General features: G+C 30.9%; 4 protein-coding genes across 5 annotated transcripts; 2 read left to right on the forward strand and 2 right to left on the reverse strand.

Moving 5' to 3' along the window:
* Nucleotides 1-1,299: 1,299 nt before the first annotated feature.
* On the forward strand, nucleotides 1,300-3,061 carry LOC133292651 (uncharacterized). The gene is made up of 4 exons (XM_061491098.1): nucleotides 1,300-1,465; nucleotides 1,677-1,917; nucleotides 2,474-2,600; nucleotides 2,684-3,061. Exons 2-4 carry the CDS (start codon nucleotides 1,751-1,753, stop codon nucleotides 2,753-2,755), a joined length of 366 nt encoding a protein of 121 aa, XP_061347082.1. The 5' UTR covers nucleotides 1,300-1,465; nucleotides 1,677-1,750; the 3' UTR covers nucleotides 2,756-3,061.
* Nucleotides 3,062-4,453: 1,392 nt separating this feature from the next.
* LOC133292629 (E3 ubiquitin-protein ligase WAV3-like) lies at nucleotides 4,454-8,893 on the reverse strand. 2 transcript variants are annotated; one of them, XM_061491058.1, is made up of 3 exons: nucleotides 8,325-8,893; nucleotides 5,832-6,804; nucleotides 4,454-5,663 (listed from the first exon to the last, which is right to left on the reverse strand). In XM_061491058.1, exons 1-3 carry the CDS (start codon nucleotides 8,553-8,555, stop codon nucleotides 4,855-4,857), a joined length of 2,013 nt encoding a protein of 670 aa, XP_061347042.1. In that variant the 5' UTR covers nucleotides 8,556-8,893; the 3' UTR covers nucleotides 4,454-4,854. The 2 variants fall into 2 exon arrangements, with proteins under 2 accessions (XP_061347042.1, XP_061347041.1); XM_061491057.1 differs by having other exon boundaries at nucleotides 4,454-6,804.
* A 12,337-nt stretch (nucleotides 8,894-21,230) lies between these two features.
* On the reverse strand, nucleotides 21,231-26,961 carry LOC133292637 (synaptotagmin-3). Its single transcript, XM_061491074.1, has 12 exons — nucleotides 26,634-26,961; nucleotides 26,338-26,436; nucleotides 26,175-26,225; nucleotides 25,975-26,098; nucleotides 25,016-25,134; nucleotides 24,805-24,906; nucleotides 24,621-24,695; nucleotides 24,163-24,239; nucleotides 23,512-23,761; nucleotides 22,248-22,619; nucleotides 21,696-21,824; nucleotides 21,231-21,470 (listed from the first exon to the last, which is right to left on the reverse strand). Exons 1-12 carry the CDS (start codon nucleotides 26,742-26,744, stop codon nucleotides 21,342-21,344), a joined length of 1,638 nt encoding a protein of 545 aa, XP_061347058.1. The 5' UTR covers nucleotides 26,745-26,961; the 3' UTR covers nucleotides 21,231-21,341.
* A 9,426-nt stretch (nucleotides 26,962-36,387) lies between these two features.
* LOC133292617 (stemmadenine O-acetyltransferase-like) lies at nucleotides 36,388-37,722 on the forward strand. Its single transcript, XM_061491041.1, has one exon. The coding sequence runs from the start codon at nucleotides 36,388-36,390 to the stop codon at nucleotides 37,720-37,722; it is 1,335 nt and encodes a 444-aa protein (XP_061347025.1).
* Nucleotides 37,723-72,089: the final 34,367 nt, after the last annotated feature.

Consider the following 72,089-nt stretch of genomic DNA (forward strand, 5'->3'; position numbering starts at 1 on the left):
TTAAGTAAAGGAATTAAGAAATTATATGCTTCAATATTTTTTTTTCTTACTAAAGGTTTGTTCATTGCAAAATTAATTAGTAATTATTTCTTTATGATGAGTCAAGTTTCCCTGTATATGATGAATCTTGAATTGAGTAATGTGACAATTATCTAACTATGATTTCACATATCCTCTCCAAATTTAAACCTTTGTGTTAACCCTTAAAATTGAGTTTACATTTTAGTATTAAGCACAAAGGTTGCCAAAATACTTGAAGTTCTCATTTATATTTTTTCAACATACAATTAGCCATATAGGATGCAGTTGTACTTTTTAGACATAATACTCTGATTGTTTTCAGTGTGGTAATTTTATTATGCATTAAGGAAAATATTTATCATATTACACGAGATAATAATACCTAAAAAAAAATAAGTAGGATATATTTTATTTTTATTTTTCTTAATGGGTCTTACGCCTTTTTTTATGTGTGGCATGAAATAATAATTTATATATGAGCAAGATGAGAAACATATTTTCTTTATTATAAGTAAAAATTTATTGAAGTAAACACTCCTTTTTTATCCTTTGATGATATTCAATGTCGTTAATTTCGTTTTTTCACAATCAATTTAATATAATTTTAAACATTAATTTGATGAAAAAAATGTGGCACTAAATAATTATAAGTTCATTTTTTCTGAAGTCAATATAGATAAATTATTTACATTTAACCCAAAATAACGTTGTTTTGAGGCGAAAATTAAAGTATTTGTATAATTATAATTTATTTAAAGGTTATAATATTCTTTCTCATTTTAATTTTTTAATCTTTCAATTCAAAACTATGTCGTTTTGGAAGTAAATATAGATAATTTATCTATATTAACTGTTGAAATATTAAAGCCATAATTATATACACTTAATTTTATGCAGATGATATAAAATTGAACAAATTATTTTTAAAAAAAAAATTAACAACTTACATTTTAGTTTATAGTTTACGGAAAATATAAGAATCATGTTGCAGTTCCTGCAACAAGGATCCGCTTTCGTATCTTAAGGATAGGACGTCGTATCTTGATTTTGGTTTGACTTTTTTTTTTTTAAGCGTGGAACCCATACTTGATTTGTATGTGCAGAAAAATTCTCTAATCATGTCACATGACAAAAAGCGAACCCATACTTTAATATTAAAGATACTACCAATTGTTATCAAAAAAAAAAAAAAAAAAAAATACTACCAATTGGTGTTACTAGTAATATGATTTGGCAATTTGCTAACAGTATCCTATCTCATTGTTACGAGTAAATAAGCGAGTAAGAAGCATAAGCATTATTCCCAAAAGTAAACGGCCCAATCTTGTGAAGACACACACGATTGATGAGCCCAAATCAAAATCGAATGTTGTTAGCTAACAGATGTTGTAACAAAACGAAGTTGTCGAGGGAGTGACGAGAAAAAAGAAGCATTCAATTTCAGGTAATGAAGCCCTAATCTCATCGCGTGTCTGTGATTGAGGTTTGATTGATATGTTTCATGTTATGTTATAGAATCTATGCACTCTGTCTGTGCACTGAACATTACATGTTTGATAGAATGTCAATTTCAATTCCAGTAGTTTGAATTGCTGATTGGGTTTTGAGTTAGTTGTGATGTTGAATTTCATGCTCTCACTGGTTTTGTACATCAGGTCCCTTCCCTATTTCTGAGTTCAGAATTGAAACCAAGATTTTGGATACCAAATCTCTCACTCTTCTCTGGCCAATGACTACAATTCAGAGTAAAGCAACAAAGGAAACTGCCACAATTCAGAAATCAGCTTCCTCGTTTAAAAGATTGGGCAGAAAAGGCCCATTTGTCAGATATGGCCTTCCTATGATCTCTCTTACTGTTCTTGGTGCTCTTGGCCTTGGCCATCTCTTGCAAGGCAGGTTAGTGCAAGTTTTTATGAGTTACAACCAGCTGAATATATTGGTACTGAAATTCTTTGTTCAAATTGCTAGTTACTTTTTTTTTATGGTAAGAGGCTGTGTTTTGAAATTAAACACAAGGTACAGGAGGAGAACAAATTGAGTTAATGAATGATAAATGGGTTTCTGAAATTTCATTTCTAGTTATTTTTTTGCTAATTACTTTTGAGCCTTTGGGGTATGTTTGGGAATTGAACAATGGGGACAGGGGAGAACAAATGGAATAATTGAAAATAAGAGGGCCCAAGCATGAGGGAATTTTATTTTGTTCCTGAACATGCAAGTTTATTTTGCTGTGCATTCATTTTTGTATTGAGTTACGTAGTTGATTTGAGCTTATATGACTACAGTAGGACCGGGACATGGTTTGACTCGGCTTGTGAATAACCTCTTACTTTAGTGTTTAGGGATTTATGTAATGAGTTTTGTGTTTTACCTAATCCTTCTTCTTCGAATGCTCATCTTGTTTTATGCCATCCTCCTTCTAAAATATGATGCAACTGCTGTGTCCGCCCAGTAAGGATATTGCAAAGGTGAAAGATGATCAGGAATGGGAAATAATTGAAACAAAAAAAGCACTGTCTAGAACAGGACCAGTCGATGCATACAAGCCAAAAAAGATTTCATTGGAGGATGAGCTAAAGGTCTGTTTTCCCTTTCATTAGCAATTTAATGTAACCAACAATATCCGTAGTTTATTTTTTATTTGTTATTTGTTATTGCATAGGCTTTACAACAAAAGGTGGACATTAACGACTATGAGTACCAGAAAATTCCTAAACCAAATGAGGGCAACTAGGATTGGCGGAAATTCCATGAAGCCAGCAACTAAATATGAATCGTGATCTCTGATAAGTCTTTGCTGCAATGGGCCAACTAGGATTTGCCTTTTTATTTTATTTTTGGTACAAGTTCATTGCTGGGTTTTTTGGTGCATAGTTCCTTTGTATACGTTAAGTTGCAAAACCTAAACTTGAGGTAGAAAGGGTTTTAGTGGAGTCTTTAATACCTAAATATCTAGATACACGTTGGTTTGTAACTAAATGTACTATGTCTTATGTAAACAACCCTCTGTCTAGTTACAGATTGTTCTACTTGATGAGCATTACTCTATCATCGAATTACCATAGACGGTAGACAAAGGAGTAATTTGACCTTGCTGCAAGAGAACGAGAGCCCATAAATGAGGAGAATAGAATGGACCCCACTAAGCAAAAACATGCCCACGTATACTAGGAAGGGGTTTCAATAGATTGGTCATCTTTGATCATGTGACTTTATGAGTGATAAAGATCGGTTACATGTAATTTCCCTAAAAACAAACAACCTAGAGTGCTGCGTTAAGAAACAACAAAATTCCTTAGGACCACAGGAGACCACGCAAAACATTTTTCCTTAGGAAGTGGATACTCTCATGTTAAATTTCACATGACTAGATTATCTGAAATTATATGAGAGGATCCATTCCCATTTTCTTAGAAAAATTATTTTTTAAAAGTGAATTAGCCTTTAAAGCGACTAAGTATATTTTCATAGGGCAAGTAACGAATGTTTGTTGTTTTGGTTTGATTTTACTTTTCTTCCATAAAATCCAAGTAATTCACGAGAATAAAGAAGACAGTCGGAACTCTACCAAAAAAAATGAAAAGTAGGAAAAACAGTAAATTCCTCTCTTTTCGTTTAACCGTTCTGAATACATACGACATATGCATATTTTAATAAATAGTGTATATAAAAATAAATTTTTTAAATTTTTGTTATCAAATGTTTTATTTATTTATCATATTTTATTTCATCCATGATAAATCAGCTGCTTATTGCTCTTACAGTGGCGCAGGAAGCAACCTCTCTTGTTTACCAGCAAATAGAACTTGATTCTTGTACACTACGCGTGTAACATTTGAACCGCAGATTAAAAAGTAATCAAAGTTCAGGTCAATCGATTTAACCCCGGAAAAATAAAAAGTCCCCATTTGTTTTAAGAATCATCAAAAATTAATTCTATGTTCTAAAGATAACTCCACGTGTTTGGCTACTTGGGTTTTCAGAACCAATTTATGCTATGAGTTAAATTAATTTTGAGAGAAGTGAAAAGTTTCAACTTCAACTTTTCATTGAGTAAAAATGATTCTAGGTGTGCGACCTACAAATGTTTTAAAAACATACATATAATAACACTTCGAAAGTGATTATATTTTACGGATAGATTATTTTAGCTATCATTTTTTCTATCTACCTTTGTCTACCACTTTAAAAGACCGTTAGATCAGGATTTAACGAGGAGAGAGAAAGATAAATATTAATTAAGATTCTGCTCTAATGGTCTTTTAATTGATGGACAAAAGTAGGCAGAAAAAATAATAAGTAGAATAACCTATCCCTATATTTTATACCCATAAAATATCAACCCCAAACACAAAATTAAGACATCCAGAAGACAAATTACTCAATAGCAACTTCTAAAAGAATTGAAAACATAATATTATACCGATGAGATCGTCCCAACCATTTGCACAATTACAAACTTTATACCCAGGTGTCCCAGAAAAAAAAAGGCCATTCTTGATTCTTCTTTATGTACACCACCCTCCCAAAAACGACATGATTAGAGGAAAGAAAAGTGAAGACAAAAAGAAAAACCTTAAACCCCCCAAAATAGAAGAAACATAAAGTAGTAAATTCCTATCTACTTCCCTTTTCTCCATTGGTTATAACCCTTCCACCCTTTCCTCAACTTTTATTCATTTATACATACATATATATATTAAACAACAAAATCACAGCTCAAAGAAAATCTTCTGTTTATCTCTCCCGTTTACCACCCTTGCCCAAAAAAGGGAAAATCACTGGAAAGGCTTGCTTTGAAGATGATTTTCACAAAATCCCTTTTGAAATTAATTACCTTGGGCTTGGTTGTGATCTGAATGACAACAGTGGCTGGAGAAGCCTCTGTCCTGATGGACTACCTAGTAACATGGCCTGAGATCGAGTTAGCATCTCAGCCATTGATGGGGTCTGATATGCCTGAACAAGACTTGACCTATCAGTTGAATCACCTCTTGCTGTTGCTCTTTGCCATGAGTGTGAACTCAATCCTGAAAGTATATATGCTCTCCCAGATGCTTCATACACATGCCTACTCGCCATCCTCTCTTGCATTTCCTTGAGTTCAGCATCCAATGCAACACACAGCCGGTCGTGAGATTTGGCCGAAATAGTCTCTGCAAGCATCTTTCGACAGTTTTCAAGGATTAATACTGCTCCCGTTAGGTCTCCTTGTTCAGCTGCAACACGTGCCTCGGCCATTGCCTCGGCTGCTTGGAGCCTGTTGCGCTGTCTGTCCACTTCAAGTGACATTACAACTTCCCCAGCTATTTCAGGCCTCTCAATCTTTACTTCTTCACTTTCCAATATTGCTGTTTCCTGAGTTAACGGATCCTTGTAAACACATTTGACCTTTATCAATGATGTTTCATTGCCAGATGTAGCTGGGACATTAACTGAAACTAGAAAATCCCTCTCTTCATCAGCATACAGGTCTCCAACATCAATAAAACCTTTGCGTCCATCAGACACCATACGGCTTGGGTAACTTCCTGCTTTAAGTGAAACAATACTGAGATTTGGGTGTATACACTCAATTTCCACCTGCAGCTCCTGCACAACAACACTCAAAAGTCCTCCAATGCATTGTGCAAATGCATCCTGTAACACAGCTTCAGTCTCAATGAAAGAAAATGTGCCACCGGAAGTCTCGGAAATTGAGTGCATTGATGAAGCATCATGATCAGCCCCAAATCCAAAAGTATGCACCGGAATTTGAAATCCTGAATTATCACGACCACTGATGGATATGGGCAGAAGCAACTGGTAATTTGGTTGAGTTTCAGAGCCACTGACAGTGTAATTATCTTGCCCATCGGATAATAGTATTATACTGGCAACAGGATTCTTTTCTTTTCGGTCTTCCATTATCTTAGCACCTTTTCTCAGCCCTTCAGCAATATTTGTACCCCCATTTGCAACCAAAGAATTGACAGCTTGCAATGCTAGTTGCCTCCCAGAATCAGTCATTTTACAAAGCGGAAAGAGGCGGCGAGCTGTGGAAGAGAAAGCAATAACAGAGAGTCGGTCATTAGTGCCTAGGTTCTGTATAACAAATCCCATAGCTCTTTTTAGTAGTGCAAGCTTAGTTCCAGCCATGCTACCACTGACATCAAGCACTGTGACCAAGTCAACAGGAGCACGTGGAGTCTGAGAAATCGGTGTCAAGCTCGCCTGGTTTCTACCAAGGTTTTGTCCTTTGGCTGCAGCAGCAGTAGCTTTGAGATGAACCAAAACTGTGAAGTTAGAATAAGTATTGGGCCCTGGAGCAGCAGACACTTCTGGGTACGTTTTAATCTCCATTGCTTTAACGGCATCAGTATTTTCAGTACTCTTATTGCAAGGGCTTCTCTCAGAAACTGCGGGTTGGTGATTCAAGGATTCATCATCATCAAAAAGGCCTGGCTCAGAAGCCTGATAAAGTGGCACAATATGCCGCCTATTCAAATCTCTCCGAGGATGAGGTAGAGGTAGAGGTAGAGGTAGGCGGTGGACCACAGCCATCAAAGCATCATTTTGGGGCCAGTTTACTGGACTAGGTGAAACTCTGGCAGGGATAGGATCCAAACTGGGGCCAGATAAGGGTATTTCTTTCCACTTTGCTCTGCAAACTGGACATATTTGGTTTCCATGTTTCACATTTGAAGCAATGCAGTGGAAATGGAAGGAATGTGAACATTCTGCAGTGAATATAGCATGGCCAGATCCTTGTTTCATTTTGGTTAAGCATATTGGGCAGGTTTGCTGAAATGGTTGAGAAATAAAAGCTTGTAAGAACATAGTTACTTTTATGTAAATTATTTCACAGATGTTCATGGCTTCATGCAAACAAAGAAAATTCATATGCATATTACTTATGAAAATAAACAGTATATGTGTCAAATATTACTTCTAATTAAAAAAAAAAACAAGTGAAAAATGCAGGAATATTTGAACTCCAGGCACTAATATTTACTGTCAAATAATACATATAAGTAGATATCCTTATCTGTCACATTATCAAGATTAAAGATATGTACTGTTTAACTTTAAATATTACCAAGTAGTTATTCAATAATACTGTTGAACCAAGCTATTCTGACAAGCAGGGGGAAAATAATAAGATGCTTCAAAACATTCCTTTCCCATTCTCATATCCTTTTTCACCAAAAGAAGGTTTAACTATAAATCATAAAATCACCAATAAACAATAGGCTTTTCACACACCGAGATTAGGAGGGATGGTAAAACATCTAATCCTTCAGTCTATTCAGGCAAACCTGAATACTCCTGAAAGGGACTAAAGCATCATTTATTTTGGCCCACAGACATTCCAACCACATAAATTGAGAATTTCTCAAATCAGTTCTACCTTAGTCCTAAAAAACTGCTGATATGACTTGACTAAATGAACAAGCCAACTAATGTATCATATCATGATTGCTTTAAATTAATTAATTAAAAAAAAATGGTCAGCCATAGAAAGGGAAAGAAGGAAAAATATTATCCACAAGAAGCAGCACTGAAGAAGGCAGAGAACAATAATATCAGCTTAAGGAACATCTAAAGCACAATTTATGAGAAAAAAAAAAAAAAAAAAAAAAAAACTTCAAAATCACATATATGTATACAGTGTTGAAGCAGGTCAAGAAAGCACAGCTCTATGAACTACCATGTCGTAACACAATTAAAAGAAACAAAGGAAATAAAATTAGTAGAAGGAATGGAACTAGTAAAATGGAATTTTGGTCCCTAAAAAGTACCCCACTCGAAATAATACGTACAACTCGGTCCTTAAAATTATTCAAACTCGTTTGACATTACTACCCCAACAAATTCAAATAATTTAACAACTAAACCTCACAGTAATTTTAAATCAGGGACTAAATTGCTGATGAGGTATATTTTCAAGCACCAAAATGCTAGTTTGCACTCGATTTAACTATTGTAACTGAGGAATGAAGAATATAAGAAGGGTCAGGGCATAAATAGTGCAGTGTGCACTAAAATAACAAATAATAATTGTTTCCTCAGAAAATATATTAACAACAGTAATTATTTTTCTAAATTCCAGGAACCATTTATGGAGAACAGTAAAATTTCCCGTTTTGCACATAAAACTTGCAGATTCTTGCTAGTCCATTTAATTTCTCAACGCAACTAAACGAAGCAAAGCTTATCAAAAGATTAAAAAGAAAAAAAAAACAGAGAAAGAGAAAGAGAAAGAGAGAGACTTATTATGAAAGCAACAACTAACAAGTGCATAATCAATGAGAGACATAAACCTTGGAGGATTTGCTGGCACTTTTGGACAGCTTCAAACCGTGCAAAGACGGCACCGGCGTGGTTGACCGGGAAGAACCCGTGTCCCAGTTCGCCGGCGAGAGCAGAGCAGCGTCCGACAACCTCTCGGAAACAACCGTGGCAGGTGGAGAATCGTCGTCTAAGGTTCTGGGAACGAACATGCACAGATTGAGACCCAGAGCTACCTTCGCTTTCTTCCATTTGCTTCCCATTTTCGGATCTCTCACACACACACACACACACACAAAATGCTGCAACCCAGAAAGAAAATCCACTAGCACAAGCAAAATCCTCAAAAACAAAGCTCCACCCAACAAAACCCAGATCTCAAACGCTGTAAAGCTTCGAGCTTTGCTGAGAGTCCTTGAAAAATTAGTAAGAGAGAGAGAGAGAGAGAGGGAATGGGGTTTTATGAAAAGTAGAAATGGAGCACGAAAACCGAGGTAGAAGGATTCGACGTTGAATGAATGAATGAGGGTTGTTTTTAATTATGGTTGTTGAGAAGAGAAGAGAGAGAGAAAGGATGGAGCAAGCATTGGTTTAGTTTGAAAGGTAAGCATGTCAAAGGAGGGAGCTTTGGTCGTAGAATGTTGTATTAATTGTTTGCAAGTGGTGTTGTTGTTGTTGTTATTGTGTGCTGTTGTTGTTGTTGACACTGTTTTTGTTGTATGTGTTGGCGGCCATGGACTAGGTCTGGTGCAGAGGATTTTGACCTGTTTTTTTTTTTTTGAGGTTCGCTTTACCTTAAAGACTAAAGAGTGGGTAAAAGCCACAAAATGATTTAACAAAAATAAAAGCACGTTTTGGTTGAATGGGAGAAAAGTTGGGTGCTTTATTATCCTCTTTGCTTGTGTCATATCATCATGTCTTCCTTCCTTTATTGCCCTTTCTGATTCAACTGCTGAGAAATTCTTGGCACAATATATAGGATTCCCACTATTGTGATGTGGATTCTCACATATTATTAGTAAAATTTTCACTAGTTTCTATAGTATGATTTTATCTAAAAATAACTTTATAGCACTCATGTTTATTATGTGTATTTCTCATGCAGTGGGTTTTGATATTTCTTATGAATGTAATCCGATTTTGGGTTACATGTATATAAGTTGTGGAATAGATTATTCAACTTACTTTTTTTACATGCTTATTTTATCTATTATTTTCTATCAATGTTAGATCATAATCTCAAGATAAGAGATAAATAATAAAAGTTAATCAAACTGTGTTGGAGAACAATAGCTAAAAGTAGGTATTAAAAAAAATAGGTAAAATAACTAGTCCTATAAATTATTATGTGTTAATGAGCAGAAATAAATTTTATGATATTGATTTTTAATATCCCAAGTAAATTTATTTCTCACAGATAATTTATATTGTGGTGATACATATTCAATATAACAAAAAATATCTTGCTATAAATTACATAAGAGAGAATAAAAATATTTTTATAATATATAAAAATTATATCCAAAATGAATAGATTTTACTTTTAATTAAACATATCATTTATAAAAGGAAATTATACGATAAGAATGATAATGATGAAATAATAAAATTTAGAAATTAAATAATAAATTAATACAAATAAAAGTTGAAAACTAAATTCTGTTGGATTAATTATATTAAATTTAATAAGTTATAAATTTATCATTTTATAATTGATTTCATGCCCTCAAATAATTAAAAATAGTCACATAGATGTGAGTCATACATATTTTTATTCAAATAGAGATTGGTTTTAGTAAAAAGTACTCAAATTCATTAAATACATAATCTAGAGTTTAATTTTGGAATTTATGTGTGGTTAAAAATATTGTTAAAATGGTTTTTTCAATTTCAACAACCGACCATATTCTACAAAATTAAAAAAATGAAACGAGTATCGTTTTTATTTTTTGGCAGTGTGTAAAATAATGAGTAAAAAATTTCTTTTGTTTTATAGGAAAAAAGAAAAAACTTGTATTGGAGCCACCTGAAAGCAACTTTCAGATCTAATCTAATACAGTAATGTTACTTTTAAGGCTGGGCAGATCAAACACAACTCTGCTCTATCAATTATTGCAATCTATGGTTTGAGGTCAATTACCCTTTAAGCCCCCTTCTTCACCTTTTGTGAAAGGGTCACAAAAGGGTAAGTGGGTAACTATCAATATTAGTGGTTCATTTTTTTATTAAATTTCTCTATGTCTCTTTCCCTTATGGTATGAACAAGTTGTTTAGTGGAAGAAGTGGAAACATGCCATAATCTCTTCTAGAGTCCCTTAATATATAAAATGAGAAAAAGGGCTTGCCCTTATTGGGTTCCATGAACTGGCATGGCCCTACTCTGCATTATGATTGATAATTGTTTGTCATGAGTCAAAATAGTGGGATTTTCTTAATGATTCGAAATATGAAAAAATGTTATTTTTCTTTTAAAATAAAATAAAATAATTCCTCGCATGAGATGATGATAAGTATCCCACACGTGCACATCATCACAGCAGTCGTTTTGTGGTGCCCATGTCAACCCTGTTGACATTAGTGCCTGCCAATAGATCTCATCACATGTCTTCCATTTTCTTTTATTTTTCTTCTATCTTTTTCTTCTATGTCTTTGTTTTCTTTATTGTTATATATATATATATATATATATATATATATTGGTGGATTCTTTATTGTTATATTTATTTTCGTTAATGAAATCACTTTGTTGCTTTTTAAATATCAAGTTGGTTCAATGCTTCAATCAATGGTAAAAATGATTTAGCAGGTTGACTAAAAACTATGATTGTATTCGACCCAGATGTTTGGCGTGCAAACTCTATAATTACCTAATGCATAGAGCACTGTTTTTAGTTTTATATTATCTTATTTTGTATTTACCTAATGTACTCAAATTAAGGGAAGAGTTAGAAGATAATTGATATGTCGAACTGGTCAAGTCAAATACACATTAGGGAAAGGTCCACTTCTTTCCTCGATTAGTGTGTCAAGCTATTTTGAGGAAAATATTTTAAGTACTCTAGTCGAATTCATTACTCAGTCAGTATATCCAATTAATAGAAACAATACATTAAAGAGGTGTTACGCAGAGTACGAAATTTTTTTATCAAGAAATTATAATTATTGAAAAATATGGTGGGAAAATAATTTTTTTGATAAAATTAAAAATTATTTAGTAGGTCAAAATATTATCGAAAAAATTAATTTAAATTTTCTGAGTCTATATTTAATTAAAAGTAAAATAAGAAAATAGGTTGAAATTACCAAAGTAATCCTTGGTTATCAAATTTTGGTATGTTACTTTAGGAATATTTGTGTCTAAATTTTCGCTATCCAATTTTTTATTTCCCAACTAAATCAAAACATCATCCTTTGCGTAGTATTCTCAAGTGGTAATCAAAATAAAATTGTACACATAATATCACATTCTCATGCAAATTAGAATCTTAGGCAAATTTTTTTGAAAAACTCTACCCAACATAATTTTCTTTAAATCTCATGTAAATTTTGCCAGACTACAAAATAAAATTCCCCTGCTACACACACCCTAATCCTAAATGTTGTCATTAGGGGTGATAAACGAGTCAAGGGCCTTTGACTCGGCTCGTGAAGGCCTGAGCTTTAATGCCTAATATTGGTTGTTCGAATCAGGCTTGAACTTATATAAAAGCTCGTTTAGTAAGAAGGCCTCATGCTCCAATTCAAAAGCTCGACCTTGGAGCCTCTCAGGCTGGCTTAGTACATTAATTTTTATTTTTTTTATTTTTTATACTATTTATAATAACCCTCTCTCTCCTCTCAATCCATTTCACCTATATTTTATTAATTAAACAGACTTTTTGAATGATTTTGTTCTATATTATGCTGTTTGGATATACATTGAATTTATGAATATTTATGGAATCACCAGTGTTGTTGATTGTATATTCTGTTTAGATAAAAAAAAATTGTCTTATTTTTTTCTAACAGACTAAATCAGGCTTTTATTTTTTGTAAATAAAGCAAGTCACAGGCCGATAATTATATTCATCACAGGTAACAGGCTTGGTAAAGCCGACGCATTTAAATACAGACTTAGCCTTTTAAGACCAAAACTCGGCTCGGTTCGGCCCGTTAACACCCCTAGTTGTCATGTCAGTGCTGATTACAGAGAAATTTTTTATCACCATCAGTAATTTATTTATAATATATATGTCTCATTTGGAATGATAATAGTACCCGTTACTGTATGAACGACGAAAGCACCTAAAATGCTCTCTATTCTGGGATGGTTTATTGCTGTTGAGTTTCAATTGATGTATTAAATTTTACAGATTCATTCTAAATAAATAAATAAGAATTAATTTTCATATAAAATTAAGCATGAATGTGTATATAAATATGTGATGCTAGTATCATTTGAAAAAATGGTATTAATTCTAATAAAATTTTGAATAAAGTTAAGGGATTCCATTTGTTTTATGTTAAACATTATTTATTATAAATGATTATTAGTGTTGCATTTCAATCTCTGAAGTAATGTTATTAAACCTGGAAAACATCGACTTCGTCGAAGTATTGGATCATTGGTTCAATCGTGTGATCCAAATAAATATATATAAATTTATTTTATATTCAAAATTCCTTCATAATAACTTCTATGTTGTCTAACAAAATCTATAATTATATCTATCTAAAATTATCTAAGATTATGTCTGGCAACAAATGCAATGATTGGTTTGCGAAACAAGGTCTTGGCATGAAAGAGGATATCATCATCTTCAACTAACCTTTTCCTCAAATGATTAATTCACTAGATGGAAATTTACTTATTTTTTATAACTATAAAATTCTTGCATCTCTGTGATTAATTTTTTTAGGTTTAAGTCCTCCATAATTAGGGAAAAAATAAAAATAATTATCCACAGAGTCGATATTAAAAAATAAAATTAATATCTCTTTTCAAATTTCAAATTAGCTTTCCCATGTGTCTTCTATGTCTTTATGCGTTCAAATTTCAATCAAACTTATATAGGGTTTTCAATTTCATTTTTTTTAACTTTAAATGTTTAATCGTGTTTTGTTTTTTGTATGATTGGTACGTGTATTTGTGAGTTGAAAAATGGTGCACTACAGTTGAGAGATTTTGCATTTGGTCGTTGCTTAAAAAAATATGATGTTTCACTTTAATTAAAAAAAATATGTGCGTCCCGATTGGGTTAACAAAAATCGATCGGGTCAATGGTTTTGACAAAAATTAACCGAGTCAACCTGATTCTCATCAGGTCTATTGCATGACCGATCCGTTGGCTATCTCAAAAATTAGATCACCATTTTACTGATTTTCGGGTCAATATCGAGTTGGGTTTTATAATAGTGCTCTAAAGCACATCCAATACATTAGAGAAATTACATCTATAGAAACATATTGTAGAATAATACGCAGGCAATCGAATTTAGAGTACACTTTTTTTTGGGAGTAAAGTCCCTTTTGGGTCCCTAATAAAAAATATGGTTCCCACTTTCGTCTTTTAAAAAAAAACCATATTAGTCATTTTTCAGGGACTAAATTGGGTCTTCATTGAATTTCTGAGAGACCACATTTTCAAAGAACTGAAATTGTAGAGAAATCAAAAGTTGACTTTTTATTTATAATGGACGAAAGTGAGGACCGTATATTTTGTTAGAGACACAAAATGAGTTTTACTCTTTTTTTGGTAAATAATTTAGAGTACAGTTTATTATTGTCTTAAGGATACTCGTTAACTAGTATTTACTATTTAAAGCTTTATTTTATGGGAAAAGATATTGTAACAATCAATTAGTGTTACTACTAATGTTACTATCAATCAATTTCACTGTTAGATCGATTATGTTGATCTAACGGTTATATTTATTTTTATCTTTATATGGTTAGGATTGATAATAACATTAGTAGTAACACTAATTGGTTGTTACAATATCCTATCCCTTATTTTATACTGCTAATTACTTAATTAATATCTGATAATTATCAAGTTAACAATACTCCTGATTACTTAAACTTACATTCGTTAAGGACTATTTAATATTCTCCAATTACAAAATATTAAATACTCCCAATTACTTAAGGAATGCTAGATTATATACATTTCTAATAAAACACCTTAATAATTCTCCTAGTAAATTAAAATAATATTAAATTATTTTTTTCTATAAAATATTAAACACTTTGTTGTTTCATTTAAAACTTTTTGTTTTGATTATTAATTAAAAAAATGTTAAGATGATATGACCCCACCTGTTTTTTTATTTAAAATCACGCTTAAAAATAGTTAAATGATTTAAATCTTTTGATACGTTTTGTAGTTTTTTTAATATTATTATTTAGATATTTTTCAATAGTTTTTTTACACGTGATTAACAGTATATATGTTTAGATTTACATTATCACAGCCCAAAACTATGTTTATGTTAAAAAATCGCAATTGTGGAAAACAATTTTACGTTTGGTCGTTTTGAACTAAAATTACTTTTGATCTTAGAAGTATCTTAGAATAAAGTGAAAAAAAAAAAATCAATTTTTGCATTAAATTGAGAATTTAATTTTTTTATTTATTAAAAACTCATTTTTAAAATAAGAATTTTTAAACATAAAATTAAAGCTAGGCCAATAGATATTATGAATTAGGAGTAAGTCAGATTTGGATCAAATTGTTTTAATCTTTATGATATATCAATTCTAATGATTTTTTTGAGATAAGTAGGTATCTCGGATATTTGTATAAGTCTAAGATTAATTCCGAGTGAGAAATTTAATCATAGTTAAAGCTTATGGTCTTTTTTGCTAAACTCAATTTTTCTCCCTACTCTGTTCAAACTGTGTTGTTGACGGGACTTTCATGTGAAAAAATGATCATGTAGTCATATTATTTGATCACAATCACTTATTTAAAAATTATATATTTTTTCTCTTTTATCTTATTATCAATGAGTGGTTGTGATCAAATAATATAATCACATGATCACTTTTTACCTAAGAGAATGTTTTTTTTTTTTTTTTTTTTTTATAAAAGAGGATGTACTTTCGTTGTTGACTGAGTTATACCTATTGGCTATTGGATAATTGTTTTAATTTTTTTTTTTGGTAACAATTGTTTTAATCTTTTATATAATAATGAAGTCTCCTGAAAAGGTCTTCCTTGAACACTGTACAGCACTTGTGATGCTCAATATTTTTCTAAAATTATGAAAACCAAGATGTTCTCGGTCAATGCACCGGCCTCAAAATTGGCATTGAATGGTCAAAATCTAGAGCCTTGAAATATCAGCATATGTATAAAAAAAAAATTAGCAAAAAAAAAAAACTTGGATTGATTAGAAGAATTTTATACAGTTTGAACACGTGATTTTCTAGAAAAAGGGATATCATCTTCTCCAGATAAAACTTGGATTGATTAGAAGAATTTTATACAGTTTGAAGAGAAAAAATTAAGGCGCTATTTGGTAGGATGCGAAAAAAAATCTCCCATGAAAATGAAGTGGAGAAAATTATTTGTCATAGGAAGAAGAGTAAAAGTAAGGCTGGAAATCTTTTTTTCTCATCATTTGCATTGCTTTTCCACATAGATTGTCATGGAATATTGCCATTGATAGGGTGAAAAAAAAAAGCTCTCATGTGAAAAAATTATCACATAATATCAGTTAAAGTAATTTATTATTGAAAAAGATTTAGCTTACCAAACATAATTTATCGAAAAAAAAATATAATTTTTAAAAATTTTCCGAGTTAAAAAAAATTTCTTGACCACCAAACACAGCAAATGATATCATCTTTTCCTGAAGTGTCCAGTTAGGCTGTTACACGCAGAGAGATACGGCGGGTCTCAGTTTTTTGAAAAAAAAAAAAAAAACCACGGCAAAATTTCACTTTTTTTTTTTTTTTTTATAACAAAAATTTCACTTTTCTTATTGCAGGAGAAGTGATATCTCCAAAAACTAATACTAACAAATCATGGGTGATGTTTGGTATATTTATCACCAATCTTCTCGACCACTTGACTCGGTCATTTTGCATTAATGTTCCGTTAGGTTTAATATTATATGGGTTTTATATTTCTTATGTTGTAGAGATAAAAAGTATGTAGAACCCACGTGTTAAAAAACATTATATATACGACCCATATTGGCACGAAAATCGAAGGGTGTGTAAAAAATTCAAATTCTCATGTTAAATGATAATTATAAAACTCATATTATATATATGGGTAATCCATCTATAATGTTATAGAAAAAGTTTCTTTTTTCCTACATAGACAACTTTTTGTGGGTCCCATGCTTTGTTTCTTCTCTCTCTTCATATTATTTTCTCTCTCTTAAAACATTGTGTGTGCAGGACAACATTGTTTTTTTATGTAACAGCACAAAAGCATTCCCCTATATATATATATAACGGAAAAAGTGTTTGTTATTTTAAATGACATAACACTCTGTCCTTTTAAGAGAGAGAACACAGACAAATAAATTTTATTTAAATTTTAAATTAAAAAAATCACTCACTTTCTCTCTCTCATGATTTTTATTTTGCTGTGTCTATCTCTCTCCTAAAATAAATGACAAACACCAAATCCATAAATAACATATTATCAGATATATATTATTAGAATGAGAAAATTGGTGACAAAAAATTTATGGGACGAAAGTAAACTATCGTTAATGTAGCTTATAAATAAAATTTAGTAGACAAATAAATGGTTTGATTATAAGAGCATATCCTTCCTAGCAAAGGGTTCCAAACACCAAGTATCAATGATGCAATGAGTTCACGTTGGTAATGAAACATGATTTCAGATGAGTGGAAAGTTCAAGAGAATAAATGTCTTTGTGGATTATAACAGTGGATCTGTGGCCACCATTAGAAAAATATGAGGATATGGTTAGAAATTTGGTGCATTATGCCTATACAGCATATTTTTGGAATATTACATAACATGCATGCCTAGTGGCCTTGTTTGAAATACTAATTGTATTGCTTTTGAAAAAAATATATGGAACAATTCTGGTTCCAATTTGCATATCTGTGGTTGGTCTATTGTGGGAATCAAAAGGATTTTACCTTCACAATTAATTATGTATTGGTCTTCCAACGAAAGAATCTCTCAAGACCATGATCATGATAACTTTTCATGCACTAAGCCAAATTAAAAGAGTATCCATAAATGAAAGGGAATAATAGGAAAGACCAAAATGATACTTAGCTAGCTTTTGAGTGGTGTTGCCTATTCATTCCCACTTACTTTACTCCCTCAAAAGACCACCTTTTAAGATAAAAGAAAAAACTCCCAATCTTTCTGGTATGCAAAAAGTTATTCCTCTCCCCCACAAGAGAACATCAATAAGGAACAAAGATAGTGACTACTTTTCAATTCACTCCCTCCTTTTGAGGGCACACATGCCTCGCACACCTTAAGGGAGAGCGTATGTTTTTGTGTCTTTGTATGTATGTGTGTGAGAGAGAGAGAGAGAAAGAGTGTTGTGTGTGTGTGCCATCACAGCTTCTTCATAGCAATGAGTGGAAAACCATTAACCAGAGAATCCTCATGAGACCCCTTTGTGGGGAGGGGATAAGATTCCCTTTACTACCTCCAAAATTGCCAGACTTTATGGGTAAGTCAACGAGAAAGCTGAACCTTTTTTAGTGTATTAGGGAACCTCTCCTCTCATGGTGCCTCCCACTTTTTGTGGGTTATTCAAGACAGCAACATACTATACTTGTTGTATCTTTCTTATTCATTACTTAAAAACAAAATCACAATTGTAATTAATTAAACTAAACTAAACTAAACTTACAAAGCATATTTCAAGCCCTTAAAATATTATCTCAAAAGGAGCTTGTCATGGCTCATCGCTTATCCACCCTTAATGGAAGCATGTTTAAGATAATTCAGTTTAACCAAGTGTTCAAAGAATAACAATGTTCTTGCAATTGGTTAGAGAATAAAGTTCAAGCACTATATGTTCCTTTTCATTTTGTGCATAAAGTTGAGATTATTATTATTATTGTGTATGCAAATCTGCAAAGATATTAACAGATATTAAAAGGACTTGCAACCCTGCAGATCTACCAAAGAGAACAACCAACCAACAGTGGTTTTTGTTGTTAATTATGATGTCACATGTATTGATAATCAACAAGTCAAACCTAATCCATACATTCTGTGGGTCCACATGTTCAAAATCATTATCCGAGATTATGCAAATGAAAGTCTTTTTCTTCCTTTATTTAATTTTTCTTTTCATACTTTAGTTTGTGCTAGCTAGCTTTGCCTGTTTCTCTGCATAGCTGTAATGTGAATCACATCAAATACCTGACAAACATGCGAAGAAGGTTCATGTAAATCTTTGGCAGGGAAGTCTCATTGGTTTCTTTTTAATCTCATGTTGGAATTTCTCCCATAGTGAATTTATTTTCAAGTACTATACATATATTTCTTTTGTTCCCTACTCTGCCATATAGTTAATTTTGAGGAACCTTTTAATTGATTGACATCATTGAGGACACCATAGCCCCAACACTCCCTCAGAAAATTTGGGAAGAAATGAAGATGGGTTGGTATAACTAGACAGCCTAAAAGATACTTTTCAATCATAGCCTTTGACAAGGAAAAGGTGCAAATAGGATACACAGAGTTTGTATCTTCTGTTCTGTTGCTTATAAAACTGTTCAGACTATACCTAAAAAAAGTTCACAAAAAAGTAATTTTAATAAGAGTAAAATATTTGTTCTTTTTAAAGGATATAGAGTTGTATCATTTTAAGCGAGAGAAAGATACAAACTAGTATTTTTTTATTTAAAATTTGAATTAAAAAAAATTACTCACTTTTTCTCCAATAATTTTCATTGCTTATATCTTTCTCTCACTTAAAATACATAATTCTATATCTTTTAAAACGACAAATAACAATTTATTTTTTATTTTTATTTTTGGTGAAAAACAAACCCTTTTTTTTTTATTTTTTTATAACAAAACAAACCCTTTTAATAATTATATAAACTGGTAAACTCCCACCTACAGAAAGTTATGATAGGTGGGCCATTGAAAAGCCCGAATATGATGTGACATAGCTATTTGGGTCCAAGTTGTATCTTGTTTTTTGGGTCAGCCCAAACAGAGTTAAGAAGTGGCCCTAGAAGTGTATCAACCAATGTATACCAAAAATTCCAACAAACTCTATACTGTAAGCCGACATCTTTTTGCTTGCTAAATTTAATGGTCAGCCCATACCAATATTCATAGTGCTACAATTAAGTTTACTGCATTATTCAACATTAACCTCAAATTGGACTGATGATTATTTTGTTTGAGACGCAGACCAATACTACCAAGACTTTAATAAAAGTATCAACAAATTTCATTTCAATGAATGTGCATTCGGAAGCACAATCCCAGCCTTTGCTTTTCACACAATCTCAAACAAACAAACCATAAAAGTATATTTCTTTTATTTAAATATATTAGGCTAAAATAGAGTGCATTCTTCCCTTCTTTAACGGCTAAAATAATTATTATTATTATTAAATCAATTGGACACCGGCAATATTATTTTTTCTTACCCGTGTTATAATTCTGACAAATAAAATTATAACAACAACAAATAAAAAATAATTATGCGTGTAAAGAATTTTTTTTTTATAAAGACTAAATTAAAATTTAACATCACAAATGAAGATAAAAATATATCTTTTATAGTAGGGAAAAACATATAATAACCAAAAAAATTATATCAAATCCGTACTACCAAGCTAACTTCAAACATGCGCTTCTTAAACATTAGGTTAAAATATATATTTTAGTTCTTATACGTGATATTTTTTTAAATTTAATCTCTATAAAAAAAAATATTCAATTTAATTCCTATTTTTTCAATCGTTTTTAATGCCATTCTCATTGTCTGTTGTCAGTTGTCAGTTGTCACTATAACATTGTAAGATTGTCATTGATTTACTATGAAGTACAAAGATGAATTTAAAATTAAATGTTATGCATAAGAGATATATTTTTATACTTATATATGTCTAAAATTGATTGTTGGACCCAGACTTGGACTTGTATAAAAGCTCGTTTAATAAAAAGGCTTCAGGCTCCAATTCAAAAGCTCGGCCTTATAACCTTTCAGGCTTGCCTAATATTTTTTTTTTTTTTTTTTTTTTTTATACTACTTGTGATAGCACTCTCTCTCTTCTCATTTCATCCCATTTTATTAATTAAACAGACTTTTTGAATGATTTTATTTTATATTATGCTATTTTGTTGTCTTAATTTTTTAAAACAGGCTAACAAGCTAAACCAGGCTTTTATTTTTTGTAAATGAACCAGGCCACATGCTGATATTATATTCGTAGCAGGTAAAATGCTAAGGTCAGTCTGACACATTTGAACACAGGCTCAGCCCGTTAAGACCAAAACTCGACTCGTTAACACCCCTACTTATACATAATAATTATTTATAATCAAATAAAATTATATAAAGAAACAATTACCAAATTGTAAAAAATCATACATATAAGAATAAATTAAAATTATTATTTTTATATAAATTAAATTACAAATAAATGCCATGTATAAAGATAAAAATATATTTTAACCAAATATTTATAAGAAGTGACAACTTTAATACCTTAAACAATAATTAATTTTGTAGTGTGGGAAAACATATAAGAACCCAAAAAATAAAAATAAAAATAAAAAAACCATCCTACTTAGCTAAGCCAAAGGTTACCCATCCTTAAAAGGAAAAAAAAAAGGTGGAGTGGAAAAAATGATCAAACACAGAACCAAATACGTCCTACAAACTTGGGTAATTGTATAACTACTTTTTGTGCCATAAATGTTGCCCAGAAAAACAAATTTATAGGTATCTCAATGATGTGTTTTGCCTCTTCTGTTTAGATACACTGTAAAAAGCTAAAACTAAAAACTTCATCAGCTAGAAAATTCTGTAAGGAAAGCAAAAGGTAAACAAGAAAGTATACTCTTTTAGACTTTGGTTTCTCAAACCACCGCCCATCTTATCTCAACATGTATCTCTCCATTCCTTGAATTTATTAGATGGTATTTATCATTAATACGACCATTGTGCACTACATCATTGAGGTTAATCTCCACATGCCCCAGTGATTCCTGCATATCACAGACAATCTAACATGAATATCACATTGGAATTAACATAAGATGAATTGTACATCAACAATAACAACCACCACCACATAAGTTTTATCCTATTAGGTGAGGTTGATTACATGGATCAAATCATGTACCAGGTTTTCTCAAAAAATCAAATTATAAATAAATCTATTTAGGGGAGAATATGACTTTTGTAATGAAGAGAAAAAAATGAAATGGCACCTTTGACAGAAAACTAAGTCTCTTCCTCTTGCTCATAACCTCAATGTGTATCTTCTCATGCAGAGGAGGCTCCTCTAGCATGAATTGGAATTCTTCATTCCAAAGTGGGTGGCGAGTTTTCTTCATCATCTGCAGAATTTTAAGTTCTGGCTTAAATTGTCTCAAGTATATAGAAAAACTTGCCTGAATAAACTGCATATACAAATGATAACATGATATGCATTTTTTAACAGCTTTATTCACTGTAAACATACACATTCACCAATTCATCGAGCTTATCCAACATTAGCTAATGTTAATACATCCCATTTCTTAGGTTTATGTACGTAACATCTATGTAAACTAATGTCTTTGATTCAACTGTGATAAACTAATGTCTTATTCACATCTATGTAACATAACAGGCATGATAAAAAATGCAAATTCCGATACTCAAGACTCTTTGACTTGCGAGAGTAGGGGTGAGGATCGATTATATGCACCCTTCCCCTTGCGTTTTAGCAAAAAGACTGTTTTCCAAACTCGAATCTATGATAAGTTTGGAAAGTTTACCTTTGTCCTTTTCCTTTCGCCTCTGAAGGTTAGCACTGCATATGGGTTGTTGTGATGTTCCCCCTCAACCTCCTCAGCATCCTGTATCACAACTGAAAGCAAACCTGCTCCTTCTTGGACCTCATTATCAGATACACTATCAAGTCCACTTTCCTGCCTGCCATATCCTTCTGAAGATCCACCAAACTTGCTACTATCTCCTCTGAAAGGAACAAAAGTTAAGTCCACCTCGATACTCCCTCTATACTTCTTATTTGGAGTTTCATTGATATTTGTGTCCTTGAGTAAATCAAGTGTAAAATCTTTATTCTCATAGGGCTTAAGCAGCTTAAGAGGGATTAATTGCATTCCCAGCTTATCATGTGCACCAACCTGTGAAATATACAATTGAAAAGAACAGCCAAACATATGAAAATGAATCTCATAACAAATGCAAAATCATATAACAAATTCTTGTAACTGATTGAAGTGGTTGGCTTCTTCCAGTGACTTAATTACATCATACTAATCTGTATTTTTCTAAACTAGTCCCCGTTAAACCCGACTAGCGAGTGTGGGTTGGAGGAAATCCTTGTACGCAGCCTTACCTTTGCATAATTGCAAAGAGACTGTTTCCTGGATTTGAACTCATGACCTTTCAGTCATGAAGAGGAATAGTTTTACCACCACTCTAGTTTGCTCTCCCTTACTAATCTGTATTTTACTATCTTACGAAATTGAATGGACAGAGATAAAAACAAGATTGGAGAAAGATAGATTGTGGCTGTATCACACTAATCTGTATTTTATGAATAAATTGTATCACCAAAGGCGACATACTTCGCAAGTAATATTTAAACACACTGCACTGCCACATAAACAAAATGTAGTTGTTCCCTGAAAGTTGAAAGTAACTAAGGATCTCTAGTAATAAAGTAAATTCACAACACAAAAATAGAAAAAGTAAATTCAACCCTTGAGATTGGTTTTTTAAGCTTCTGTTTAAAAAGACCTTATGGTTGCAATCCATCTAAGAGATAAGTGCTGCCAATTAGTTATATTTGTATAACTTGAATTTTCTCGATGAAACTTAAAACAAATGGATATTTAGGCTTCATAGGGTTGCCGTAAAATGTTTGAAGGAAAAATGAAGACCTTCCATTCAAACATGATAAAATAAGGGCTACCACTTAGGTCAATCGGCGACTGCCACAGCTAGGATTTTTATGTTAACGCTTTTTCTGTCAAAATTTGAACAAGTAACCAGAAGAAAGATAAGTAAAACCTTGTCCCAGTCATAGACTTGTAATTGGAGAACTTGTGATTGAGGGTCCTTTACAACAAGCTTGAACTTCTCATTCCACTCAGGATTCAAATTCCTCCTCTTGATAGTAGTTTTCTTTGCTGGAAGTTTGTCTCCAGTCAGGCTTAGTTTGACATAAGGATCAGAAGTTCCCAACAAATCCATCTTCAAAAGCTTATGTGCCCGAACCACATTGACATGTAGTATTCCTACGGGCTTCTTTATTGCCACCCTATAGAGATGTGACGAAAGTATCAGGAAACTTTTTCAGAACATAGGGTAAACAGAAAGTTTTTATAAACTTTAACTTTGGCGATTTGCAGTAATTTTTAACATCAAATGTTGTTATATTCAGATCATGTGTTAAATAGTAACATAATTCTAGTAGAATATCTGGTAGCAGCTTTGTGAAATTTCTGGAACTGTTGACTACTGAAAAATATTATCAAATGCAAAATCAAATGGTTAGGGCCTCAGACTCAAATTTGTCAACTTCTTTAGATAAGGAGCAGGTAGCATTATTTGCCTACATATATTTGTGAAAAATGCAGGATAAAAATTTATTAAGCTTACAGACCTTAAAAAAATGACTTCTGTGAGCACATAGAACTCTATCATTTTATACAAACTTACGTTGATTCATCAAGAATAGGAATTTCCATGGTTTGCGGCCAGAGATAGAGGCTCGCAATTTGTTTTTTTATAGTTTCCTGTAAGCAAAAGAAGTAGATAGTCGTTTAGGTCTGACTAAATAATGAACTGCCATGGCAACTGAAAGAGCAGGGATGAAAATAATCAAACAGTTCATTATAGAACTGAAGACTAAATGTGCATAATAGTAATGGATTATGCACAAACAAAGTCACCAAACTACTCTCTACTTGTAGTAATTAGCTCAATTCCATGATGTAAAAGGAAAAATACAAATAGGAAGTTTAATTCACAAGAAAGTTTAGTACTACAAAAATTCTAAACCAAATTAAAATTTAAGAAAATCAAAGCACAAAGAAGTATAAGTTTGCCATTGTATATTCAAATTGGTAGCAGATTAACACAATAGCAACCATAACCAGCCAGAAAAAGGGCAGCACCTGAACAAATCTATAAAGACCTGGTATTGACATGATGTCCCCTCCTGATATTTTCATCCCAAAATCAACATGAGGCTGTATACGAAACATAATTAATTAACATATAAGAAGGTATTTTTTCTGACTTCTGATATAATAAAAGGCAAGAAATGAAATTATGCTTGAATACAATAATTTTCTTTACCTTCTCCATCAAAGATACCACAATCTTTGCAAAACATGGAATCGTTGGCACTAAAGGTCTTAAAATTATCCGTGGTGACACAAATATTTGTAAGTCTACCAACTGAGAAGAATCAATATAAATTACTATAAGAAAGCATCAATCTCGAAAGAACAAAAAAAATAAAAAACAAAATTTACCATTCAGGATTGTGCCTCAAGGATTATCTGACCTGAACTGTGATCTTCATAGATGATACATAAAAAACCAACACTATGTTTGGATTGCCAGCCCATTTTATAACTTGTTCCATGACCAATTCATTTTCATTTGTTTCTAAGACTTTAATACCTGCAGAATCAGAACGTAGACATTAAAAAGAAAAATAAAATAAAATCGGATATAATACTAGACCTTAATGCCTCGTAACCAATAAGATCATAAAGGCTCCACTGAAGTGTTGACTAAACTTTATGGTTTATATACATTTACCTTTGATGAGGATGAATGAAAAAACAACAATGTTTGTTACGTGCTGGTATTTTCATCAGCGGTTATTCAAGTGCAGTTTATGTTAGTGCATATGTACTTCAAACTTCCAAAGATTAGTATTTGACATATATATGATATATCCTTAATCATTCATTTTATGAGAAGGGTGGTGAGTTTTGGACCTGCTCGCAAGAAGAATACTTGTAGCAGATGTCAAAGAGATTACATTGCAGATCTCAAGCAACTAAATTTTGGCTAATTTGAGCATTGAGCTAGGAGTATATTTCACATTGCCTATCCATTAGTATTATCAACCCTGTAATTTCACTAAAATCATATATTCCTTTAAGCTCCCAAAATGCAAAACTATAATTAGCTAAAAGATCTTCAGGACTCTCACACAACCTTCTCGTTCCTGTCCAAAATTCGATTACACCCTCAACTCTTAGACACGCTATGACATGTATATCTATCTGTATTTTGGGACCATCCTAGGTAAAAACCATTTTTTTACCTAGGATGGTCCCAAACTTTCCTGGGTAAAATCCATCCTAGGTAACCATACACTAAAGTTGAAATTTCTTCTAGCATAGTGGGATTTCAGATTATATGATAAAGCATTTTTTATTTGCTGGGAAGAAATTTGGATAAAATATTTGCACAAAAAATAAAAATCAGAAGATTTGGGGAAAGACTTACCACAGATAGTAGGAGGAAGAGTACCAAGGCATAAAGTATCAAATTCAATTGCTTTGATCTGATACTTCCCAATGTATTCTTTAAAGATTGGTTGTGCTGTGATCCTAATCATCTTGCAAATTGCCTATACACCAAAATGAAACACCAGTGAAGAATCATCCAGTAAGAGGAAAAACTTACCATATGGATTACTGAAGTACCTTGTCTAAGAAAGGCCACATATCCAATAAAAACTTGTTCAACCAATCAACCTGAAGAAGAATCATGCAGCATCAATAACATGGTAACAACACCATAAAACTTAGAATATGCGCAGGAACAGGAAAGAACAAAATCTTTGTAGATTGTATCACAAAAACTAACTCGTTCAAAATCTGGAGTCTTCACCCACAGAGGAATCTCGGGTAGAAGTTCTTGCAAAGCATTTGGGCCTAATTCACTAATTGGTCTAACAACGGAGTCCTGCAAACATTTAAACAAAATTTACAGAAAAGGAAAAAAAAATCAAATTTTGAAGCGTACCCAGAATTCAAAATGAAACTGGGGTTAGTCTTAACCCCAACTTCAGTTCCCATAACACTGATTACAACAAACGCATCTACATTGGGTTGTATTGAATCGAACTAAATGTTCATGCAAGAAAAGTCCAAAAACTTAACCTTCACTTGTTTGGTTTCTGAGTAAACAAAGACAAAGAACCCCACCAAGAGGCCAAGAGGTATTCCAATAGCAAAACCAAGAATCCCAAAGAAACTGCTGACCAACCCCATTTTTCTGGTAAACGAAGAAAAAGTTGAATGCTGTTCAAAGAGTAGTTGGAAAAAATTTTACATGCGGAGAAAATGGTTTGACAGATTTTAGAGGAAAGTGAGGCCGGCGATAAAAACTAAAAGAGAAATGAATTTAGTGAACAAGGCAAGAAATAAGGTTGTGAGTCGTAATGAAAGCGCCAAAACAGAGACAGCAACAACACCAACACCACCCTCTCTGTTATTTCACTTCAATTTGGCTCTTCCTTCTTTGCACGTTAAAAGAGGGTCTCTGTTTTGCCGTTTCTTTTTTTAATTCAAATGGTGTACGAGGTTTCCTACGGGAATTGTGAAATAAACTATGCATTATTTTTATGGCAAAAGTGTATATCATTGTAAATGATGTACGAGGTAAAGTTGTGTCATTTTAAATAAAAAAGAAAGAAGATGATTATAAAAAAAAAAAATAAGTGAAAGATATAGATAAAGGAGGAAAAAAAATAGACAAAAAAATATAAAAGTGTGGGTTCTACCTCTTTGTGAAAGTGAAATACATAAATTATGTAATTTAAAAGAGCAAACAATTTTCCTTATTTTTATTATGGAAAATTATTCACTCAGGTTGAATAAAATTCATCTTTCATATTGTATTCACATAAAATACTATTTTTTTTTAAAAAAAAATTAATGGATTCCATTTTATTTATTTCATAATATTATTGTACGAGAGAATTAAAACTCTTTTAGTATTATTATCAGGGAAATGATATTGTGACAACCAAGTTGTGTTACTATCAAGTGACTACCAATTAATCTTACCGTCAGATCGATTATATTGATCCAACGGTTATATTTATTTTCATATTTGTATGATCATGATTCCACAAATTTAATACTTTATATTTATTTTCACTTTTGTATGGTTATGATTTTCCATATTTAATGCTTTCACTTTAAATATGGGGAATCATGACCATACAAAGATGAAAATAAATATAACCGTTGGTAGTAACACAACTTGGTTGTCACAATATCATTTCCATTATTATTATTATTATTATTATTATTATTATTATTATTATTATTATTATTATTACGAAAGTGTAGCTGAATTTCAGAGCACAAAAGAATTTTTTTACACATAAACTGATGGGTAAAGGAATTTCTTGCATTTTCCAATTATTATTAGTATATGAATAACATTCTTAGCGATTAAGATTGATGTAATGGTAAGAAATTTAAATTATTTACATGAAATCATAGGTTATTAATTATTATCATTATACAAAACAAAAAACACTGCCATTGATTATTACTTCGAAAAGTATATAATTTTGATTACGAGGAAAGAAATAAATATAGATACATGGGTAGTCAACATTTAAAAAAGAAAAGAAAAAGAGTTTGAAAAATACCTCACACGACTTTCCCCTGTTACCAGCGTATCACCTTAAATGCGTGAAACTTTTACGAAGTTTTTTTTTTTTTAATATATAGACATGTGCATTTTTATATAAAAGTAACTTTGATTTTAATACGCTATTATTATAAAAAAAAAATTATACTTGAATGAAAATCAAATTTTTTTTAACATTACTTGACATCATATATAATTTTTAATGTATTTAAATCTATTATATAATATGTTAATGCATAATTCATGATATTATACAAATATTTTATATTAATATTTATCAAAGTTAAAATTTATAAAAAAATAAAACACAAAATGTCTAATTGTTTATGATAATAACTTTAAATAATTCCATTGATTATATTTTGCTCATTACTTTGAAAATGATTCATTACTGATTTCGCACCACGTTTACGAAACGCCTTTAATGCAACCCAATTTAATTTTGGGAATAAAAAAAAAGTTACATGTCAGATATGTGGTCGAATATGGCTTTTCATTTCACTAGAAAGATAAGAAATTTAATATTTAATGTATTATAAGAAGGGGTTCGTGTTCTCACCTTATAATAAATAATTTTATTTTTTATATTTATGTAAAAATATGTGGAATCTATTTATTTTTTTGTCATGATTATTCACATGAGCTCCACATATTTTTATAAATATAAAAAATAAAATTATCTCTTATAATATAAAAAAATTAATCCCTTAAAAAAAACTTAAATTTAGAATTCAATGTCCACTGTTTGCCTACGATATATTAAAATAAATATTTTATTAATCTCATGTAATAAGAGAGAAATTTTTTCATGCTACCAGACAATTATGTGTGAGACCCACCACTTATAAAAGAAATAAAATAAAATAAAAAAATAACACGAAAATCGATGTATGTGTAAGAAAGAAAAATATTTTCCTACAAGGTAAGAGTATATTTTTCTTTAAAATAATTTAATGGAGCTAATATCAACAATTAATACAGAATTAAATAGCATTTAAAGTGTTTATCGAAAAAAAAAAGCTTTTTAACTTAATTTATTTTTAATAGAGAAATATATTTTTTATGTTGTAAAAGATAAATTATTTCATTCAACACAAAAATAAATAAGTGAGACTCACTCTTTTCTTTCTCTCTTTTTTCTTTAATGATTTTCACTTTTTTTTTTATGTATTACATGATATAATTTATGTATTCTCCTTCTTAATAATATAATAATAATATGTTATACAGTTGGTATTTGGTAACGTCTCTGTTTGCATTTTTTATATTTGGTACACAGATTTTAGAGTTGCCACTCGTCAGCAATCGAGAATCACTTCAAACTAGATTTTAATAAATAATATCTGGCGAAACAGCGAAGTTCATATTCTTGTCGTTTTTATATGAAAAATAAAATAAAATTAAAACACAATCATACAGGTAATACAGATTCTTGTGGTTGTTTTTATTCCCTTTTCTATTTCGCAGGTTTATTCAGAACGTTACGTTTGCTGCCATGAAAAGTGTTGTTATATTATATTTAGCAGTTGTCGCCACCACATGTATTAGTTATGAAAATTTTATTTTATTTTTTAATTTTAAATCGTTAATATATGAAAAATTAAATTAAATTTGAAAATTGATACTATACAAGAAATAATAAAAATTAAACCTCACAACAAAGTATAGTATTAAAATCAGTCGTGCGATTATAATATAAAAATGTATTAATTTATTGTATAAAATAAATAATTAAAAATAGATAATAATCAATAAGTAAATTACAAAATTAAATTTTATAAACTAATGCAAGTATAATTTAAATATTTAAAATTAAATTTAACAAAATAAAATAACAATTAAATATTTACAAACCATGTAACAAGTGATCAATATTAAAAAATAGCAATTAATCACTAATAAAAATGGATAAACATCAATTAAATATCTACAAGTCAGGAAACAATAAAAAAAAATATTTACTTTAGTTTGCAAAATTTAGAAGTTGGGTTTATGCGAAATTAACATTTCGCGTCTAAATTCCTGGGTGTAATTGAAGTTTAAAGTCACATAATTCTTCATAAATTAAAGGTTAGCTAATTTAAACTTATAAAAAATATTTAAGAAGATCTTTTCATTAACAAATTAGTTTTAACTAAGCAATATACTAATTAGAACAATAATAAACATAAACAATAAAAAAAATCAAACGAGGAACAATTAAATAAATTCATAAACTTAGATTTTTTATTATTATTTGTTGCATTTTTATTAGTTTATTATTTTTACGTTTATAATTTTATATTTTTTTTCTTTTCCAGTTATACTTATTAAATAATTTATTTATTGGATATATTTTCACCAAACAATCCCAAACGAAAATTAACCCTAGAATTGGCCCATATCAAAAAACAATTAATACCAAAATAAATTAAGGGAAAATATTTTCTTCTACTAGTGACTCATGATATAAGTCAATCTCATTTAATTTTTTTTTCTCCATTATTTTATAGACCCTACTTATGGCATGAATCACTAGTGGGGAAAAAAAAATTCTCCTTTAAATAGAAAAAATGTTTTCCCATAAATTAAACATTAAGAAAAGAAAACGACGCTCAAAAGAATAGAGAACTGGGGATGGGTTTGAGGACCTTGGTGGATGTGATTGCAAAGGCGTGGTTAGGTGCATGAAAATTGAAATGTAAGGTGACACGGTGGGTGATGTAACTTTTAAAATCATCATTACACTTTAATCTCAAATATAAATTTGGGACTGAGCAAAATACAAATTCATTATTTTTTTAAAAAGATTTAATTAATGAAGTAGTACTCAATTTCATTGTAGACAAATAGAAAATATTTTTTATGTTTCTTAACACGTTTCCAAAAATTATTACTCCAAAGTTGTAAAAAAAGTGCTAAGAATAACCAACTAGCTAACATTAATTACCATTGTGGGTACTGTTTCGAAGGCTAGAGCTGGAGTCAGCTATAGTGGCGGTGGATAAATACATAAAATAGAGAACCAGACATAACTTAGTGAGTTAAGCCTAGATAACGAGAGGAAAGCACTAGTAATTAATAATTAATATAATTGCACTATGTTAACTAAAGTATCTTTAGTTCTTGATTTTTAACATAGGTTTGCTTTTTCTGCGGTTACTGAGAATAAGTTATTTGCAGTAAGTCCAATACGACGTCATTTTAGGCAGAAATCATGATATTTTTGTAATTTTAATTTATTTCAGAGTTATAATAATTTTTATATTTATAATTTTTTAAGATTTTAATACTAAAATAATGTTGTTTTGAGAATAAATGCAGATAATTCATCTGCAGTAACTGCAGAAATACTTTTTCCTTTAACATATAGGTCATATATGAAGGCTTTTTCACCTTTTTACCCCTTATTAATTAATTAATAACCATTTTGCCCCTGATTCGAAACTATTTATCAATCTTCCCCTCTTTAGTCGACTACCTTGCATTTTTAATCGACTAAATGAACAAAACAGACAAAAAATGGCTGCTGGGAGATTTATTTAAATCTCCCTATTTAGTCGACTAAATCTTCATATTTTACAAAAAAAAAATAAGTCAGTATGATTTTAATCGATTAAGTAGAGAGATTTAGTCGATTAAATCTCCCAACAACCGTTTAGTCGATTAAAAATGCAAGGTAGTCGATTAAAGAGGGGCAGATTGGTAGATAGTTTCGAATCAGGGGCAAAATGATTATTAATTAATTAATAAGGGGCAAAAGGGTGAAAAAACCCATATATGAATATTATAATAAATTTACCTTAAGGTTTGTATCATATCTTGATTTTTAACCTTTGAATGAGCTTTTGGCGATGATCCCTTCCTGATGTATTGATTTAGTTCACACTTTTATATTAGTTTTACTAATTTTCTTAAATATTAACATATCTTATTTAATGTTATAATATCTTTCATAGTGAATATATCTTTTTACTTTAAAGAAATTAAAAAATACTATAATATTCTTAAAAGGTATTTGTCAAAACACTGTTAGTTGCAAAATTAAACGCAAGCCACGTGTAAAGCGAGATATTGATCTCTTCATATAGTTCTGTCCAGGTAGTTTTCTCCTAGCGTACTACTACACAAATTTTATAAATATTCTACTTTAAAATTTGTACTATATATCATTAAAATTTCATGAGAGAGAGAGAGAGTTTCCGTATGAGGAATGTATACTAGTACATGACCGATTAAACAATTCCACGAAGTCAGTTTGTGATCAGTTGATTCAGTTCTATTATTTTTTTCCAGTTTTCATTCTTAGTCGATCTACCAGTTGAATAGATCTAGACATCTAGTTGATTGATTATACACTAAAATGTAAATCTCCATTATTTTATCTTGTATAAATATTGGAAGATGTCACAAATTCCTTTCTTTCCTTTATAATTTCCATTTTTCTGCATAATATGCATCCTTATAAAGTTAATTATTCAAAATTATTTTTAATTATCACATCACAAAAATAATATAAAACTCGTTTGTAAAATCCTCAATTATCCTCATTATATATATGATAATAATGCATGCATCTTTTTATAAGTTGTCGAAAGTAACTGGTTGATTAGGTAAAATTGTTCACCAAAAAGCTCAAATTAGATATATAAATACCTGATCAATCCGATCAGAAAAGATTTTGTTATAAAATTAAATAACCATATAATTTTTTTTTCTATGTTTAACTTATGGGTTTGGTGTTACATTACAATATCTGATTTATATATTTAATTAGAAATAACTTTTGCCATAAAAGAATTAGAAGAGAAAAAGACAGGTATATATATATATATATATATATATATATATATATATATATATATATATATATATATATTTTATTTTATTTTATTTTTCAGCAAGATACCACATTTATGTTGACAAATAAGATATAGGTATGTGATTTCCTTTGGTGAGATAAGAACGAGTTTGGTCCAAGACTCACTACATCATTTTCCAATCACATTCGTGACAGGAATGCAAGTTTGTTGACTCTTTGATATGAAAGAGATGTATTTAATTGGCAGGTTTGGGAATTTGTGATATATAGAAGAATACAGCCAATTCAGGTGGAACCTTGGAGTTTTGGGCAAGAAGTTTCTTGAAAGGAACGTTTTTTTATTTCTCTCGGAGACAAATACTAAGCGTTTAAAGCTCCATTAAAATAAGAGTGAATTGGTAGCGTATCTAAACATGCATTGATATAGATTCTCTTTATCTCAAAAAAAATAAATAGAAATAAAGAACTTTTTTTTAAATAAGTAGTTACAAAATTATAATCGTTGATTCATTTTTATATAATTGTGAAATTTTTATATATTTATATCAATTTTTTTCACATGAAAAAATCTATTTTCGAACAAGCATCGATTGCTTAATATTTTCAAGTGAGCTACACTAATAATTTAAGTACAGAAAAAGAAATTTACCAAAAAAAAAAAAAAGTACAGAAAAAGAATAACACAGAATATGCTTTTTGCATATAAAAAATTTGAGGTGATTGCTTAATGATTAAGATATTATCGGATGTGTTGAATTATCCAAAGCCCTCGTTTGTTTTGTTACTACTAAAAAATTTTACACGGTACATTTTTCGGGCGTTAAAAAACAGAGAAAAAATAAAATAATATATGAGAATAATATTAAACACTAAGTAGTTTTGGGTAATTGAGTGGCATGACAAATAATTAATTCATATATATGTATATATATATAAAATATGATATGATATGATAAGAAAAGTAAAGAGAAAATAAGCTAAGTGATGAAAAAAGAGAGAGGAAAATTTAGTAGATGGAGAATATCTGAAGTATTATTTCTTGTGTGTTTCTTAATTAAGATAATAAAAAGATATCATTTTTATGTGTTTAATTTTAAATGTAGTTTGATCTTTATAAGCTGAACCAATAATTTTTGCTTTTTAAAAATTCTACACCATCTCGATCCATTAATTTCATGAGTGAGTCAATTCCTTGTTAAACATGTTATTATCTTTAATTTTTCTTTTTCCCCGTGATTGTTAATGTGTTTGTCTACCAATGAGGTGATATATAAAACTTGACACAAGGATAACTTAAAAGATATAACATAATATAAAAAATGGAAAAGTGTTTCTCCGATAGGTAGTCGTAGAGATAAAATTATTTTCTATAATCCAAAATAATGTTATTTTAAGATTTGAAAAAAAATAAAGTAGGATAATTTGAAAATTTTATTGGAAAATGTTATTTTGAAATTGTATGAGGTAATTTTATCTTTATTAAAAAATAACTTCAATTTTGAGATTAAAGTATAAGATTAATATTTTCCCTGCACGATGAAAATATCTTTATCTACTGTACTCATATGAAAGTGGATTTGATTCACTTTTTCTTTTTTTTCTATATATTATGTCTTGATTATATTGATGATTAAGCAAACTGAATCAATGTTGAAAAAACTCTATGGAGAACATTGACTAAGTCTTGTGTTTGAGGGCATTGCCAAATGCTAAGCTATGTGAATCATAAGAAAAAGACAGTCTAAGAGATGAATGAATGCCACATGGACGAGCAAGTAATTTCAAAATATTGTTAAGTTTGTGGAAGATTATTTACTTCTTAAATCACTTGAGGTTGGTGAGCCATTAATTATCTAAATGAAATTGCTGACTCAATATTACGTAGTTTGGCTTTAATCAAGTTCAGATGTTTCCTTTCAAATTTAAGCCAAATGGACTGTGTATGTTAGGAAGTGTTTGTGGTTTGTTTTCAATTTTCATCAATTAGTATAAAAATTCCTCTTGTTCATCAAACATTAATCAGTAAAAACATATTAATTGAAAATAAAAACGGAAAATAAATAAATACCATATGGCTTGAATATATGGTATTGGGACGAGAATATTCTTTAACGATTACAAGTATATTTGTAAAACTATTTACTATATAAGGATTTGTGCAGGTCTGGTATTGTGATACTAATTTTTAGTCAGATGGAAAGACAACTAAATTTTCCTCTCAAAAGTCATTAAAGCATGAAATATTTGATTTATTTCCGATTTTATTGAAAGTTAAATAGTATTGCAAACAAAAGTTGAATTGAGAATATAGATAAGGAAATAAGGAGCTAAAAAGTGATACCTCTTCTCAAAATTTGGTATTTTTTTTAATCCATTAATCAATTATTCGATTAATTTGATTTGGATATTATTGAACTTAAACTAATAAGAAAAACATTGGGCTCAATTTGAATATTTATGACACTCAAACTCCAAATCATTTTAAGAAAAAATATTTTTTTTATCACTTAAACTACTAATTATAGATTGTTATAACAAATTTCGGTAATAAAGAAACCAAACTCGCAAGTTTTTCTATAAAGCAAATTGGGCTCAATTTGTTCATAACATTGGGCTCAATTTTTTATTTTTTCTGCAAAACAGAGATGTTATTTTTTGTTGTGCTTAGTAAAATAAGAAGAATATTCCTCGCAGGCTCGCAGCTGGAATTAAATCCAATACAAGGACGGTGATGTTTGGGGCTGAAAGCCCAATCAGCTTTATAAAAAAGCTATTGTGTTCTGTAATATATAAGCCCAATTTCTTTTTTTCTTTTCTTTTCTTTTTTTGCTTAAAATACATAAACATGGAGGGTTTCATTAGAGTCTCTTAAATAATGTATTAAGTTCAATTATATATTTTATAATAATCAATATACATAAATAATTATTACATGCTTTTGTTTTTTAATATAGCCATCAAGAGAAATACAATAGAAACATTAATCATCTGAAAACCGCTAAATATAATTCCACAACATTAGGGCATGTCATCACAAAAATTGATAAATTTTGTGTAACAGGGAGGAAGAAAAACTCAATCCATAAGTTCTAATTCCTTTACCCTTGACAAAATTTAACACACAAGATAATAATTTTTTTTTAGGGGGATGTTTAAGCTGGTTTGTAAGTTTTACACACTATCAAGAGAGTAGACGTTAGAAATAGACTAGCACCAAAACTATTAATTGATTTAATTCAATTAACTCCCACTAATTAATGCCTGAATCTTCAGAAATTCATAACCTGATAAAAATATGGAGTTTGATCTAATGTATATATGTTACTAGTACAATTTGATGCTAATTAATGACTTGTCCGGTTTACTATATACCCCTTCCAAAACCAAACAATTTAAAGGACCATTGATATCCGAAAACAAACTAGTTAACATAAAAATTGTTGGGTATGGAAATCAAAATTACATCAAGAGAAACAATCAAGCCATTCTTGCCTACATCAGATGAACACAAATTCTTCCAACTCTGTCTGTTTGATCAGCTTCAACTCATCACCTATTTGCCAACTCTTTTGTTTTACCCCAAAAAGGAAGGCCTCCAAGAACCTTATCATGTATGTGCTCAATTGAAAAAATCACTATCCGAGACACTAACCATTTTCTACCCTCTAGCTGGGAGAAGAAAATCACATACCTTTATCACTTGCAATGATGAAGGTGTTCTTTTCTTAGAAGCTAAGGTGAACCTTAACATGGTTGAGTTTCTCACACCACCTAAGCTAGAATTTCTAAACAAATTGCTTCCATGTGAACCTAATAAGGTGCACCTAAATGGAGAAGCGTTACCCCAAGTACTTGTACAAGTGAACATATTCAGTTGTGGTGGAATAGCTATAGGTACATGCAATCTCCACACTCTCCTTGATGGTTGCTCTGGCAGCCTCTTCTATTCTACTTGGGCTGCTATCTGTAGTGGCTCTAGACAGGAAAGACCACACCCTGATTTCTATTCTGCTTCATCTTTCTTTCCACCATTAAATCATTTGAGTTTGCATGACCATGTTGCTCATGAGGACTCACAAACACAAAAAAAGTGCACCACAAGAAGGTTTGTGTTTAATGCAGAATCCATCAACACTCTAAGAGCTGAAGCAAAAGATGATGATGGTGAAAGCTCAAAATCCCCTACACGATATGAAGCACTGGCTGCTTTCATTTGGAAACATATGACACTTGCATGCAAGACTGAATCTAGGGATAGCACAAGACCATCAGTGGCTATCCATATTGTGGACATGAGGAGGAGGATGGGTGAACCTTTCTCTAAATACACTATAGGCAACATTTTGTGGCCAGTAATGGCATTTTGTGAAACAGTGAATGCAAACACTGGTATTGGATATTTGGTTAGCATTGCCAGAGAGAAATTTGGAAAGCTCTCAAGGGAATTGTATTTGAGAGTGAAGAGTGATCCCAATATCCTAGGGAGCAATCAGTGTGTGAATCTGCCTCAAGGTATAGAAACAAGGAGTCCAATTCCTGTGGTATTGACAAGTTGGTGTGGTTTGAATTTCAATGAGCTAGATTTTGGTTGGGGGAAGCCTTTATGGGTTGGTGTTAGAGGAGGTGATCAGGAAACTCTCCCCAATGTAGCTGTTATCATTGAAACAGATGCAGGCATGGAAGCTTGGCTAACCATGGAAATGCAACATATAGTTATCTTGGAAAAAGATATGGAGTTTCTCAGATTAGCTTTGCCTAATCCTAGTGTTTCAAATATATAGTTGTGATATTTGCAAATGAATTCATTAAAAATATAGAAACAAGTGAGATATTAAGGTTGATCTCTTTGGGTTGGTACAAAGAATTGATAAAATGTTATTCTTGTTGATCTTGAGAAATTAAGGTTATACGGTTAAAGTACTTATTTGTCAGCTGAATACTAATTAATAGGTATTTAATTAAAGGAAAATACTAGTTTGCTAGACAACAGCTTAGATAACAAACCAACTAGTAGCAGAGCTAATGAATATAATGGAATCGTGACATGAACTAGTTTCACACAACCAAGCCATGGATCCTAAAATGTACAATGATTGAAATTGCATAGCAAAAGAGGAACTAATTTTCCTTTACTACTGTTGTTTCTTGGATCTTAACTCCTAGTTTCTTGAGGTAGTCATCTGCAAAATTTGCCTTTTTTTATTTGTTTTGTATTTGAATGTGTTGACACTTTTCTGTGATCTTCAACATATTGCTGAAATCATGTGTTAACTTTAGCTCTGTGGTCTCTTTCAAGACCAAATCTTCATCCTCTAGCTACATTCAAAAGATATGGGCTCATATGAGGTCAAGTGAAGAGAAAAAAGAGAAAAAAATAAATACAAATTTGATTATCTGAGAGACATTAAAACTTATGAGGTCAAGTGAAGAGAAAAAATATAAGTATAATTTATATGAGGTCAAGATTTTATTACGCACGATCATCTGCCACCATAAGGGACTAATCTCCTCTATAAATATTGCGGGTCCGTCCTCAAATTCCACGTTAACCACGGTTGTCTTGGGTCGAACAAATAGAAATATCACCTTCATTTGTTTGGATTTGAACCACAGACAGAACTGACATTATCTTCTTTTCATCAATCATCATAAACAATTAATATCTCAATAATTTAGTTTGGCCTCATGACATACCAAAGTTGGCACGCAAGGCGCATACCTAACCCATTGAATTGAACAAAAAGAAGCCACCTATAGCATATCCAACCTATGTCTCTTCCAATTCATACATACCTTAAGATAGATAGATACGTAACGTACAATATCATCTCATAAAGAAAACTGCTGCCGACCCCGGGAGCTCATTAACTCAAGTTCTGCTCTAACATTGTAGAAATACCTTTTTTTTTTTTTTTCTAATGTTATTTTGCGCCCCATCCATGGTAAGAAATTTCATCTGGCTTTGGCAAGGAAATCATAATTTTTTAGTTGAATTATGTTATTTAATAAAAAAAATTGTTTGAATTCGTATAAAATCTTTGAACTTTGTCTTTTCTTCTAAATATGTAAATATGTTTTTTTTTTTTTTTCAGGTTGATTTGGAAAACTTATCGCATTAAAGTAATGCCCATCAGTTTCATGTTAGTTGTCGTTGAGTTTATTCTTCATTAATCCTTGTTCATAACTCGTAAGCATTTATAATGTATCGTATAAGTCCAAAGCATTGGCATCTACTTAGGAGGTACTTTATTGCGATTGGGAAAGGATTAAAAACTGGAGTATGTCATTTCTTTATATTCAGAAAAAAAATGTTTATTCTTTTAATAAAGGACAACTATTTTAATTAAAATGATTTTTTTAATACTTAAATTAAAAAAAAAAAAACTTCTATTTTTTTATCATGATTTTTATTGTGTAACTTTTTCTCTCACTCTAAAATATAATATTGTAATTTTAACTAAAATGATACAATTCTATATTTTTTAAAAAGACAAACACTAATCTCATTCACTAATATTAAAAGTGTTAGGTCCTGGATAGATCGTATGGTATGCGCTCAGAGATAGTGTATATCAAATATATACTAGGCTTATAGCCGAGGTCCCAATCACTGCGTACAAGCAATAGGCTTATAGCCAAGGGGTGGGTGTGTGCACAGTGTGGGCAGTATTCGTAAATAGGCTAAAGATGTTTACCTTGGGCCTTTTGAGCTCCCCCAATTGCAGTAGGATTCAACTCCCTTTCTGTTGGGATGTGATCCTCATCGTGTGCCCTTTGGCTGTTTAGAGTTGTTGAGATGTTTATGACTCTATCTCTTAGTAGATTCTTAATTGGATAGTTGGGATATGATATTCATAGCCATAACAAAAAGGATTTGATGTTTGTCATTTTAAATGATATAAGTTATGTCATTTTATGAGAGAGATAGACACAAAGAATGAAAATCATGGAAGACAAAGTGAGTGGTTTTATTTAATTTAAATTTTAAATAAAAGATATTATTTTGTGTCTATCTCTTTCTTTAAATGACACAACTTTGTGTCATTTAAAATGACAAACAATTTTCCTATATTTTAAAATGGTTCTATTTAGGTAAACACATAATTTACACATGATCAATGATTGAAACTTACACATTGTTAGGCGGGTCCAGGGGAAGCCCGTGGCGGGGGATCATCACTAATGGGCTAAGCTACATCAACCGTAGCAAGTGGATTCGACACCATGTCTCAACTCAAAACCTTAAGGCATTGGAGTTCATGGGTCCATCCGCTTATATACTCTTCACGTAGTCCATTATCAACCAATGTGGGACTCATCACACTTGAATATCTCAACACACATGGGATGATTCACTACCTCTTAAAAATTATTTATCGTATTCCTTTTTCACTTGCAATTTGAAAATTAATGTGAAAAATAACAAAATCTATTTTCATGTTAGCTTTTATTATTATTATTATTATTATTATGTAGGGTTTAATATGTATCATTTTAGAGGATATAATTTATGTTCGTTTATCTCTTATAACTATGTACTCTGACAACTATATAGTTATAATACGAAAGTTATTTTTTCTCTCTTCATGTCAGTCGCTAAATTTTTAAAAAAAATTGAAGTGAGAAAAAAATAACTTTAATAGTATAATTATAATATTTAAAGTACATAATTATAAAGGGATGAAATGACATAAGCTTTGTATGGTTAACAAATAGTTTTATTGTAGGAGTCCTTCTCTGAAGAGAATTTCAGTTGGTGGGGAATGACAAACTAAACCAACTTGGAGGTGATGAAGAACAAATTATTCCCTCCACCAAAACAATTCAGGTACACTTATAATAATGTTGGTATGTCAAAATTTCATATTATTTTTTTACATTTTTTGAAAATAATAAATTAAAAATACACATTTTAATATTTATCTCTATTTTTAATTAAAAAAAAAGTGTTTAGAATTGACGTGGAGATTTTGACATACCATTTACTCATTTAGATAGACTGTCACTGTTGATTATAAATTGGAATTTATCCGGTGGAGCAAGTGATGGAACATACACCGCTTTTTGTCATACTCATAACTCAAAAACATTTAGTAGGTACATGTATACGGTTCAAGGCTTCAAGCATGGATGATGATCCTTTCATAGATAGGAGAGAGAGAGAGAGAGAGAGAGAGAGAGAGAGAGAGAGAGAAAGTTAATGAATGATGATGATAAATATGTGTGTGAGTTTTTGGGAGGTTTTTAGTACTCTAGCTAAGAGCAATATTCTCCTTTAATTAATGTTTTAAAAACTTAATAAATAAATAAATTAAATTGATGAAATTTGTGATTGGATCATGATTAAATTATAACTAAATCGAAAAATATTTAAAAAAATTAATTTACAATTTGGACAGTTTAATCGGTGAGTCCAACTTTAATTTAAAAACATCGCAGAAAATATAGAGGTTTTATTGCGTTTAATACAACGTTTATGAGGAGAGTGAGTCTCAACTGTTTTTTACCCGAAGATTTTCATGTTCAAAATTTTACAAAGTATAGGATAGACCACGAGGAGGAGAAAGAGAAACGAAAATGATGGCTAATCACAAGAGTTCTTTCATTTTTTTTTATATTTTTTGTTTGGAGATATTTCAATCCGTTCATCGGTTTTTGACTAGTCTGATTCGAGACTAGACCCAGGACCAAAGCTTTAAACACCTCCCAAAGATAATACTGGAGATGATCAAACACATGCTCTTTCATTTATAATTAAACCTTGGGATTAATTTAACCTTTATCCTATAATTGCATCAGAGTGAGATCCACTTTTTCTTGAATAAATATTGTTGCCAAAAGGTTACCAAAAAAAGTATATATATATTGTTGCCAAAGATTTTGAACATAACATTTAGAGTCTAACATAAACAAAAGATAATTTTATTTCCTACACACACATTAAAGAGGGTTGATCCTTTTTCTTTTCTTTCTGTCTCTTCTCTCATAGGGCCCCGTCCACTCCCATATATATTCAAGAAATACAATTATCTTTTATTTATAGAAGAATTATTAACCCCAAACATTTTATCCAAGATATAAAGTATTTTTTATTAGACTCCAATTTAATTTAATCGATTAAAAAGAAGAATGTAAATATAATTAATCATAATTTAAAATTTTATGTGCCAAACTAAAATATAAATTTGAGAAATCTGATATTATAGTTCGATGTTAACATGTTATGTATATGCCATAATCTAGATAGGGGTGGCAATCTTTAACATAATTTGTTAACATAACACGAGAATTTGTGTTCAAGACGATTCATTTTTTAGATTTGTTTACGAAAAAATTTAGATCATATTGTTTTTCAACTCGCAAATATGATTCTAATATGTCTCAAAAAAAAAATTAGATTATTTGTATCATATCAATACAATATTGTTAAAAATAATATTGATATTTAAATTAATTATATTATGTCGTGTCAACCTATATAAAAAATAAGACACTACGAATTATTCATAAAGTATAGTGTGACAAAATAAGTTAGTCGTTTGTGTCGAAAATTATAGTTAAAATTTTTATTTGTATCAAATGTATTTGTATTGATATCATATCTCGATTCAATACGATTTTGATTTAATGGCTCGTACAACATATATAATAATCAAATTATCAAATTCAATAATTCAATAATATATCCCAAAAAAATCAGTACTTGGATAATTAGTAAGTTTTGGAGTTGGGAGACGAATAAATTAATATATTTTTTGTAGGAAAAATTATATGGAAAAAAAATGTTCTCATTATATATTAAAGCTCAAACACCGATACCAAAAAAAAAAAAAAAAAAAAGCTCAAACACCGATACAATTTGATCTTATCACTTAAAGGGGTAAAACAAAGCTCAGACACCAATACAATCTGATCTTATCACTTAAAGGGGTAAAACAATTAATGATTTAATTGATAGTTTGAATTCATTTTAGTAAAATGTATAGTAACTACCATTGAATAAACCAGTCTTCGTATTTTAATTGTAAAATGTTAATTTAGTTTAAAAGTTTAAGTGAATTTTAACTTATTTTTTTATTTTTATTAGAAAATAAAGTATTTATTTTTTTTATTAAAAAACAACGTGATAAGAATTGAAATCTTATTTAATCACAAGGCTTTAATATTACATGAAATGTCAATTTAATTTAAATTTTTGAGCTATTAAAGAAGATTACATTAGTAATTTTATATTATATTTTTATATTAATATAACAAATTAATCTTGAGATTAATAAATATCTAATTTAAACATATATTTCCATATAAAACAATAAATCGAGAAATAGATTACCTAAAAAAAATCGAGAAATAAAATGTTGGTATGTGTATTCTACCTGTGTGTGTTAGATGTTGACGACAAATCAAGAATGGAGCAGCAAATACCTTATAATTGTATCTTGTCTCCATGTTGTGGAATCAATGCAGAATATAGAGATTATAACAAACAAAACATAGAAGGAAGATTTCAAATTGCAACAATAAAAAAGAAACAAACAACTAACACTCATGAAGTCCTTCAAGATTCAAGCTTCAAGAGAAGAATCTAAGTCCAAGAAATCTCAAGTAATATATTTTAGGACTTAGAATTAATTGTGAGGGTAATTGACTTCTTGCATGAGTAAGCTCAAACATATTTATGTTGAAATACATGCATTAAATTATTATTTGATTACACAAAGGATTTATAGCATCACGTATTTATAAAAACATGTTTTCAAAATTCAATCAAGCAATTAAACATGTTTGAAAAGATTTTAAAATGCTTATAAACGTATTTTCAACCTTTCCAACAAGTTGAGAATCCATTCCCTATACGCAGGAATCGATTCCCACTCTCTGAAAAAGTTGGGAATCGATTCCTACTGCACCAGAATACGAAAATAACGGCTATAAACGACTAGATTTGCGAGAATGGGTGTACAAAAGCTCATGGGGGCCCTCTATAAATAGAGATCACTGTTCCATTGATTGGACAACTCTTCTTGATCATAATTCTTGTTTTAATTCACATAATTTGTCTATTTTCAATCATCTTGATCATAAATCATCTTTGAGCTTTATTCTTGTGAGAGTGTCAACACTCATAGTTCTTCAACTTGTATAATCTATACTTTGAGAGTACTTATCTATTGTTAAACACCTCCATTTGATCTCTTGAATAGTTAGGGGAGTGAACCCTTACACTTGAAAGGTCACCAAATTCCTAAGAAAATTTAGAGCGTAACATTGTGAGGCATCAAGAGCCCGAAGTCTTGAAAGGTTGTAGCGATTTGTCAAGCACCCTCAAGCTTGACAAATCATCTAGACGTAGGTCACAGTGGTGGTGACCGAACCAGGATACATCTAGTTTGCAATTTCTCTATTTTTAAACTCCTTACTTTAGTATTGAAATTGCGCTTTTAGATTGTGTTTATCTATTTGCTTGCTTGCTTTATTGATCACACACTTGTTCTCGCACTTAGATTTTTCCTTATTAAATCACTTTATTGAAGAAACACTCTTTAAAATATCAAAGGAGGCACTTTGCGAAAAGATTTTGTAAAACTCAATTCACCCCCTCTTGAGTATTGAAGCCACTTGTCCAACACATGTTTTGTGCCATTGTGGGGAATGATGTTGTAACCCTGTATGCACGCGATGTGTTTGCTTATCATGGTACTCAAGCGTGGCAACAACGTAAACGAACATTAATGAGAGTTATGATAGTTAACTACTTAAAATGTGAGGAATTGGGGTTTGTAACGAGCCTCTGATTCAAAGTAATAACTAATTCAACCCAAAAGCTTAAGCTGTGGGAGAGGTTACATTGATAATTTTATATATCTCTAACATAGTGATTAATCACTTTAAGTGCAAGAATAAACCATGATTCCTTTAGATAATGGTGGAAAACAATTAGGGCAAAGACATCAAAAGTCCTAAGGATTACATGGTATGTGATTTCTCCAAACTTAAGACTCCAAACGAAAGTTTTCACCACCAATCAACTAAGAAATATGTCCCTTTTTATTGGACTTGAGTGTTGAGAAGACTGAAGCCATAGCCTCATTGCTTTAGTATATCCTATTTTACCAATGCAATCTTTGCCATGATTAACTCTTACATGCCAAAACTCATGAAAATATATTTATTTTGATGGCAAATATTCCATTACTCAATCTCAAACCCTCGCCCCTATGTTCTATCAAGAAATTCCAAGAGTTGATTAATTCTTACCTTGCTTCACCTAAGGTTTTAAGTTGAAGTATAAACTATTAAAAAGACCATCACCCAACACATTAAGGTTTTGGGTTGAAGTGATTCTTTACGTGGTATCAAAGCCTCGTATCCCGGGTTCGATGTTCACCCCTCTCCCTCGCAATTTTCTTTGTTAAATTTCTTAGCACAAGTAAGCTGGGCCTGATGCATCATCCACCTTTCAAGCTCAATAGGCTCTCTTGTGAAGGGGTGTGTTAGAGTATAATATAAATCATTAAAGTAGCCTTCATCTAACAGCTTAAGCTTTTGGGTTGAATTGGTTATTCACATGGTATCAGAGCCTTGGTGTCCGAGGTTAGATCCTCATCACCCCCCACTTTCTCTTGTGGAATTTTCTTAGCACAGGTAGATGGTCATGTGCATTGTCTTCCTTTCAAGTCTAGTGGTATATACTTCTCTAACAACTAGCATGTTATTATAGATATGGTGGGTCACTCCACTAAGAGAGCATATTTAGTGCTTCAGTTGCAATGAATAGTGGCTAATACTCATATTCAAAATAAAATCACATATTTTATAGATAAATTACACTATGAATTTTTGGGAATACATAGACAAAGGATCAGAATTTTTTCTTCTTCTTCTGACAACATGTCAACTAGTGGCGGACCCACGTGCGGACATAAATTTGTTGAATTTTTATTTTATTATTTTTCTTTGTTGGAGTTCCTTCTCTCTCTCTGTTGGTTTTACCTCATTGGCATTTCTCTTCGCCATGTCTTAGGTAAAATCCCTTTTACTCCTTCACTTCTCATAATTTCTTTGATCTATCTTCTTCTTTAGTTTCAATTTTGAACCCCAACAAAATTGATCGCTTCATGTTGGAGATTTAGGATTTTTTCGATTATTCGTTGAAATTTTGATTCCTTTCCTTCTCGAATGAATTATGCTTTGTATTTATTTATTTTTTGAAATTTTCTTCGTTATGGAGATTTATTTATTCAAATCGTGATGCGTAAACAAATTTGATTGACGTTTTGAAGCTTTTTATTTTTCTTTGTATGGATTATCTTGTTTGCATTCATTCTATGAAATCAGAATCTTAGCCTTCTGTTTGGTTTTGTAGGTTGATAACAAATTCTTCATCTGCTAAGCATGATAAGACTAGTGGTGCGTCATGATTTTGTTCTTGTTATTTTTTTTTCGTTTTCTTTCTATGATATTTATACGTAGTTCGATATTGTTGTTGATACTTGAAATTACCATGCGCAATTTTTCATAGTGTATTTAATTTTGCATATAATCATACGCATGTGATTTATGCTCTTCATAGCTTTTCAGCCTTACTGCTAACATGTTTCAATTCATTTCTATTATCAAAAAATAATGCCTCAAGACAAATTGATCAGTTAATTCTTAATACATGTTAATCTGAAGTTTAAAAGCAGGTTCATAAGACAAATAAGTAGGTGTTTTTCTCCTATGATTTTACAAAATTTACATGGAACATAGCAGGATGTGATTAGCTACAAAATAGTTGGAACAAAACATTTTTGTCATATGATTAACAACTTCTCAAAATCAGGTATCTTTTCTTTTCTGTTAATGGGGTAAAAGAAGAATGCTTTTGCAGCTTATTCTTTGTGCCTCATCCACGAAAAGAAACTGACACCAAATTATGACACATATTTGATTAAACTAAATGGATATGGATATATATATATCTAGCTCTAACATGGTGACACTGACACTAAAATTTATATGTATGCCTACTTAATATGTTGTAAATTCCTTTGCTTTGATGGTAGTATTTGAATTATGTTTGATTGTAATATAGGATAACTTTGGGACATTATGTTTAATTGTAATATAGGATAACTTTGGTTGATTCTACAAAACTTTACTTTTGAAGTGGAAGTAAAAATTAGATCATGATGTTGAAACATTGAAAGCACAAACAATTATGGGTTCATAATGATTCGACAAGTCTCAATGAAAGGTAACTTTCTATATTTATTTATTTTTTATAAATATTTTAATAGCAACAAACGGTATAATTGATATTTAATTTTGGATTTTTAGGTTGTAATTATTTCAATAACATAATGAGTATAATTGATTCATGTATAAATTATGATTTGTCAGGGATACAATCTTATTTCAAACGTCTAAAACCCACAAATACAGAACCTGAATCCTATCAACCTTAGAGACTACATGTTTCAATTGTGAAAAATTCTCCTTAATCTCAAAGACAAAGTGTACCACCACAAGCATCTCAATTTCAAAGTTTTCAATCACCATCTTAAGCAAAAGTTAATATAGAAAATCTTGAAGAGAATCCAAGAAAAAGAGTTCAATTTATTCAATGACATCAAATCCTATGGAGAAAGGATATTCGGAGAGCTTATTTGCTCAAGGGGAAAACTCAACTAATCTTTAAACAATTCCCTCAAATAGAAATGTATGAAAAAATGCGTAGATTCAATTCTAAGTGGTATGAAGAATTTGGTTCTTGGTTGGAGTATAGTGTATCACAATATGCATGTTTTTGCTTGTATTGTTATCTATTTGATATGGAGGTTGGAGGTAGTGGTTCAATGAAGGAAGCATTTGTCGGTGTGGGGTTCAAAAATTAGCAAAAGAATGATAGAATCAAAGTTCATGTTGGAGATCATAGAAGTGTTCACAATAGATGTTATCAAGCTGGTCAAGATTTGATGAAGCAAAAGCAACATATTCATATTGCCTTTTCAAATATTTCTGAACAACAAAGAATTGATTATCGTATTCGGCTGAAAGCTTCTATAGATTGTGCTAGATACCTACTACGAAATGGTTAGCCTTTTCGGCGACATGATAAATCTGAAAGTTTAAATCAACAAGGTTTATTTCTTGAAACTCTAAAGTTGTATATTAAGCCAAATAAAGAGATGAGTCATGTGGTCTTGCAAAATGACCCCGATAATCATAAATTGACTTCACCAAAAATTCAAAAAGATCTTGCTCAAGCTTATGTTGATTTGACTGTTAAAGCAATAATTAGTGATCTCGGTGATGATTATTTTTCCTTGCTAGTTGATGAAGCTCGTGATATTGCAATTAAAGAATAAATGGCAGCTGTACTTCGGTATGTAAACAAAAAAGGTCCATTATTGAATGCTTTATTGGCTTAATTCATATTTCATATACTACTACACAATCACAAAAAGCAGCGATCGATGGATGTTTTCTAAACACAGTTTAAGTTTGTCTAAATGTCGCGGTCAATGCTGTGATGGGGCTAGTAATATACGGGGTGAATTCAAAGGGCTTAAGAGATTGATTTTGGCAAACAACAAATCTGCATTATACATTCACTATTTTGCTCATTAGTTACAATTGGCACTTGTGAAGGTTGCAAAACTTCACAAAAAAATTCAAGAATTTGTTGACATGCTTCAAAAGATGGCTACCGTTGTTTAGGGGGTTCATGCAAGCAGAAAGAAATTATTCAAATGAAACAAATTGAGCATATAGTTAACAAATCTGAATAGGCTAGCGTTAGGCGTCCTCTTAACTTCTCTGAACTCGAAGTAAGATGAATCAATAGAGATCAAAGTTAAAGAGAGAATTGATTAACAAAGAACTTGAAAGTAACAAAACCATCAAGAATTGAAGAAACCAAGTATTGTAACTAAGATTATCAAGAGCAATTATAAGGTTGTGAAAGTATCAAATAATAAGTGATGCACTGTTTTAAGAGGAATAAACTCAAATAAAAGAAACAATAGGTCTTGGGATCAATATTTTTGCCCCCTTGGTTGTTCCTACAACATAGTATGAATTCAGAAATGAATTATGCTCTTGTCACCTTTAGCGGCTTGGGTTAAATCCTAGTTAATATAGAGCAAAGGCCTTTTATACCAAATTACACTAAGAAATTCTCGAATTGAAAACTCAAGGAGATTATATTTTCCTTCTCAGAAGAGCATGGCTGAAGCGATCATTAGCAAAAGTGATGGTCACATAACAGTGCTCCTCCTCTGGGTATCCCCTGACTCAGAGCAAAATACCCTAAGATTTCTAATCTTGCTCCTCACTACTTTGTAAGGGTTTCGTCGATCAAGTGGTCTTGGGATGAGGTTGCAAACCAAAGGGTGTCACAAGTTCAGAGCATTAAACCAAGAAACAACTCATAATTCATTAAAGAAAACATAGTTCCATTACAAGTTCATCCTAAGACAAAGATGACTACTTCTACCTCACCCAACCTACTTAGAAACTTAGCTCATAAGGAGCATGATAAAAACTAGAAAATTACAGAAGAAAACTAAAACGGGACTCCGCACGAAGAAGACGATCTCTGCAAAGGTCTACCCTTTTTGAAGTGATGAGTGCTGGCTCATCTGGTCTATGATCTCAACCGCTCTTCAAATATACGGTTCATATTTCCTCAAATTCTCTCCAATGAGAGCACTGCTCCCTGCCAACTCAGCCATATTCTACTGTGGTCCCCCCCCCCCTCTTTTTGCGATATTATGTCTGACATTTGCAGAGGTGAGGTGCTACTCCCACATTCCCTGCTATCATTAACGTGGAGGCGCTTGATTGAATGCTTTTTTGCTCCAGCGCTACTGTTTGCTTTTCTATCTCCTTTTTGTATTGTTCTGCTTTCATTCTTCCAAGTTTCTCCCCTTTTGGTTGGTCATTAGGTTTTCTGCAGAAAACTATTCGACAGATTAAGCTTATGAAGAAATGATCAAGTCAAATTGCTCCCTCTAATTTCCACACTTAAGTATTGCTCTAGTCCAATTCATCAATAAAATGCTCCTGGGAATAAACTTGAAATAAAATAGTAAACATTCAGCAAAAATTTGAATTCAATGAGCAATTAAACAATCAATGGATCTCAATTTTTGAAGACCATCACCGCCTATACAATGAATTCACATGAAAAGAAAAGAAAAAATAGAATTCATATGCACGTAAAGTAACAATTATTGGTACTGTTTTTAAGTTTATTGCCAACAAATACTAACTTGTCTTTTTGTATAAACATCAGGCACGGTCCCTAAATTATTTGCCAAATGGCCGAGGAATAGAAAAACTTTGGAAAAATCATTCAACACGATTCGTTCAATATCCAGCATGTTCGGAGTCAAAAAAATTTGTGAATGAAACCAAAAGAATAATCAATTAATTTTAAATAACAAATTATTTTAATCAAAAAATTATATATTTAATTTTTTGGTTTATTTTAAGTTGATGTTATTTTTTATTTTTTTTTATAAAAAGGGACCATGGTATTCTAATATTATAAATATAACTAATTCATCTAAAAACATAAATTAATAAGTAATTAGGGGTGCCAAAAAAAAAAACTAAAGAATTGAATTGTATTGTGAACCGAATTTAAAAGAATTGGTTTTTAAAAATTATTTCATGAACTGAACTGATTTTTTCTTCTCTTCTTTTCATTTCTTTTTCTTTTTTTCCATCTATTTTTTTCTCTTGTTTGTTTATTTACTATTCTCTTTTTTCTTTAGTTTTTTTATTTATACTTTTTTCTCTTATGTGCTTTTTTTTTTTTTTGGTAAGCATGTACTTTTTTATTTTATTTATCTTTATTTTTACATAATTATTTCTTTTAATTTCTAGTATCATTTATTTATTTTTTATTTTCTTATATTTTTTCCCTCAATCTATTAGTATTTTTCGTTTATGTTCAAAATTGGTTTCATAAACCAGTTCTGAATGGAATTAATTAATTTCTGAACAGAACTAATAAATCAGAACTGAAATATTTTCCAGTACAATTCACAAATCCCTATAATTAATAATAGGTTTTAATGTTTCTAAAGTGAATGTAGATAAATTATCTATATTCTCTTTCAAAACGACGTCGTTTTGGATTGAAAAATTAAAAAATTATAATAAAAAAGACTATTATAACCCTGAAATAAATTATAATTACAAAAATACCTTGATTTCCGCCTCAAAACGACGTCGTTTTGAGTTCAATGTAGATAAATTATCTACATTGACTGTAGAAAAAACGAACCCTTAATAATAACTATATTACAAATTATATATTTATATTTCCAACAGAAAGAATAAATAAAACCTTTAATATTTTTAAGCCAAATTTTAACAACGAGCACCTCTGAAGTGTAAAGGGCAAACACTATATCAAATATTTTTAAACGTATTAAATTACGCGTCCGCTTTAAAGATTAATAAGAATTTCTCTCATTACCACTAAATATGTTGATGAAATAGTAATATCGTATTTAAGTCTTAGATATACTGTTGTGTTATCTTGGCGGGTCAAAATCCACCCTCTCCTCGTTGTATCCATTACTCCCCTGCACGCACGTTCCTCTTTCCCCTCTATTTTCCCTTTCATATGAAAAACTGCATGTTGCTGCAGATATATAGCTTCTCATTTTCTTAAACTTAACAACACAATATATTCAAGAAAAGTTCATCAATGCCCTTGTGATTTACTTCAGAATCATTTATGTCCCTGTGATTTTTTTTCTATCATATATGCTCCTGTATTTTGTAAAAAATAAGAAACCACAGGACTATATGTAATAAAAAATATACTCTTTTACAAATCACAGGGGCATATGTGATAAGAAAAAAATCACGGTGACATAAGTAATTCTGAAGTAAACCTAGATGAACTTTTCCCAATATTCAAATATAAGTTACTTCCAAATATATACACCTTAAGCTGCCGCCTGCCAGTTTTAATTCCACCTATACGAACCATACACACCATTGACTGTTAAGCGTGCGAACGTGATACTAATTATTCTTCTACCCTTCAACTTCGACATCGTGCTGTGCATGCATGCGTTTTGAAACCTACTTATTAAGTTAGACTTGTTCTCATCCCAAATTCCAGGAACTAAAAATGAATATATGCACCTTTGAATTTGCATGCGTGGTCAACAAAATTTGCATTTTGTATATTCCTTAAAGGACTAAAAATTAATAAATGAAGATGTGCTCTGCTCCTTCAAATCTGCATACATGGTCAACCAAAACTGCATTTTTTTTTAAACGTTGATTAAGATGCACTTAATTCCTCCTCAGACGATTTCCTTCAGTTTTCATCGGTTCGAGAACATCGTGACATTGTGGGTATTATGTTTTTTTGAAATATTTCAATCAGTTCAACGTTTTATAATTAATTCGATTTGAGACTGGTCACAAGATGAAAATTTTAAATCACCCACAAAAATAATATTGAGGAGGTATTATGTTTTTCTTTAAGATAATGCGGGATATATAATTTAAAGGTCATGCCGCATCCGAGAGGCACTGTTCATTGTGATTGACGAGTAGAAAGTAATTGAGAAATAATGATAGGGATTTGAATTTTCTAATTAAATGCATGAACTATTTTAGAGAATAATGTCAGAGATAATGATTAATAAGAAAGTTAACAAAGAGTGCATGCTCTAATAAATTCATTTTTTTCTTATCCAGAAGTGTACTTCTCTATTATATGATAATCAATGGCATAACCACGTTATAGTTAGGTAGGATTTGGGCTCTCTAGTTATATTTTAACAAATTTTATTTATTATATATAAATAATGGAAATGGATTCACTTGCCACCAAAAAAACTAACAACTCTTACAACTAATTTAATCACCGTTGATTTCCCTCAATCTAACGGTTATAATTTATTAAAAATTAATAACATTTATTGTGTCACGTTTATTAATTCCTAATAAATTATAACTGTTAGATTGATGGAAATCAACGGTGATTAAATTGGTTGTAAGAGTTGTAAACTTTTTTGGTTGTAAGTGAATCATCTCCCATATATAATTATATAAGTAATTATAATTGAGCCCCAACTAAAATTGTAAGTTGGCCTTAGTTAAAATTGTAACAGTGATAAGAGACGAAGATTTGAAACTGCTTTGTATGTACGAGTATGATCAAATAACATATTGCTTTCTTCTTAATTTCTTCTTCTTCTTTCATCTTTTTTCAATTCGGAATTTCTTCTAATTTTTTTTTTCGTATTTGCACTCACCACCCGGAATCCAGCTATTCTGCGACAAGGTACGATGTTTCGTTCCTTTCTCAACATTTTACGGATACATGTTCTTGGAATATGCATTAGTAATTATATTGTCCGCTGGGGGAAAATGATTTACATTTTTGAACTTTGTAAAAGAAAAATTCTTTGTACCATAATTGTTTATTGGGTGTTTTTAACATTAGTGAAATTCATGCCCTTTTTTTTATTTACATTTTTTTTTTGTGGGTGTAGTTATTGATTTTATTTCTTTTGAAAAATGGAGCGTTGTTTTACATTTATCTGTTTTTTTTTTAATTATCTTAATGTAGAGCTACAGTTGCCATTGTTATGTAATTGAATTGTTTCTTCATGTTTTTTTTTTTGTAAGCTAAATTGTTTCTTGATGTTATTTGTATTTGATTTCACAACAGGAATCAAAATTTTGGCGATTAATCAATGGAAATTATTAAAGAGAAAAATATAAGAAGATATATGTACATATATGGAATATGAAAATTTGTTGTACATATTCTTTGTTTCTTTTTGTATTTTTAAAATTTTTAAAATATCTAAACATTGATTAAATGATTTACGTGGATTCAATATCATTTAAATGATTTTAAACATTTGCCGCTGATTGTTCATGTTTCTTTTTAATTGTGAAATTTGTTGTCCCTCTATGTTAGTAACGCAGATTTTTTTTTTTTTGATAACAAGTAACGCAGATTTTGTAAATAATGCAAAAGAGCATTTACACATAATATAAAAAAAATACTAATCGGGGCGTTCTTAACCGGTCACGACTAGGGGTATAAATGGACTAAGTTAGGCCAGGCTTTGACTTTGATAGTCTAAGTCTAACTAAAATATTTAGAGCCTATATTGGCCTATTAGCCTATTAAAGATTTAATTTATAGGTCTGGTCTAACCTATTATAAAAAATTAAAAAACCTAATACGACCTATAAGGTCTACCAAGTTGCAAACTAAAATTTATAGACCCAAACCAAATTAAAATATAAAAAAATTTATTCACAAAGATCACATGAAATAAATTTTCATTAACATCACATGAAATAAATTTTAATTAACATCACATAAAATGATGTTCATAAAGATCACGTGAAAATGTTCATAAAGATCACATGAAAATGTTCATAAAAGTTACATGAAAATTTCATATATGTATATATACATATAATGTGCACTTTCTGACTAATTTAATTTTTTATTATATTTTAAATTTTAAATAAATATTTATTATTTGTTAAAATAACATCAATCCTATTACTTTGAAAATTTAAAGTAAATTTTTTTCTAATAGATTTGTGTAATTACGAAAATATTTTGATAATTTCATATGTTAAATTTTTGGATCCCGCCTAAAATTAAGTCCTGACTCCGCCATTGATGATAATTAACTTTATTATGTTAAAAATCATCTTTTCAAAAACATTTCTAATTGATTTTGAGAACAGTTTTTATTTTTTAATTCAGACTTAGTTAGGAATGTTGATAAAAAGATTTGTTTAGATGAGTTTTTGAAAGAATAATATTTTATGAATTATATTCTTAAAAAGGACTCAAAATAGAGTTATTTTATGTTTGGATTAATATTTAAAAAAATTGAATAAGTTATATATTATATTTTAAAAAGTTTTAAAAGAAAAAAATCTTGGCTTAAAAATAGGTAATATTTTGATTTATTTTTTTACTTTTATTTTTTTAAGTTAACATTCAAACATATGATAAAAAAAGTTAGGTTTTCGAATTAAAAAAATAAAAATAAATCCAAACATACCAAAATATTCTTTAACGAAAATATCTTTATAGCTCGTTGTTATGATACTAATTCGGGTGCTATTGTAGCTATGAAACCATCCGAATAATTACTTTATATAACATTTGAACTTTGATCTTGGGAGTACAACTCGCTTGTATGTCCTAGCTCTTAATCATTAATTACAAATAGTTTTTTTTTTGATTTTTTTATACACAACATAGTTTGTTTTAATTTAAACTAATTTCTAACCTTAAGTTATTAGGTTATGATTCGTTCTACTTATATATATGGTTGTTATCTACCATATTTTTAACTAATATAAGACTTCAGTATTCACATTTGAATTCATAGCACAATTTACTCTGTTTAGTAATCTCATCTCTAAGAAAGGACTTAATTAATTATCAACATTTTTCTACCATCTTGAGGAGTATTACATGTTGGTTAGTTAGTAAATCAGTTTACTTAGTTTGAGGAGAGCTTTGTTGGATATCTCACTTATGCTATGCGAGATGTATCCATATATATTTCAGTTAACTTAAGGATCAAACTCTCCCATTTAATATTTCTCAACTTTAAGCTTCAATAGAAATAGTTTATAATAATTTTTAAAAACTAAATGTTTGTTCCTTCCTCCATTAATATTACAATTTCAAATAATGTTTCATAAACTAAAGAATATCTTGAAAATTTGTGTGTTCTATTTTAATAATCAATTAGAGATGGCAATTAGGTAATTAAATTAAGTCATTCTTAAAGTAGCAACTTTAAGCTTCATAGTCTACCATTGATATGACCGGTTGGATATGCGTCGCATGAGGACAAGAACAATGCAGGATCTAGCGTGGAAATGGAGTTGTCTCGTTGGTGACCTACCAGACCACTTTATTTTTCTCTCTATTGCTAAAGCCAGTGGAAAAATTCCTTGTCATTAATTAGGATAAATTATTGTCTAATATTACAGTCACCGGGAAACATTACGTACATCATTGTTTTTTTTTTTACTTATCAATTAATAAGTTGAGCTTTTAAATTATTGAAGAATCAAATGATTCTATAGATAAAATGATATGAACAATGATGTTCTTTAATTATTTTAAAGGACATAACTTTGTGTGCTTTTAGTTTTTAATATTACGTATTACTGATAATATATAATTATGATATGAAATTTTTCTTCTTCTCTACTCAATCATTTCAACTGATATGGAGAGAGATTTTTATTTTTATTTTTCATATTATAATTATATACTATCAGTAGTACATAATATTAAAAATTATAAAGATATAATTTGCATCATTTAAAAGCATATACACTTCTCGTTATTTTATTTTGTACCAAACAAAGACTTGAAAATAAAGACTTTTGTTCTTGCATGCGTATTCAGAGAAAACTACTTTATATTGATCAGAACCAATCAATTTGTTTTTTCTTTTCGATGGTTTTAAATTAAGCTTCCTGCGAATTGCGTATTTTTAGCTTACTTTTCAACCACCCACCAGCCAGCCACCTACCAGAAGTGCGCGATGGTGGAGTTCATTTGTTCCTTTTCATTTCTTTGTCTTTTCGGTCTTGACGGAATTTAAGTTTCTCGTATAAACTATGGGTTTTATAATATTCAAATTGCATGAGAATTAAACCTTATGTTATAGAAACAAAAAATATGTGAGATTCATATGTTAGAAAAAATTATATGTAAAATCCACATCAGCGCAAAAATTAAAAAGTGTGTAAAAAATTTTAATTCTCATGTTAAATTAGAATTATAAAACCCATAAACTATAAAGCATGCACTCATATGACATTTAGGATAGCATAAATGAGAGTGGATACTTTCGATTTCTGTTAATATGATCATGTCACGTAGAAAAATCATAATCAATCAAAGGTAAATTAATTGTAATAATTTTGTAATTATCGATTTCAATATTTTTTCTCTCTTCTCTTATCACTACTAATTCACTTTGTATTGTTATGATTAACTTCCACATAATATGATCATATTACTTAACACATGAGCAAATCCTCTCTCCGAGAAAATATTTAAAAAAATAGAACAGAGATAAAAATGAAATATAGTTAGGCTGTCATTATTTTCTTTTCTTTTTCTTTTAACTTGCCATTATCTTTTAAAACAACATTTCATTCCAAATTGCTGGAATGATCTAAATAATTTTGAACATACATCACTTTTATGATGGTGAAGGTGCGTTCCAAATTTAGTGTGAGTGGAAGTTTCACATTGATAAGAAAAATTAAGTGTTCAAAATTTAAAGTGTGAACTGAAGTTTCACATTGATAAAAAATGAATTAAGTGAAAATCATATTAATGAAAAAAAAATTATAGACTTAATGTCTTAAGGTCTTTGGACTGAGACGTGGTGTCAAGCTCACTTGGTTTTGGGCTCTCATGTCTCTTTCTATTTTGAAGAGGCCTTCGTAGAAGCTTCCACTAAGGAGAAGCATGACCTTGAAACTCACACTTGAGGTGGAAATATTGAAAATAAAACTCAAGTGTATGTTTAAGATGTGGCGTTAAGTTCAGTTATCATAATCTGTCTGTTAATTCATATTATCGGAGGTATCTTTTGCAAGTATTTTGGATTCCAATAGAATGAACTTTAAAACAATAATAATAGTAAAACTATTTATTTATTTTTTACAGAAAGACCAACGAACAAGACATTAATACTTGTACGAGACATAGTAATCTGAAATTGTTAGTGATTTCATAAAATATTTCAAAAGCATCTATTTTATTTTTGCAAAGCCTTAATTTAGTTGAGCATAAAAAACTAATAATTTGTACAAAGAATATTTATTGTAATTATAATTTATCAATTTGTTTTTTTTTACTATGTTTGTATGTACATATTGTTTGTCCAAATTAACTGACTACAAAATTATAAATGTAAAAATGAATTCCAAGGATAATAACTAAAAAACTTATAATAAGGTCTGTTTTTTTTCCCTCTCAATTAATTTTTTAAAAATCCCCCATTTATTTCTCAACAAAAGAATAAAATCTTCCCTTAATATTTTTTTTCTGTTCATAGAATAGTATACTATTACTATTAAGCATTAGATTATTAAATGTGATATATTTCATGATTGTAGTTTAATTAGGAATTGGATCTTTATTTCGTTTTTTTTCCTTTGGTGGAGATAGGGGCAGCGCCCCAATCTTTATTTCGTTATATTTATAACTAATCTGTGATTTTAGGTATTTTATTTTTAAATTATTAAGAATATAAAATATTCATTGGAACAACAAAGAACATTATTTATGGGGAAAATGTGTGTCATTTTGAAGAATGTAAAGTTGTGTCATTTTAAGTTTTAAGTGAGAGAAAGAGATAAATCATAAGGAGAGAGACTGAACAAAAAAAAGTTAAGATATGGGTCTCACCTCTTTATGAGATTAAAATAATAAAAATTGTGTCATTTAAAAGTACAAATATTTTTTTCTTATTTTATAATCATTGGTTATTTGAAGCTCAAAAGCACGGACACGGCTTTTTAAAAAAATTTGCGTGTCCGACACTTGTCCAACACGAACACGCTCCGACACGCGGTTAACATTTTGGGACACACGATCAATTTTTTGACACGTTTTTCCGACACGTGATTTTTTTTACTCTTAATTTTATTTTGTTTACTAAATATAAAAAAATTAATTTATAAATTATTTTTTTTCTGTTGTGAAATTTGACATGAAAAATTAATAAAGTACGAAAAATTATTTTTTTTATATTTATATTATGAAATTTAAATATTTGATTGGTTATATGACTTATTATAGACTCTTATATGTATTAAATATAAATTATATTATATATATTAAAAAATTTATTTAATATCAAAATATGTCACAACGTGTTAAAATATAATATTTTTTAAAATTAACGTGTCAGCATATCATATCGTGTTCTATCTCAATGTCGGTAAAGAAGCTTGCTCCACAATTTCTTACCAACTACGAAGTGACTTTTATTAAAATGGGGGTTGGTGGGGGGCTTATGGAACGGGTGACATCACTCAAGTAGATAACTGTGAAAAAAAACGTACCATTATTGTTCTTAAATAAACAATGTATGATCAAATATGGTTTCTTAATCAGGTCCCAAGAAAGAAAAAAAGTTGGTTTGTCATATGAATGCCTAACATATGTTATAATTGATTCTGCAAGGAAATATAGTTGTTTGGAAATTAATGTAGACAAATACTTAGCTAAACAATATCCGAGTCGACTTAAATGAACAAATCCGTCTTCATTAAAAGAAAATTATGTCATGCTTTTCTTTAATTATATTAGTAGTGGAATGACATAACTCTTTATTCTGTTTCTGTTTAAAGAAAATATGAGGAACCACAACTGCAACCATTTTGAATATGGTGGATCAAACTTAAGGGTTAGGTGCCATTTGTCGAAGATAAAAGTTATAGGAGTTGCCTGTGTATTTAAAATAATTGATAGTGATTTTGTTGAAATAAAAAAGTTATTAGAAAAGGATGACAAAAGAGCAAACCCAAAATAAGTTAAAACATCAATGGCCATAGGACTTTCAAATGATCAAATTGTTGTTGAAACAGTCAAGGGAATAAAGGAGGACGCTTATTATAATTTTGAAAGAGATTTTAACGAATCATGAAAAAATCAGACTCAACCGGTTAGTTCGATAAAAAAATTTAATGAATTGGTTGAGTGTTCAGTTTATTTAATCCAAAAAATCTGATAAACAGAACATTAGTATAGTAGAGAATGATGTTGAATTTTTTATTTCAGTTAAAATTATTTTTCTGGGTCAAATAAAGGTTTAATGTGAGATTACATATAATATTACATACAAAGTATCATGAATAAATTATTTATATATAGTCTCTTATTAATGATTTTTTTATCTCGAACATATAATATGATCTTTTAAAATTAGTTTAAAATTTTATCTAGCTTAATTTCTTTTATAACATATCATATTGCTAAGATGCTAGGGAACAGCTTAGAACTGAAATTAGGATGATATTCTATTCAACTGGTTTAATTACCTTTTCATATTTTTACTAAATTTATATTATTTCATTGCTTTTCAACTAATGCTAAAAACATCTTTTCATAGTGAGTGACGCAATTTGAGTGTTCTTTTTCAGGATTTAATTTATTTTTAAATATATTTTTAATTTATACTATTTATACATTGTCAATTTGTCATGTTATTAAAAGAGGGTGGTTATTATAACAATTACTTGTGAGGCAAATTCTAATAATGCAACGATTCATTATTAAAAGGAAATGTACCTCTCCTTCTAAATGGAGAACAGATTTTTTTGCAGTAATAAAAAATAATTATGTTTTATTCATAAGATATAATTATAATTTTAAAAGTTATTTTTTTCACTTCTCATAAGACTGTTAATGTCAGCTGACGTGATGGAGAGAAAAAAATAATTTTAATATTACAATTATGTCTTACCTATAAGACAATTATTTTTAGTTGATGTAAAAAATTTCTTCTACTTTTAAAGAAGAAGTTGATGATCATATATATATACACACGAGAGAGGTTATAGTTACTATTATTTCTTAATATTAAATTTTAACCGTTTATTTCAGTCAATCTAACGGTTATGATTTATTAAAAATTTATAATTAATTAATAAGTGTGAACCAATAAATTATAATTGTTAGATTTACGAAAATCAACGGTTAAGATTTGATAATAAGAAATATATATATATATATATATATATATATATATATATATACGAGAGAGGTTATATTTACTATTTTTTTCTTAATATTAAATTTTAACCGTTTATTTCAGTCAATCTAACGGTTATGATTTATTGAAAATTTATAATTAATTAATAAGTGTGAACCAATAAATTATAATTGTTAGATTTACGAAAATCAACGGTTAAGAATATATATATATATGGGGAAAAACTACTCTCATGTTACATGTGATAAATTTCTCTCATACACACCCTTCGATAATTGTATCACTTTTTTTTTTTTCAGGTGGTGGAGCCCACAAGTTTGTCTCTTTGACATGAGATCACCTATCTCCTTTAACATGAGATTAATAAAACTCATATATATATATATATATATGAGGTAGGATCCTTTGACACAGGTGTCAAATTTGAAGTTTGATACCTCATCTAAGAGTAGTTAGATCAAAAAAGATCAACAGTGTCATATGCTTACAAATCAGAATCGTTGATTTTTTTCAATCAAACGACTTTTAGATGAGGTGTCAAACTTCAAATTTGACACCGGTGTCAAAAGATCCTACCTCTATATATATATATATATATATATATATATATATATATATATATATATTCCCTTATTTGTTTTATTTTCTTTATACATTATGATATTCCATTGGTACAGAAAATTCACGCATTCATAATTTTCTACTATCGCTGAAGAAAAATTTCTTAGTCAAATGGTTTTTGGTGAACCTTTTACATATTTTCAAAAGCATGAGAAAAAGAAGTCAATGTGGCTGATAAAGTTAGAGGGGAAATAAGAACGTAGAGGTTGCGGAAAAGCAAATGGGTGAAACAACCATGACATTGCTCTACTCGTCAAACCAAAAATGAATTGCAAACGCGTACTCCTCTAAAGCACGCCCAAATTTAATTTTATCAAATGCGTGCGAAGTTGCTTCAACTTCAATGGCCGGCAATGACTTTAATTGCAATTACTAAACAATTCCCTGCAAAAACCAGGTCTGAACCTCTTGGATATACACACCCACGAATGAAACTTAAAAGAACGTTGAGATATATAGTCTCACATTGGTTAGATGTGCAACTAATGTGAAGTTTATAAAATTTTGGTCACTCCCACCCTTTGAGCTAATTTTTGGGATGGTGTATTCCAAAGTTCTTTACATGGTATCAGCTCTCACCGCCTCCCACTTTAAAGTGGAATTAAAATAAAATAAAAAGCATAAAAGGTAAACCAAAAATTGGACCTGTGCAATTCCACGTTTCTAGCCTAAACGGCTCTTGCGTGAGGGGGCGTGTTAAAGGGGTCTTGCGTGAGGGGGCGTGTTGAGATATATAATCCCACATTGGTTAGATGTGCAATTAATGTGGAGTTTATAAAGCCTTGGGCACTCCCACCCAGTGTTTAAAAACCCGGCCCGGCCATCGACCCGGCTGAGGTCAGGGGTCACGGGTTCAACCGGGGGGCCAGGGGGTCACTACGCTGACCCGGTTTTATATATTAAAAAAATATAAATATATACATCCTATATGAAAATATTAAAAAACAAATCACCAATCATCAAAAATTAAAAATATACTTAACATAATTCTATGACTCAGTTCTGCCTCTTTTGAGAAGTAGCTGACAAAGAAAAATTTGGGGTCACTACACTGACTCAGTTCTGCCTCTTTTGAGAAGTAGCTGACAAAGAAAAACTTAAAGGAAGTAAGAATGAATTTTTGTTTTTCATCGACAACGGTAAGGATTTCATTTGAAGGTGTAAAATTCTTAACTTTTCTAGAAGATTCACGATAATGAGGTGAAAATTGAAAACATTTAGGTCACTAGGAGAGATGTGAACAATTAGATTTAGGTTTTCAAGTATTTTTATTTTTAATAAAATAATGTTGTTTCATAGAATTTATTTAAAAAAAAAACATGCAATGACCCCCTTTGACCCCTCTGACCCGGGAGTCACTGAAACCCGGCCAAGTTTTGGGAGTCGGAGGGATCGATATGCATATAAGGTCTAACTTGTGACCCCAACCCTTAGAGGGGAGGGATCAGGGTTGACCCGGGTCAACCCAGGGGTGGAGCGGAGTTTTAAAACACTGCTCCCACCCTTTGAGCTAGCTTTTGTGGTGGTGTATCCCAAGGTTCTTTACAAAGAAAAACAAATGAACGAGTGAATTAACAAATACCTTCTATCAATGAATTTAATTAGGGTTTTATAAGAGTTATGTTGTAGGAAAAGTGATTGTGTTATGTTATAGAGATTCGTTTTGCGTGCCGAAGTTTTTTTTTTTTTTTGCTGCGGGCCCCACAAAATGTTGTGTGTGTAGGAAAATTTTTGTGGTCATGTTAAATGATAGATGATAAACCCATTTAATTATGCACTATTGTATTAAATCATGTGTAAATACATTATTTTAAAAATCTGTCATTTGAAGTGACACATCACTAAATAATAGTGTAAAAAAGGTTTTATACCCTGTAAAGAGTTACGCCAAGAACAAGATGCACGCGGAATCTTATTTTGTTCTGTAGTTACCATGTATAGTAGCAGGACATTAATGTTACTTCCCATTTTGTTACACATCTTTCCATTCTTGTTTTATTTACGCGTATGTCATTTTGTTTAGATGATTTTATTTTTTATTTTTTTATGAACAAACTAGATTAGCACCCATGCATTGCATAAATTTACCTAATAAAAGAATACAATGAAAATTTATTATTATAATAATAATTTCATTACTCCTATTCTTCTTCTTCTTTTTTTTGGTAAACACTCCTATTCTTCTTAAGATAATAATTTGGGGGGGGGGGGGGGGGGGGGCATTTAAAAAACGATAAAACTATAAGATAGACAATGACTTAAAGTTTAAATTTTAAAATTGAAAATAAAAATGATATGTGTAAATACATACATTAAAGGCTGAAACCATTTAATATAAGTATGCAATTTAATATATTAATCATAAGGCAAAAAAAAAGTGAATTATTAATTGCGTTTTAAATTACGAAAGAAAACATTTACTTTTTTTTTTTTAAAATGACACATGGCATGGAATCCATACCAAAACAGAAGGGAAAACGGGGAACAAGAAAGAATGTGTTTTTCCTAGTCAAAAGACTTTTTTTATTATTGCAAAGAAAGAAATTACAAAATTATAATGGGTTTAAAATTTTTAAAAATATTTTAGTTAACTTTATCTAATGTTCATCAAAATACATACAAAAAAGTGTGCGAGATTCATATGGACCCGTGTGAAGAGAAGAGAGAGAAAAAGAAAATATGGATCTCACACATTTTTTTGTGTATTTTCGTGAATATTAGATAAAGTTATCTAAAATAACTTTAAAAACTTTAAACCCAATTATCATATATAGTTCTCAATTATTGGTTAAATTGTCGAAATATTATTATCATTGGGAGGGTGATAAAGAGCTTGAAAGTTAGTTGACGTCGGATATGATGCTTGAGTTACAACTATAGCTTCTTAATAACAATATCTCTCAATGTGTGCGTCACATTCCACGCTAAAGAGAATATTGCCCGATCCGCACTTATATTATGTTGGAAAAAAATTAAAATAATAATAAATAAAAGGTGAGGATATTTTATGACAACCTAAGGTGCTAGTATGTATTCCTTATTGTAATTAACATAATTGAGATTGCTCTTTTAACATGATCAAAATTCAAATTTAATTTAATAAATAAATATTAGAAAGAGATGATACTGCATTTTCCAACTGAATATTACTACCGAATGTGATATTGGATATGCGCCTATGCTATAACAAAATAAAGAATTGTTAGTTACCAAAAAAAGAAAGAATTGTCATAATTATTGAATTGATTATTCTATTTTTGTCTTCTCAAATTCATTCACTCAAAAGTGGAAAGCCTATGCTATACAAAAATAAAATAAAAAGAGAATTGTAATGATTATTGAATTGATAATTCTATTTTTGTCTTGACAATTCACTCAAAAATGGAAACTGGACTGTCTGCACTGTGCAGTCCTAAAAGAAGCTGCATGACAGGCAACTCATTTTTTTATTTTTATTTTTTCTGTATAAATCGCTTTTGTTATTGAAATTGTATACCCTTTAAAAAAAAGTGTTGATGATCTGAATCCCTTAAAAACTCATTTTTCAAGTCAGTCTTATTAATGCTTTTTTTTATTCAAATAGTACAATTTACTTTTCAAATTACCCGTATGTTGTAATTTGTTTTTAAAAAAATCCAGATAATATAAATCGTACTTAAAAACAACGACTCGTTCTAAAGAGAGATCCAAAAGTTATAACTACCGAATATGGAAATATTTATTAATATTTATTTTACTAAAATTGTATAGAAAATATTAATATTATACTTATCACGATTTTAAGTTTATCATTCTTATAACGCCAGAGTAATGTACGTTCATAGCACTGCAGTGCACGTACTACTAACTAACACAGTGGATATTCCATTTTAGCTCCATCAGAGGAGATTTCAACTGTGATCTATGCAGACTGAAGCCAAGTGTCCCATACCCTAGTACCGGAGAAATGCCTATATGATGTGTGCTCAAACATATGCTTACTTTTATTATATACTTCAGTTTTCAAACTGAATGTACAATGTTGTATGCTATGACATGATTGGCTTCACACACACATGAGGAATGTAGTTTTACGATGACCATGATCATGACTAAGTATCAGAGTCAGAGTACCATGTTTATCATGGATTTTCAATACCAACATATCGAATAACAAATACTTCCAAAACAGAATTTCTATCATGTCAAGTCCAAGGCAGATTGCAAATAATATTTATCAGAATACGAATCCAAGGCACATGTGAGCAACAGTTCAAAATTTCATACTCTAGCTAATAGTCACAATAGATCTCACCACCAAACACTTGCCTTGGTGTGTCCAATTTTTACCCCAAGGCAGCACCAAAATCAGCCTACACTTTAAGAGTTTTGCGCACCTAATCAAGTGCACAACAAGTCAGAATTTTATTCGTATTATCCTACTATTTATAAGCAATTCCATGCCTTCCAAATCCTTGTATTTTAAATCGGTTTTAACATGCTTCTTATACTAACCAATTTCTGACTTCATGTTACTTCAATAACTTATTAATTGCAATAAAATTCAGAGTATCCAGCACATTCAGATTCGATTTCTTAATATTAAAAGATGCTCATGACATTTCCATTCACATAACCCACTCTATGAACCATGGAAGCGCCAAGGGAACCTATAAGCAGGTTGTATCATTAAATTTACTAATGCAAAGTTAGGCACATGGACTTATTTTAACAAAACAGACCAACACTTTACAAGAGCTATTTTTCCCAGCTCACAATTCGGGTTTTTGTGCTTACAAGTACTAGGTCCAAGGGTCGTCCAAATTGGCAGAAACAAAGAATAGAAATTGAAAACAAAACTAGCTTCCCAAAACTTGCTTCTAGTGCCTTTTAGATTTTAAACAATTACCATGAGTCTTACACTATGCCAATTCCTGACCTCACATTAATTTACCAACATGCAATCAGCAAAAATCCCAAGGTCTCTGACATATACTGGTTCGGTTTTTAGTCCTCAAATAGGTGCTTACTATTTTTCCTTTACCAAGCTCCTAGTCACATCATTTAGGCATGAAAGATTAACATTTTAGCTAGTGTATATAATTTGTTAAAGTTTATATAATGAAGAAGTATTTTGTGAATGGATTTGTTTAATTTGCCAACCAAATATGTGCTAGAGTCATGAGCCTTATTACAAATGTTTATAGCTGGAGTCCTTTGTTAGTAAGCTCATATGTCGGTTTTACTTCATTTTGTGGTAGCAAGATTTTTGATGTTGATATAAAGGTAACCAGGTATTTGTTTTGTTATGAGTAAGTTTAGAAGATTCTATCCGCTTCCATGTGAGTAAACTTGGTTATATATATATATATATATATATATATATATATATATATATATATATATATATATATGACGAACAGGTAAGGTGCAATCTGTTTGTACTATCCGAAGTAATGTTCGATGACTTTATAGATACCTACCTAGATGTAACATAACGTAGTGTACGAATGAAATTGGGTTAGACACTTGAATGAAGTAGCTTTTGGGATGGTAGGACGAAGTTTGGGGACAAACTTTAAATAAGGTGGGGAAAGTGTAACATCCCGCGAATTTAGGAAGTTATATAATTTCTATTAGGAATAGGAGAGCATCTCGGAAACTCGAATTATACATATAATTAGAGTGGAATTAATTCGAGTAGGGAAATTATCTTGGCATGCTATTAGGGATTAATATGCATACTAAATGCTAGTTATAATTAGGTGATCAATTTTATTACAACGAATAAACCTCTTTCGTTAATGATTGGAGAGTATATAAAATAATAAGGCATGGGATAGTTCATAAGATAGGAGAGCCCTTGAACATAAATTTTGGGCCCAATTCTCTTCTATGGCCGACGCCCTAGTACACTTAAGTGGGGATTATGTTCAGCCTTAACCTCTTAGATGTCCTCACACCTTATCTTAAATAAATCCACAAGGTTGCCCTACATTGGTTGGGTATTAACACATGGCAAAACATCACCCACCTTTGTATCCCCTCTATGCGCATAGGATTGGTAGAAATTCTGATTCTTTGTTGCTTATCAAACATTCAGCCAATTAGGAGAGAGAAGTCAGCATGCATGTAACATCATTGGTTGAAAATTTCATTCTCCTTATCCTTTCGTTTTCTTTTGTCCGCATGGTGGGTGTGTGGCATGGTAAAGTTCTGGTCCTTGTTAGTATTCTATCAGCCTCCAAACCCTTATCTTCTTTCTCCAAAGCGCTGTATGAATGAAGTTTAAGCTGGATGTTATCTTTGTAATTAGAAACAAAACTTAACCACTCTCATCCCTCTTGGCCGTGAGCTTATCAGAGTAAAGACTTCAAGAAAAAGATTACATACCATCCTCTCCTTTCTTGCCTGAACCGTGACCACCTTTGAAGGACACAACCAACCTAGCTGCAATTATAATCTCCTATTCTCCCCCTCTCCTCCTAGTTAGAGACCGTGAGCTCCATGAGCAGGAAGCCAGGATAGCTAAGCATCTTCTCCTCCCTTCCTTGTTCAGCCGAAAGTCCAGCTCAAAGAGTCTGTCTTGAGTGGATACTCCCCTTCACTGCATGTAGCTGAAACCGGTCCTTAGAGCATTGGATGAAGGAGGTTGCTGCCCTTGAATGAATTGTTAGTTGTGTGTACTTGAAAAGAGGTACACAAAACCCCTAAGAGTGTGAGCTGAGTTTGCTGCTGTTTGATTTATATTTGGGCACACAAGGTAAGTGTTTGGTGGTGAGACCTATTGTGACTATTAGCTAGTGTATGGAATTTTGAACTGTTGCTCACATGTGCCTTGGATTCGTATTTTGTTAAATATGATTTGCAATCTGCCTTGGACTTGACATGATGGAAATTTTGTTTTGGAAGTATTTGTTATTCGATATGTCGGTGTTAAAAATCCATGATAAACATGGTACTCTGATTCTGATACATAGTCATGAGCATGGTCATCATAAAACTGCATTTCTCATATGTGTGTGAAGCCAAACATGGCATAACATACAGCATTATGCATTCATATTGGAAACTGTCAAATTTCTGATAATCTGTATTTCATTTAATTGAAACCTCAACTTGAGGAGTATATATACAGGGAAATAAATATCTAAACAACTACTTTAAAATATTAACAAACTATCAACAAACTAACAACTTCCTAGTTTTCCTATTGTTATCAAAGGATATCAGATCCCAACAAACATTTAAAAATAAAATAACAAACTTCTCTTCAACACTCCCCCTCAAGTTGGTGCATGAATGTCTATCATGCCCAGCTTGTTAATTGCTTCTCCAAAGGCTTTGCTGGAAATTGCTTTTGTCAGTACATCTGCAACTTGTTCTCTTGATTGAACGAATGGGAGTTGTATTACCTTCTTGTCCAATTTCTCTTTGATGAAATGTCTATCTACTTCCACATGTTTAGTCCTATCATGTTGTACCGGGTTGTGAGCTATTTCAATGGCTGCCTTGTTGTCACAGTAGAGTTGCATTGGTTCATCATGTTTAATCCCGATATCTTGAAGGACGCTTTTAATCCATATTAGTTCACAAATCCCTTGAGCCATTCCTCTGAATTCTGCTTCAGCACTTGATCTTGCCACTACTTTTTGCTTTTTACTCCTCCAAGTGACTAGGTTGCCTCCTACAAAGGTAAAATATCCAGATGTTGACTGTCTTGTAGTCTTATCTCCGGCCCAATCAGAATCAGTATATCCTATAATAGATGTATTTCTGTTTTTTGAGAAAAGCAGTCCTTTTCCAGGAGTTCCCTTCAAGTATCTGAGAATTATGTATACTGCATTCATGTGGTCCTCACTTGGAGAATGCATAAACCTACTCACAACACTTACTGCATAAGAGATATCAGGTCTAGTGTGTGCTAAGTATATTAATTTTCCAACCAATTTTTGATACTTGCCAATATCAGTTTGTGTTTGGCCAGGATAAATAGCAAGGGTATGGTTCATTTCAATTGGAGTATCTATCGGTTTACAGGCTAACATTCCAGTTTCATTCAACAAGTCAAGTACATATTTCTTTTGAGATAGACATATACCTTGATCAGATCTAGCCACTTCGATGCCTAGGAAATATTTCAACTGTCCCAAGTCTTTCATCTCAAATTCGGTTGCTAATTGTACTTCCAAAGCTTGCATCTCTTCTATATCATCACCAGTTAATACAATGTCGTCAACATATACTATAAGGACAGTTACCTTGCTGTCTTGCTGTTTTACAAACATAGTATGGTCAGAATTACATTGTTTGTATCCAACTTTTTTCATGGCAAGAGTGAATCGGCCAAACCATGCCCTTGGGGACTGTTTTAGTCCATACAACGCTTTCTTCAAATTACACACTGCATTTTTTTCTAAAGGGCCGTAATCCATACCTATTGGGATATCCATGTAGACTTCCTCTTCCAAATCTCCATTTAGGAAGGCATTCTTCACGTCAAATTGTTTTAATGACCAATTCTTCGAGACTGCTATGGAGATTAGGATTCGAATGGTATTAAGTTTGGCAACCGGTGCAAATGTTTCTTGATAATCGATTCCAAACTTCTGTGTATACCCTTTTGCCACAAGTCTTGCCTTATACCTATCCAAGCTGCCATCTGACTTGAGTTTTAAGGTGAATACCCACTTACAGCCTATACTTTGTTTTCCGGTAGGTAAGGGAACTATATCCCAAGTGGAATTCTTTTGTAGTGCTGCCATCTCCACTTCCATGGCTGTTTTCCAATTTTTTTTCTGCTATAGCATCCTGCACATTTGTAGGAATATATATGCTAGACAATTGATTAGTGGCTAATGCATATGATTCGGTTAAATTTATTGTTGACACATAATTTCCAATTGGGTATTTAATGGAAGCATGAAGATTCGGTTCATACATTTGTTTGGGAATGCCTTTTGTAGCTTTTTCGGATCTCCTCAAGATTGAAGTGGGTTGTGAGGGGTTACAAGAGTTAACTGTAGATAAGATGGGATCAGAATTTACCTCATTGTCCATGAGAAGTGTAGCATTTGGGACATCCAAAGAAGTTGATTCAGTCATAGGTGTTAAGATTGGTGATGCTGCTTGTGTTTCATGTGGTGGTTCTGTTTCTTGGAGCCTTGGGCCGAGAGAGGGAGCTGGAGAAGAGGGAGCTGGAGAAGTTACTGGAATATGAATTGAGACTTCTCCTCCATAGGCAATCTCCCCCTGAGGAGAAGAAGGCAAATCTCCCCCTGAGTAGTAAGCTTCGGATTCTCTAAAGGAGACATCTAAAGTGACATGAATTTTTCGTAAACAAGGATCATAGCATCTATAGCCTTTTTGTTCATTGGAATAGCCAACAAAAATACATTTCTTTGCACATGGATCTAACTTATTTCGAAGAACTTTAGGTACATGAACATAAGCAACACATCCAAACACACAGGGTTCAAGGTTGGAGCAGTGGGGAATAGAGAAAAAAGATTCAAGTTTCTGTTGTGGAGTAAGAAAATTTAGGGAACGAGAAGGGATACGGTTAATTAAATAGGCAGCAGAAACTACAGCTTCACCCCAAAAATATCTAGGAACAGACATACCAAATAGGGATACACGGACAACCTCAAGAAGGTGTCTATTTTTTCGTTCAGCAAGGCCATTTTGCTGTGGTGTGTATGGGCATGAAGTTTGATGTTTAATCCCATTAATGATGAGGTAGTCGGTGAAACTGGTATTGATGTATTCGGAACCATTATCAGATTGGAGGATACTGACAGAAGAGTTAAATTGTGTATGAACCATGGTGCAAAAATTTTTGAAGGCAAAAAAGGCACCACTTTTATGAGACAAAAGGGTGACCCACGTCATACGAGTACATTCATCGATAAAGGTAAATAATTTTCGCAGGTCCCCAAATATCAGAATAGACAACTTGAAATGGAATTGAACTTTTATTCATACTTGGAGAATAAGAACTTTTGTGACTTTTTGCTAACTCACAAGTAGTACATTGAAAATGAGATACTCGAACAGAAGTAAAAAACTTGGGAAATAATTTTTTAAGATAACTGAAAGATAAATGTCCTAATCTACGATGCCATAGCCAAGCTTGAGAGGAAAGTGAGGAGTCACGAACAGAGGTGCAAGTCCGAGAGGAAGGAATGGTGCATTTGAGGTCCAAGTAGTATAGATCACCAATCTTAACTCCATAACCAAGTGTCTTCTGTTGGCGGATGTCCTGAAAGATGCAGTAAGAGGGGGAAAAAATAACACATCATATGAGGTCAGATGTTAGACGGCTTACAGAAAGGAGATTAAATTCCAGGGAGGGAATACACAAAACAGAGGAAAGATGTAAGGCAGGAGATAGGGAAAGCTGGCCTTGTCCAGAGATGGAGGAGGTACCTCCATTAGCAGTAGAAATAAATGGCTTAGAACATGGTTGGAAATTAGACAACAAAGAGGGGTCCCGAACCATATGGTCAGAAGCACCCGTATCAATAATCCAGATATTATTCATTGAATGTGCAGTGAAGACAATAGGCTTACCCAAGATGCTGCTCTGGACGACATTGGCTTGAGGAGTGGAGGATTCAGCATCGGCAACAGCAACAGTAAGACTTGCTTTTGGGGAAATCTTCTTACGGGGACGTTTGGTGAAGTCCCACCAATCTGGATACCCAATCAACTCGTAACACCGTTGCTTGGAATGACCCACCTCTCCACAATGAGAGCACATAAATGACGAAGGC

This window comes from Gastrolobium bilobum, unplaced genomic scaffold (genome assembly GCF_033153095.1).
Source record: "Gastrolobium bilobum isolate Gb01-03AN ecotype WA unplaced genomic scaffold, APGP_CSIRO_Gbil_v1 utg2408, whole genome shotgun sequence".
In the NCBI taxonomy this organism is placed as follows: domain Eukaryota; kingdom Viridiplantae; phylum Streptophyta; class Magnoliopsida; order Fabales; family Fabaceae; genus Gastrolobium; species Gastrolobium bilobum.

Excerpts from the sequence above, each read along its gene's own strand:
- LOC133292651 (XM_061491098.1), top strand. The coding sequence starts at position 1,751 with ATGACTACAATTCAGAGTAAAGCAACAAAGGAAACTGCCACAATTCAG. Across the intron at positions 1,918-2,473 it reads GGCCATCTCTTGCAAGGCAG|TAAGGATATTGCAAAGGTGA; the intron begins GTTAGTGCAAGT and ends GTGTCCGCCCAG. Across the intron at positions 2,601-2,683 it reads CATTGGAGGATGAGCTAAAG|GCTTTACAACAAAAGGTGGA; the intron begins GTCTGTTTTCCC and ends GTTATTGCATAG.
- LOC133292629 (XM_061491057.1), bottom strand. The coding sequence starts at position 8,555 with ATGGGAAGCAAATGGAAGAAAGCGAAGGTAGCTCTGGGTCTCAATCTG. Across the intron at positions 6,805-8,324 it reads GTGCCAGCAAATCCTCCAAG|CAAACCTGCCCAATATGCTT; the intron begins GTTTATGTCTCT and ends CAACCATTTCAG.
- LOC133292637 (XM_061491074.1), bottom strand. The coding sequence starts at position 26,744 with ATGGGGTTGGTCAGCAGTTTCTTTGGGATTCTTGGTTTTGCTATTGGA. Across the intron at positions 26,099-26,174 it reads TGTGGCCTTTCTTAGACAAG|GCAATTTGCAAGATGATTAG; the intron begins GTACTTCAGTAA and ends TTTGGTGTATAG. Across the intron at positions 23,762-24,162 it reads CCTATTCTTGATGAATCAAC|GGTGGCAATAAAGAAGCCCG; the intron begins GTAAGTTTGTAT and ends ACATCTCTATAG.
- LOC133292617 (XM_061491041.1), top strand. The coding sequence starts at position 36,388 with ATGGAAATCAAAATTACATCAAGAGAAACAATCAAGCCATTCTTGCCT.